General features: G+C 38.0%; 2 protein-coding genes across 4 annotated transcripts; one reads left to right on the plus strand and one right to left on the minus strand.

Annotated features, from left to right (window-relative positions):
- The first annotated feature begins 29,455 nt into the window (after window positions 1-29,455).
- Hsc70-3 (heat shock protein 70 cognate 3) lies at window positions 29,456-41,725 on the plus strand. Of its 3 annotated transcripts, XM_028306442.1 has the most exons (9): window positions 29,567-29,814; window positions 30,275-30,422; window positions 30,791-31,010; window positions 31,945-32,033; window positions 32,332-32,475; window positions 32,926-33,042; window positions 33,684-33,777; window positions 38,820-38,922; window positions 39,365-41,725. In XM_028306442.1, exons 1-9 carry the CDS (start codon window positions 29,690-29,692, stop codon window positions 41,211-41,213), a joined length of 2,889 nt encoding a protein of 962 aa, XP_028162243.1. In that variant the 5' UTR covers window positions 29,567-29,689; the 3' UTR covers window positions 41,214-41,725. The 3 variants fall into 3 exon arrangements, with proteins under 3 accessions (XP_028162244.1, XP_028162243.1, XP_028162242.1); XM_028306443.1 differs by lacking the exons at window positions 38,820-38,922; window positions 39,365-41,725 and adding an exon at window positions 36,556-36,890 and having other exon boundaries at window positions 29,456-29,814; XM_028306441.1 differs by lacking the exons at window positions 29,567-29,814; window positions 30,275-30,422; window positions 30,791-31,010; ... (2 more) ...; window positions 32,926-33,042; window positions 33,684-33,777 and adding an exon at window positions 38,124-38,289 and having other exon boundaries at window positions 38,781-38,922.
- A 75-nt stretch (window positions 41,726-41,800) lies between these two features.
- On the minus strand, window positions 41,801-44,747 carry LOC114354180 (adenylate kinase 8). Its single transcript, XM_028306444.1, has 6 exons — window positions 44,342-44,747; window positions 43,774-43,898; window positions 43,578-43,669; window positions 43,042-43,192; window positions 42,429-42,516; window positions 41,801-42,061 (listed from the first exon to the last, which is right to left on the minus strand). Exons 1-6 carry the CDS (start codon window positions 44,523-44,525, stop codon window positions 41,967-41,969), a joined length of 735 nt encoding a protein of 244 aa, XP_028162245.1. The 5' UTR covers window positions 44,526-44,747; the 3' UTR covers window positions 41,801-41,966.
- Between the last annotated feature and the right edge of the window lie 25,953 nt (window positions 44,748-70,700).

The raw sequence follows: 70,700 nt of genomic DNA on the forward strand, positions 1-70,700 counted from the left end.
CACAGCCTGCGGCCTTCCTGACCAATCACAGCGCTCCGAGCTATATCGCCCTCTCGCTCGCTCATGCTGAATTCCCCATGCCGCCATTTCGTTCGCTTCCCCCGGCGAAAATCCTAGCACTCGAAACCCTTCAAGCAACTCTTAACCGTAACAAACAGACAATAAAACCCATTTCCGCGACTGAAATCGGCCGTCGCTTCAGGCGTTGTGTCAGTAAAACAATGTTTATTTGATATCGAGCGTCAGGCAGGCGACGATTTTCAAGTTCAGATTTCCCTTTCAAGTGATTGTGGACCTTATTCGGTTTGACATTAAATCTATTCGCTCCGAAACGTTTCAACGAATCGTATTTACGTGTGCAATGCTGGCATTTTCATTGTTACATTACTGAAGGTGGGTTTGCTCGTGGCATTTTCTGCTGTAAGGGGTTGAGTGTAAAGTTGAGATTTGCTTGTTTTTTTGGTACTTGAAAGATGTTTCGTAGTTGTGCGATATAGCGCCTGAGGCAAAAGCTATTTGCGATGACAATTTTGTGAGCGTCGGCGAACGAAATATGCCTTTTATTCGTAGTGGAGTCGGGATTAAAGCTCTAAAACGGAATTGCTGCCAGATGAAGGGCTTTGAATTCGCGAACTACACCTATCCCGTGTCCCGCTCTATGGAATTAAATTTTGAGGTTTGCTGGAACTCTTGGAACTGAACGGTTTAAGTTATCACAGGAATTGTTGTTAGGTATGTCTACGAATAGATTAAAAGGTTTCCGCGAATCGTCGTAAACTATTTGAACTGTGAACTACGAAAGCTCTATACAGGGTGTTAGGTAAATGGGTATATAAGCCGACACTAGCCCATGTTAACATGGGCTAGTGTCGTCGGCTCATATACCCATTTACCTAACACCCTGTATTTCAGCTGTTTAATTTGAAATTAAAGGTAATTAATATTTATTTGTAGAATACAAAAGGGTAGGTAAACTAGGCAAGAAACACAAGCCTACCTATAGTTTTAAGAGAAAATTTTCGCTATTTTATTTTAATAACTTAAAACAGTATTTTAACTGTTTTCTAGGAAACTTATGCTAAGCGTAAGTCAATTAAAATTAATGTGACTGGTTCTAGGAAGCATTGCTCTCATATTAAATAGGTACTAAAAGCTTTATACTTATTAAAAGAGTCTACATTGATGCATATAAAAAACATACATTCATGTAGAGACACTGTTTCATGAAAAAGTGTTTTAAAAGTAAGTATAGACTAGTAGAGCATTTCTATGTAATGTAACTTTCTTACGAATGGTATAGATGAAATGTAAAACATTTACTTCGTGATAGGGTGACACTGACACGAACATTTCATAAAGCGGCTCGTCGTTCTGTTACAAGTAAATACTCTAGTCTGTACTCACCTTAAAATCCGTTACGCGAGCGTTTGTTACGCAACAAATTCTTTCGCGAGCCGAACATTATACAACGTAAAGCGATATAATGTATAATGAATCGTACCTAAACCATTTAATAATGCATAGGCTTCGTTCAAATACAAAAGAGCCAAAGCACGAAAAACGTATAAAAGCAAACGAATTCGCGGAAACGAAAATTAATAAATCTTGGATAACATCAGTAATTCAGTCAATCTTATGTTCAAGCCACAAAGGTTATTTTCCTTTGGGTTGTTTTGCTGAGGATTTTTTCTTTCATCTCAATGTTTCGTTTCTATTATAGAGTCTGAACAGATTCCCCCAAAGAAGTTGAAAAACGTAATTTGTGATAACAATTCGGTTGGTACTCCCCTCTGTGTACAAATCACATCAGACTGTACATTTTTGATGGAAATTAAACTCTATTACAACAAGAACATAAGAGACCAGTGTTAAGCTTAATGTGCCGTCGTCGTACTTTTCTCGGTATCGTACTTAATTATGCTGTAGGTAAACTGATACAGACCAAGTTGTTTTGTGAAAAAACACTCGCGTTTTAACCGACTGCAGAAAACAGGAGGTACGAGATTAGATTATACTGAGATACTTGGCTCAAAGCGGTAAAGGTATGATCGATTTTGTAAATAATATGTTTGGATTGGATATTAAGTGACACAGAAAATAAATTATTTATCGTAAAGTTACATAAATAAAATGATATTTTAACTTCTTGTACTCGTAACATAACATACCTTGTTTAAAGTTCAAATAATTTTGAAGGGAAATTATTCAACTTGAGGTCATAAAAACGGTATTTACTCGAATTTTTGTCAATAAATTATTTTTGTAAGACAAATAATTCTAATTCTGACTCGATAGAGCGCGCAAGTACTTTTTCATGCAAATGGATTTGCAACGCAATTTTTTGACTAACACATTAATATTTAAACTTTATTTTTCCTCCCTATTTTTAATGTAACAAGTGCTACCTGTGCTTATACCTGTTCGTCACAATTCAATTTAAGCATTCGATAAAACGTTCGTTCCATCGATTAGTTCCGATGCTGAGGCAGAATCGATATTATAGCACGACAATGGCAGACAACTTTACCACGAGGATTGAGATTTCACACCCAAATTGTACGGTAACATCTTTTTTTTATCTTACCAGAACATTGAACACAGACAGGTGAATAACAAAGTGTGTAATTGTAGGATTGACAAAACTAAAAACCATGAAGTTATTCAATAGAGTCTTTTAGGTAGTTATTTTTTACCACAACGTGGAAGCTTCATCACTTTTCTTTATGGTAATATATTTTTATAGTTTTTGCAGGCCAGAGCAGGCCAATGAAGACAGCGTGTTTCACCCAGGATCCTCAACTACAGGGATCTTACCTCCAAGTGCTGAAACAACAATGCTTTTTTTCCAGCTAAGTAAGTACTTGTCTTTTTATCTTTTTGTCATTCTTCTTTATATTCTTTGTAGTGTCCAAGAGCCAGTTATTGCCAGGACTTTGAGGACTAGTCAACTCTGGACTACACTTAGGTGAATAACAATGTATTAACTATGTACCTATTTTATTATAGCAACGGCATAAACTCTTTCCCTTACACTAAAGCTCAAAAGTCAAAACTAGCGTTACATTGTTTTTTATTGCGAAACATCTTTTAAAAATGTTAGCGTTGTAAATAATGAGCAAAGGCTTCGATTGTACATTTTTATTCAATTTGCAACAAAACCACAGTTACTAAAAATAGTCGACTACTCCACGAATTAAAAAAAATATTTGCAAAGGACAAGAACGAAAAAATACTCGACATAGGTTTTGTCAAAATATTCGATTGGTTTGTTCTGCTCGATTTGTTCCATTCAATAAAAGATACTGGCTGAATAGACGCTGCAAAGGCGTAGGTGAGCAGTGAATGTTTCTTTTTCCTTTTTTAAATTTCAAAACGTCAAGTAGCATTAACTTTTTATTTTGAGAAGAATGGAGTTAATATCTGTACCCCCAGTGAAAACGGAGTTAAGTCGAAAATGGTGATTTTTGGGAAATCGCATTTGAAGTTAAAAAAAATCCTGCTTCGTCGCTATTAGAGATAACTTGGTGAAATATTTTTTAGGTGAAAGGTAATGTTAGATATAATTAGGCAGTGTGCCAGTTTGGGAAATATAGCATGTAGTTTTTTCGTAATTAAATAAAAACCCAGTTATATCGCCATGCACGGCAACTTTATATTCGTGTAAAGTGATGTAATGGGACATAAATCATTTTACACCACACTGAATTGACCACCCGCTAACAAGTGTAAAGTGATACATTTTACGCTATTTCTGTTGATATTTTTTTGTTTCTTTAATTTTAGAAAAAGTTGTAAAACAAACATTAGTAATTACACTATGAGGAATCATTATTTCAGGTTATTTAGGGTAAATCGTCCAAAAATTTCTACTTATATCAATATACACCAATTTTGTGATGAGAAAAAAAATGTGTAAACTGATCTAACTAACATAATAGCGATCTAAGTATCCTAATAATTATGTGTAAAGTGATATAAGTGGCGATTGTAAAGGAATAAGGCTAGAATTTTAGAGTGGATTCTAATTATTTACTCCTTAAATGTTTATTCTGATCTGAAACTACTATTTTATTAATTATTACACCATATACCATGAATGATATCGGCCTAAATCACATACATTATCTCCTATTTTAAAGTAAGTATTAGTTGAAGCAATTGGGTAATAAAGACCAGAAACAACAATGGTTTCACATCAACTAATTAGACAGGAGACAGAGAAAAGTTTGTTTTCTACAATTACCTTATTGGGAATCAAACTCTGGACCAGAGATGATGATGTCAAGCTATATTGATTGCTTTTTGGCTACAGAAGGATAATAATCTTCTTAAATCAATAGAGACATGATTAACAAGACATATTATACTTGCGAGCTAAGCAGATAAAGTCCAGCAACACATGCCATTTACATAATTATTTACTTTATACATAGTATTCATTCATAAGGACTTACGTAGTTAGTTTTGCAGGGCAATCGAATATTGCACTTAACCTTTTGATTAGACCATTGTGCGCTATTTGATCTTCCTATTCCAACCGCTCCAGATCCCCCCAGGTAGCAGCAGCCTATCTAGGTCTCTACAGGCCTTCTGCAGCGACCCTGGTGATTGGAGAATTTGAGCCTGTTGATCTGCTACGCTTCTGCACTCCTTGTGCACGTGCTGTGGTTTTTCTTCTGCCTCCATGCATCTTCTGCACATCAGGCTGTCTGTACAGCTATACTGTGTAGGTGTTTGTTTAACATACCTGTTATTACACTTAGGACCTTGCGGATGTTGTCCCTGTTAAGTCTTATGAGTCTTTAACTTTTTCGATATAATATCCACAACTGCATCTTTTGTTTGCCTACATCTTTCACAATCTTTCCATTCTGTGTGGTGTTATTTTTCTATTTTGGAGCGCAGCCAGGTCTTGATCTGTGCTTATGGTATCGGCATTATAATTGTTCCGGACCAAATACCGTCGTGTACGATCCCCTTCTGGCCAGTTCATCTGCTGCGTCGTTGCCCAAGGAGTTACTGTGTCCTTTGATCCACTTCAGGAGTGCAGGGTAACGCCATTTGCATCTGCAATGACTTAGGAGCGCGTCATGGCATTCCAATATAAGTATTATAATGTAGTATATTAAGTTGCTTTGTATTGCTTGCACTATCTGAGATTATTTTTATATTCAGACCTCGGATGTCTATGGTTGCAACCGCCTGTGCTGCTCTGATTGCAATCTGCTTGGAAAATTGTATTGTGTTTATCAAGTGTTGTTGATATTCTTAGTATATTTAGGTAATTCGAGAAGACACCAGCTCCCGTACCTTTTTGGGTTTTGGAGCCGTCAGTGTAATATCCTAACTTCATTGATTCCAGAGCAATCTTGCGTTTCCGCTGTAAGCTGGATATTATATCTTCAGTCGAAGAGTGAACACAGGGAATTCTGCCGATAGGTGCCTCGGTGAGAGGTATTTCTTTTATTAGGGTTTTGTGCAGGATCGTGGAATGTCCTGTCTCCTTGTTTTGCTTCTATATGCCGTTCTTACCTTTAAGTCTTAGAGCGGCTGCTTGCGCTTCCTCCTGAATGATGAGGTCTAAAGATCTGAGATTCAGAAGGTACTCAAGTGATGTCGATGGAGTGGTTCTCATACAACTAGTGGCCGCTATGCTTACTAGGCGTTGCAGGCTTTGGAGTTTTGATCTTGCTGTTGATAGTTGTGTTCTGTGCCACCACACAAGTGATCTATAATATTTTGTGTAAGAGGGCCATATAACCGACGTGTAGAGCCAGTGTTATCTTTGGGTTGAGACCTCATCTACTACCAATGAGTCTCTTGCACTGATGGAATGCTATACAGGCCATTTTTATTTTGTTCTCGACATGACTCGCCCAGTTCAATTTATTGTCTAAGGTGATGAGTTTTGTTTATAAAGAGTTCTGGTAGTTGGAGCTCTTGTAAATTCTATAATGCACTTATTAAGTACTTTTATTGACAACGTTAGGCACTATGAATTCAATTATATGTTTTACTAGTAGATGTTAACCATTATTTATTAAAACTATTAACTAAAGTTCTTTGATTTATAAACTACGCATTATGTTTTCCTTTAATCTGACAATTGGGCTAAGTTATATCATTTTACACCAAATAATTAACCAAATCATTAGTTGCGATTTTCAAATGTTTTTGATCTAAGTAACTGATAACATTTTACACATGTACGAAACTTTTGTGGTTAATGGTATTAGTCTAATTGAATCATTATACACAAAATAAATAATCATTTGTCTTTTACTTTTTGTGATATAAATTAAGTTACATTCTTTTTCACCAACCAACAATACATAGTTTTTTTTGTGTATATTAATATGAGTCATCTTATATTGTTAATCACAAATTCAATCTGAAAAACTTCAATCGTGTAAAAAGTAGTAACACGAGTCGTACCTCTTGACACAATGAAAAATTGAAAGAAGCCTCCGGTACACTTTGTTAAAAGTAGACATGTATCAATATACACGAAAGAAAACTCAAAATTGGTTCACAAAGCCTTACTTGTATCATTTGGCACAAAATTATTTTCTTTTCTATACGTCGTAGAAACATACCGATTAGATACAAAAATAGCTAATTTTTCAGAGATTCACATTATGTTATAAAGTCAATTTTGATCTAAGTCGAGTTAGATCCCTTTTCACTGGGGGTACAGATATCTGAATGAACTGCCTGTTACATGCTTTTTGTAAGGTTGTTTTTTGTTATTAAGATGTCCAACTTGTCACTTGTTTTTGTTTTATCACTTTTAACGTTTAATTTTAATGAATCTGCTGCGTTTTTCTAGATAACTTGGAAAACTATTAGCCTGGGTTTCACCATCTTACTTTAACTACGAGTATAACAAACGTCAAAAGTCTGTCAACCGCTTTGTATGCAAAAAGACCGGTTAAAGTTAAGGTGATGCAACTTAGCTATTGCTATTCTTGTAAACATTTCTTTATTTTCAATATGATCATCATCAGAATTTATGCATTAAACACCTACATAGTTCTAATCTTTTTGAAACCATCTAAAAATATATAGCAAAGGCATAGAACCACTCAGCCAAACCATTAAAAATTTACAGCTTCACACAGACTAGTGATGTGTTTAGTTAGACGTCACACATTGTCAGCCGTTCGTTTGTCAGCGCGCCGCGCTCTAAAATATTCAGCGGTCATTAAGCGAGAGCACGCAGTATTGTGAACGCTTTGCGTCTCTGCCAGCCTGGTACCTATACAAACAGGGCGGTGTTGGAAAAGACGTGTTTCTTTTGCAGGTGGTAAAAGAAAGGAACTAAACTGATGAGCCATGGTTTCTTATAGATACAGGGTGGAATTTTGTAAAATCCAAAAAAATCATAAATCTTTGAAATCTTTACAAAAATAAAACGTATTTTTTCTTTGAGTAATTTTAAGATTAGGTAACTACTTTCCCTTCAGATGGCATTACAAAATGATTCGAAACTGTCATTTTCTATTTAAAAAGAAAAGAGATTCAATAGGTTTCACATAGTAAAACGATTCCAAAGAGGTCCAAAAAGATCAGCATTCAGTAGACTTCTTCTTTTTAATCACGCACAGCGGCCAGTACTTCACATCCATAAACAGCTGTTTGTTAACATTCTATTTTCAAATTAACAGATTCATAAAAAGCGGCGTCCGGTCGGCAGCGCAGCGTGGGCCCGCGCGGCGTGGCGCGAAAATTATAACCTCTCGCGGCCGCGCGCGCACAAATCAATTTGTGCCGTTAGCATGCGTGCCGGACTGCCTGACTTGGGTAGGGTTTAGTAGGGAGAATAAGCGGTAAAAAGAGTCTTAAAGTATGGACAAATTTTAAATTATCTTTTTATTTTTGGACTGACTATGATGATAGCCCTGAGCGGCTTTCTCAACTTCACCGGGCAATAGATGAGCGCAGATGGCTCTCAACCTCAAAATTTATGCAACGAGCCTATGGGCACCCCAAAGTCGAGCTCAGACCTCGGTCTAGGGCGTTGCTGGGGGACGGTAACCTAACAGAAATTATCATTAGGTTACGTAAGTGCACTGCTGGACTAAGAGCTGAAACATTATCCGCTAGCGAAAAAGGGATCAATGGATTTTTTTTTTACCTAGGTTGTAACGTAGCTTTATCTTGCCACTGCTTATGCCAGCTTTGCGTAAGTACATATTTAATATTGCTCTAACTAAATGTTTTAAAGTCGGCGCTTACAAACACCGGTTCTTATGGGCCAAAATTATGACTACAAGTTTGAACTAAGAAACCAGCACCGCTATACATATTTGACACAAGTAGCCGCTTTAGGTACTGCTTAAAGTAACTTATAGATACAAGATTTTCCGTACTGTTTTTCTTAGAAATTCAGCTATACGTACATATTATATGTAATGTATTTTCGTTTTGTGAATCTTAATGCTTAAAATTCGAGCATGTTTTTATAACAAATGCAATGGTAAGTAACCGTTCGTGAAGTCCGAATACAAGCAAAATACTTATTGTATGTACCTAATATAGCGATATTTTCACCCGCTTACTACGAAAATCGCTTTTCTTCGTTCGCTAGTCGCACCGCTACGAATTACCATTGCGATTACAGACTAAACTTAGGTTTCTTGAAATATCAACTTGTTTTCGTGCACTTGCCTATTTAAATTACACCCATTTAATCCAGGCGGGAAATAAATTGGTAATATTGCCTAATACCATGCGATTGGTCGAATCAGGTTCTTGTAAAGGATACGTTGGCAGAAACTTAACATAATAATATTGATACAAAACTATAGTTTGATTTCAAGACGTGTCATAACAATTATTGTAAACAGTAGTAAAATAATTTGGCAATGAATAAAATATAGTTGATTTACACGAGGTTTATTGTTTTAACTAAGTCACGCCGACTGGATTTAGTCCACCTGACCCAGAGGCCCCGGGTTCGATTCCCGGTAAGGCTCGGTTTTGTTGGTAGTAGAGCTTGTTCTAAGTAAGCTTAGCTAGCTACCACAATCTTTCCAATGTCTATCACCATAACATTTCAATTTTAACAGCATTGTTGTGTTTTGGCAGCTGGAGGTTAGATTTTTTTGTTTTGCCAATTTTTTTGTCGTAAAATATTCTAGTAAACAGTTAGTCCATTAAATTAATAATAAATAAATATGCAGGGCAAGAAATACCTCGTTATTAACACTAATTTATTTTATATCAATATACATTTCGCTAATCGAATAGAAACAAATCTTTAAAGTAAGTGAAAATTCATCCACGTTTGTATATTGGGGCGAATCTAAATTACCGCGAGTGGGCGAGGGCCAAGCCACAAAGGCGTGTCACGCGCAGCCCGCGTTTGATCTCCACAGTCTGCGCCCGGCCTAATATCACAAATGTCATCTGTGAATTGTGATTGTGATACAGGTATACTCGTATTTACCTAATTGAAGTCACTGTGACAAGGCTTTTGTTAACTATGGCCTATTAAAGCGACATTATTTGATAATGAACAATATTCACATGATAACTTAAACAATATTAGCATGAGACAACATCAGAATAATCTACTATCTATCTACATTAGTACTGAAATACCACAGGTACATAATTATTACTTTTGTAAACCAATTTTTTTGGTAAAAATTAAAGTTTGTTTATCGCTTATTAGCGGCATAGACAATCTACTGGCTGCATTTCATTTGAGGCCTACTTTTTTAAGTTTTCGTTTACTTTTAACCATTATGAGTGCAGTATATTAGAAAGAAATCTTTCCCAATGTATTTCACGTATATTATACTAGTAAAATAATACTTTGACTCGTTGTTGATAACTCACTTGCTCGAAACTTATAAAACAGCTGTTTTTATTTGCGATACAAGGCATAATAAAATGGAAACATGGCGTGACAGCGATGCGTATAACATGTTAATGTTAAAGATGCGCCAATCGGTACAGTTACAATTGAATTACCAGTATCTTCATGTCTTGGATAGTGATGTAATTACGGTTATCGGTAAAAAAGCCACTAATATAATCGAGTAGGACTATAAAAAGCTGTGATTTTTAAGATTTGCCGTTTTAGTTGATCCAGGCAACAAAAAAAAACGTAAACGCGAAATATAAAACGTATTTATTTACGCATCACTTGCGGCCTCCTCATCAATCCATCTGGGAAAGCCAGCGTGAGAAGTGAAGCCAAATTTTAAATTTGCTTTTGTTAAACTAGAGATGATCGTCCTCCTTTACTAGAGACTAAATGAGCTGATGGTAATGAGCCAAGCTAACATGTTTTTTTAAGAATATAACTGATTTGTATTGCACAATTCACTAATAGTCCCGTTAACTCCTCCTGCTAAGCTAAATATGCTTGTGTTATGAGTGGGTTCACCACAATAGTCCAGCGGCGGGGTTCGAACCAGCGTTCCTCGGATTTAAAGTCGACCATACCTTCACCATTGGGCTATTGTCGCTTAGTACCCTACAACACTATTCGCCAAGTGCCGTGAGAGACGGCAGTACATCACGGGTTCGCTCACGTCTTCCGCGTGTTCACAACTCATGCGGTCATTGAGGAGCAAGTTATATGTTTGATAAAATTAAATGTTGGTGACAAAGTCGAAACTATTCCTTAAAAGGTTGGAACAGTTCTTAACTTGACTAGTTGCTGTGCTTATCTTGATGTGCTGTTACCTGTACTATGACTGTTAGGTATTCTGTACTAGCTACAACACTATTGGCCAAGTCGCCAGGTGCCGTGAGAGACGGCAGTACATCACGGACTCGCTCACGCGTTCCTTCCGCGCGTTCACAACTCACGCGGTCATTGAGGAGCAAGTTTACATGTTTGATAAATGTTGGTGAAGTAAATCAATCGAATGCACACGAATCAACGTAGTTATTGATTATTAATTCGTGAGTTTTTTTTTTACTAAATCTTACAATCCGAATTTTCCACTCTAATAAGCCTGTAGAGAAGGACCATAGCTTAAAATATTACTAGTTGCATTTTCATAATACTCTACAGTAGAGATGAAACGGATATCCGGCAACTATCCGGTAGGCCGGATATCCGGCCTAAATTTACTATCCGGCCGGATACCGGATAGTAACTCACTATCCGGCCGGATACCGGATATTAAAAAACTACAACAATTTCCTATTAATGAAATGAAATACTTTAATCTTAGAGGTAAAATAAAATGGCTTATAATTATGACGGCTTTTATTTAAAGTCCAAAAAGTTACATAAAGCCATAATATTAAGGCCTTTAAAAAAAAAACTAATTTCTTTTTCTGGGCTATTCACTCTAATGACGAATACATAAATAGTAAATATACACGGTGGCCAAAACAGTGAGGTCTAAAAGAAAAATTTAGATTCCTTACATCAAGGTGTATCTAAATCACCCCCATACGATTTTGCTTAGTTTAGGAGATAGAGTTAATTTAGTGATATTTTAAAATTCTATGACCTAGTAGGCTTTAAAAAAAACTATCTTATTTTTGGGTTGATTTTTCTCAGATTTCTTTTTTTTTGACAGATTCGATATTTATTGCAGATACTTGAAAAAAATAATCACCTTCCTATCTTTGATGCAAGATACAAAAGTTTTGCTAGAAACATTAAAATTATGCTTTTAGCAGAACACTTACAAATTTTCAACTTAAAAGTTTAAGTAAAAAAAATATTATTCCGAAATAATAGGATTCCCAATATTAATTCACTCTAAGAAAGTCAAAAACATGTAACGGAATCTCCGACTTACTACTTTAGTGGAACGATTACAGGAAATAGTGGCCCATTAAGTACATGTTTTTTTTTGTATTATTATGAATGTTCAGGAAACGGCGCAGTTTTTGAAATGGTTTTGGACCTATGGAAGTAATTTTTTTTACTCAAACTTTTAAGTTGAAAGTTTGACAGTGTTCTGCTAAAAGCATAATTTTAATGTTTCTAGCAAAACTTTTGTATATTGCATGAAAGATAGGAAGGTGATTATTTTTTCAAATATCTGCAATTAATAACGAATCTGTAAAAAAAAAGAAATCTGAGAAAAATCAACCCAAAATAAAGATAAATTTTTTTAAACCCTACTAGGTCATAGAATTTTAAAATATCACAAAATTAACTATATCTGCAAAACTAAGCAAAATCGTATTATACACATGGGGGTGATTTAGATACACCTTGATGTAAGGAATCTAAATTTTTCTTTTAGACCTCACTGTTTTGGCCATCCTGTATGTTAAGTAAAAATATTGCCAAATAAAATAGGCGATCATTTTTCACTGACGGTCTGATGTCATGATGATGCAGTTCGGTCAGATTACGCAGCAAGTAAACGAATCACACATTCACGAAGGCAACCGAAATCGCCCGAATTTATCTGCCCCCTAGACAAGTGGAAAAATCCGACATTCTATTCGGACTGATTCGATTTTCCAAAAAGTGTGACTAGTCTAGTCTACTAATAGACCCACTGATCGCGTTCGAAGCACCTGTGCGGCGCTAAACTCGTCACGACATGCAACGAGACAATGGGCCAACTATCCGGCCGCCGGATATCCGGCTATCCGGCATAGCAGCTGGCCGGATATCCGGTATCCGGTATCCGGCCAAACTACTATCCGTTTCATCTCTACTCTACAGGGTGTTAGGTAAATGGGTATATGAGCCGACGCTAGCCCATGTTAACATGGGCATATAAATGGTATGGTGAAGTCAGAAATTCGATATCATCATTTTATTTTTTTATTTCTTCTTCTCACAGATTTTTGTAGCACACGTCACACGTGAGGTTCACCTTCAAAATTTTCAGTGACCCCAATCTCGAAGTTATACCTACCATAATTCGTCAAAATTGGTAGGTACTTACAGAAGTTTAAGAGTAATAATGTAACACAGAACTGCTTTCGCATTTATAATGGAAATGACATTTTAATCTAGTAAATACTCGAGCTTTTTTAGACCGTACCCCTGTCTAACAAAGCTCGAGCTTTTTAGATTTCTATATGTAGTTAGGTGTAATTTAAAAATAACATCATGTTAAAACTCCAAGCAAGCACAAATTGATGGTACAAGTTAACACGTGTACGGGCTAGCATGCTGCCCAGAGCCCACGCTGGGCCCGGCCCGGCTTGAGCGCAGGTGTAATAATTAATGTCACGTGTCGCGCCCTCTTGCATAAAGACCTCAAGGATACATGATGTATGCGACTTATTGAAGTTGAACATGAAAAGGCATGTTTACCTATAAGGCATGATACTCGTAGCTTTGACGTTTTTCCATAAATATTACTGGCTTTTTACGTCATCATCATCATCATCATCATTTCAGCCATAGGATGTCCACTGCTGAACATAGGCCTCCCCCAATGCTTTCCATGTTGATCGATTAGTAGCGGCTTGCGTCCAGCGCTTCCCTGCTACCTTTACGATGTCGTCGGTCCACCTTGTAGGTGGACGTCCCACGCTTTTCACGTGTTTACATTTAACTACAAGTTTTTTAACGTTGTTTAAATTTTAGGTTGCATTCGTTTAGCCCTGGAGGGAAGTTAACCAAACGAAACCACAAACTCCTCCTAGTCTCTTCCAACTAATTTCGTTGCGAGTCTAAAAACAGTTCAGTTTAGACACCCTTTGGACTAACTTAGCGAGAATCTGCTACTTACAAGTCTTCACTAGTTGCCTTTTATCATCAATTCGATACTTAATATATAGATTTTTAGTATGAAATAGGTATATTAATTTAGTTCTTATTAGATTTACGGTACCGTACCTTTAAGTACCCTGTTTTCAAACTAAAACCAACATTTATGCCTTAGCTTTTGGTTTTTTATGTGACAAGAGGCAAACGAGCAGACGGATCACCTGATAATGAATGGTTACTGATAATGAGCCTATATGGACTAGCAAATAATTAAAGTGTTTTTGTAAAATCACAGGTATCAAACAAACTTTTACTCCTTCATTATATTACCCTGTTTTATGTTGGCGGAACGAATTTTAGAGTCATTCAAATCACGTGTTACAAAAATTGTAGATAGTGGTAAAAAACTTGAATATTTTATGCTTGTAATTTGTTCCTTTGATATCGATGTACAACTCACAAAACCACTAGCCAGCCATATGTCAGCTATAGGACGGCCACTGCTGAACACAGGCTCCGATGCTGATTTTCACAATGACCGGTTGGTGGCGGCCTGTATCCAGCGCCTTCCTGCTACCTTTATCTTTATGAGTTCGTCGGTCCACCTTGTGGTTATGAGTCCTACGCTGAGCTTTCCGGTACGTGGCCTCCACTTCAGAACCTTGCTGCCTCATCGTCCGTCTGTTTTTCGTACTAAGGCAGAACCGTTGGAAGACCTTATTACAATGCTCGAAGACCTTAATCGAGTTTCCCAACAGGTAGCCTAGGCTTTCGGATGAATATGGAAAAAACGAAGCTTATGTCGAATGTCCATGTTGCTCCTTACCCAGTTTCGGTTAGGAGCTCGATTCTCGAGATTGTTGACAAGTAAGTATGTCTATCTCGGACAAACGATCAGCTAGGTAGTTAGATGCAATTTCGAGAAAGAGGTAAATCGTCTAATACGAAGACGAAAGTCTTCAATTAGTGTGTGTTACCAGTGATGATATACGGCTCGAAAACGTGGCCTTTGAATATAGGGCACAACGTGCTATGGACAGGGATAAGCTTGGTGTTTCTTTACGAGATCTAATCAGAAATGAGGAGCTCCGTAAACTAAGGTCGCTGACATAGCCCGACGGATTAGCAAGCTGAAGTGGCAATGGGCAGGACACATAGTATGCAGAACTGACGGTCCATAGTCCAGTAAACTTAATGTTTGAAAGGGAGTTGAGATGTCGTTCTTTGTTGACCACGTACCTATGGCAAATGCTAAAATTGATTTGGAACAAGTTAAATTAACCATAAATAGTAAAGATATTAAAATATTTGCGGTGGAACAAAAAGTGATGGTGAGAGACATGAGAAAATCATTGGTCTTTGCCAATCATGTACTTTGGGCTTTGTGGCAGGTTGTGGCGAGTTTAAACGCTTTGTTTAAAACCTTAATTAAAACTTTTATCTGATTCCGATATTACGATATTGGGTCGCTCAATATCGGAATTGAAATATCGGATCTCGCAGTCCGAGATTCCGATATTACGAGATTCCGAGATTCCGATATTCATGCCCTAGTAAATACTATGGCTTCTTTTGTGATTATAATAAGTGCGTATAATTTGGAATAAATGTGTATAGCCTGATGTGCAGGCTCTTACCTATATCTATCGAATCAAACAAGGGACACAACTAATAATGGCACTCCAAGCAAACAGCTAAATTAACACAGTAGGAGCATAGAAAACAGCTTTGTCAGAATGGCATCTCTATTAATCGTCAATAGACATCACTAGTCAAGCTCGGAATAGTTAGGTACCACAGAGCTGACAGATGGCTTCCCGGCGGTGAAAGCCGTGTCGACGTCGAGTGAGATGTAAGTACATAATATTTGACAATCGTTCCGCTCTATTGCTACGGGCTTCCAAAGTTGAATTTTCACGGATTTTGGCGGATTCCAAATGGTTTTGTTTTTTTTTTGTTTCTTTTTTTATGCAGTCAAATTGGTTTATGCGTCGAGTGTTATAACGTTTTAATGTTCAATTTTTCAGTACTTTTGTCTGTAAGTATATTTCTTACCTATTTTCTGCATTTGTGCCCATCTTATCCAGGCTCACATCCTAAATGGTAGGTAGTATGTATGCCACTGGATTAGGTAAATACATATATCCTAAATTGTATGTCATGAATTGTGGCGGTGTGGCAGCAATGGCTGAGTGGCAATAATTTTATACTACAGACGACGGCTTACATCAAGGCACTCTTTCTCTACATCAAGTTAAGTAAGCCTCTCTTGTAAAAATGTAACTTAAACATGTAAATGTAATGCACACATAACTTATGCTATTTTGCTACAAAAATGTATTCTAATTTGCTGTCGTCTCTACATGCTTACAAGATTTGGTGTTCGTAAAGCAATACCTACTACAGACAACAAATTAACCACAGAATAGAAAAGTGTATTAAAATTCATTTGACGTCATAAAATACCTTTTCAAAAAGACACTTGCATTCGAAATTAGAACGCAAAACAAAACAATCGCGCGTCGTCCGCGCGCTTTTGTGCGAGGGGTGCGATCGAGGGTGATCATCGGTGATTATTGCGCAACGATACGGTTGGTGTCATGCAGGAGTGAGACAAGAATGACAATTCTTACCAAAATATCGGAATGCAATTTTGGCACGCCCGGGCGCCCTGGAAAACGCTGCGTGAGACGTCCACCCATCAAGGTGGTAATATCATGCTTAACTTCAACGTCCAAAAGGCATTTATTGTATTTACTTCTGTCTGTAGATACTAAGTAAATACTTACAAAGACTAGTCAGTTAATCAGTTTCAAAATTATCATTTAGCCCCATGGCAGTCACTGCTGCAACTGGAAGTAAGGCTCTCTTAAAAAGCGCCACGCAAAACGTAGCACGATTCCGCTTTTTTCATCAAGACACATTCTTCAGTTTCAGAATGAAATCATGTATATTTTTTAAGGTTGGCAGCATCTCACATAACCCGCTCCCCCAATTATTTATTCAAGACATTTTTAATTGACAAACGCGCTCGTTGTTTCACAATAACGAGCGCGGTGAACATGTGGCACTATTGACGCTACCTTTGTCTATGGTTTGCTTGATGAAGCACCTTGTGTCAAGTTTGACAGCTGGTTAAATGAGACGACAATGTAGTGTAATGACGCTTTGACCTTGATGGGCGTCCATTCAAACAACACAGTGTTGGTTTAGTGGTTAATAAGTATAGTTAGACTCTAGATAAAACCTGGTACGCTTCGCAAGTATGATAGAATTACATTACATAGTTGAATACGTGTTTTAGTTTCCAGTTTGTTTTGTAATTATTTTGTGCTATGCTTACCAGTGTATTGGAGTGGAGCTTTTCAGATGCCTATGGTAGCTCATATTGTTTCAAAATCCTGTTTAATTCAATCATAATTTGAAGGCTTTGTATTGCTTTTATAGGATTAAACTTAGATTCTTGTATCTGACTTAATCATAATAAATTAGCACCATAAAGTGCAATATTGTGACCAATTCCAATTACAACCTACTTTAAAAGAGATAAACTGATCTAATCTCTGGTAAGCGTTGCTGGATCTGGCATAAAATTCCAAACCCGCACAACGCAATGCCTTCGCCTTTCACCTGTCCACAAACACAAAAACCATAAACCACAGTAGCCATAACAACTCATTTCAAATTACGAACACATCAATATGTCAAAATTCAAAATAAGAACGCGCGGTAGCGTCGGTCGCGCCCTCGCTGTTGGACGCCGCCGCCCGCCGCGCGGCCTAACAAGATTGTAACCACATGTTGGTACTACTGAAGTTGTTTTTTTAATGTAAGAACTCAGCACAGTGGTAACATGAATTAAGAATAAAAATGTTTTTGTAAAAATCAACCGCGATCTGAAAGACTTCTGAATTCAACAAGCTAATCGTAGCAGCCTAAAAGTGAAGTGCTAGGCTAAGTTTCGCTTGTCCTTATTTTTCGTCACGAATGAAAAAAAATATTAATCTCCGGAGAAGTTAAGTAATACTCTTTAGTAAATTGGTTTTTCTTGCTAAGTATAATTGAGAACCTCCTCCTTTTTTGAAGTCAGTTAAAAATGTCTGTAGTGTTTTGGTCGGGGTTTTCCCGTTATTAACTCCAAAGAACTTTATAAGACTTTCCATTTTCCTTAGGCTCTCACTTGAAGACACATTTTCGAGAATAATCTAAGACCTGCATTACACAATGGTCGCTGTAACTCCTAGACTCCTACACACCCCAAGCGACATCATCAAATAAGTACTACTTACTTTAACCGAACAATCGCCCGAAATTGCACACAAAAAATAACCGCCAAAACTAAATCAACCACCCCTCGGATTTCCATTACCTAATGAAAGATCTTGGTAATCCGGCGCAGCTAGCGTGCAGTTTGGCATAGAGTAAGTGTAAATAGCCTCTAGCAACTGTACTGGAGGGCGCTTTGAAATTCGAATTTGAAATCTTTTTTAATCTCTGCCCGTGAAAAGATAATCCTTTCTTTTTTATTCAAGATTGGCTGTTTTTTGTTTATTGAACAGCTGATTTATTTGCATCTTCTTTTTAAGTGCGTGGGACTCGTTTGTTTGTAAAGAGTAAGATAATATTGTCACAATAACTGTAAAAAACGCGGAACTCTATAAAATACTCTACATTATTTGTTACGCTTAAAACTTTAAGTCAAGATGTAAATGAACATAAAAAACTATTGATTGAAAAATCGGTCTCCATACAAATTAAGGCGTAAAATGAAAAACAAAGCAATTATAAAAATGCGTTTAATCTGTAGTCCCGATCGTCCTTTGTCTTTCCCGCCACCCGCCGCTCGGCCGCCTCATTTCGCAGCTTGTCAAATTCGAAAAGAGAATAGGTTTCTTTTTAATTGGAACATATTCGAGGCGATCAATCGTGGCTGCCAGTAACTCTGGGTTTTTATAGGATCGTTTGAAAGGGGACCGCGTTGCCTGGAGGTATTTGGTTTTAGAGGAGTGCAGGCATATTGGAATAAGACAATCTGGCCCCCTATAATAACTTGGCAACAATGAGTTCCGTGCAAGTAGGCACGTTGTTATTATGCTTTTGTTTGATTTCGTATATTAAAACTTGCAATATTGTATAGAAAGCATCGTAGCGCCAGCGTAGGTAGTAGGACGTTCGTCGGATCAGCTAGACAAAAAAAGGAACAGCAAAAAGTTGTCCTATGAAGTCCGACAAAGTGCAACCATTAAAATAAAAAAGAAAATAAAACACAACTTCAGTTTGACAGTTCTAAATTCAAATAAGTAATCTTTTTTTTTTGTGCACGATTCAGAAGTGCACCAGCTAGCATTAAGTACATAGTAACGTTGTTGTAAGATTGCTTACGTAACAAGCCTGGGGGGCTTGGTGGGCTGTCAGTAAATAATGTACCTACATAATACATAAACACTCGCGTTTACGGCGGTTTGCAGCCGTCCATCAGGCCGATGCCTCAGGTCATCGGATAGTGCATAACTTCTTGGACATTTCATTGCATTAGATACGGGTGAAGGCCTGTCAAGTGTGATCATGATGAATATTTATTGATCAAGGATGCAAAACTGACTAAGAAAGAGAGAAAACTGATTAAAACAAGGGCGGATGATGGAAAAGATGGTTTTTGTTTGAAAATTCACCTGCTTGGGTTTTTCAGTAAAAGTTATGTTTATTTTCCATGATTTGAAATGCGTGTTTTTATGCAGAACAAGGCAGGTTGACCGCAATAGCATCTGATGTTAAGTGAGATGCTGTCTAGGATGGTATCATTGGTATCTACCCTATAAGTGCTTGTTCACTCTCACCTTGAAAAGCCCGGATTATAGTGCTGTCTTCAGCAGCGGATTCCAGTCCCTAGTTATTAGCATTATAAAAGAGTTATCAAATCGCTGATCTGTGTATTCCTTCGTTTCCTCAATACGAATGTATTTTCTCTTTCAACTCTAGAAGCTGAACGTGTCTATAGCAACATCCCCATCATCTTTTATATTCCACATGTAACTTATTAAATCTAACATTAAGTAACGAACTAAGATAAAGACCCTGCCAGTACAGTAAATAATGAAATTATGTAAGAATAGATAGTCGAGTGAAGGCTCGTATATCTGCGTAGTACCAGGGCGGCAGCCGAGGCCGGGGGTGCCCGTCAGCACTCGCGGCGGTCACGACGCTGGGCGAGTAAGGACGCGTCCACCCATACAGCTAGGCCTGTTCATCTCCCCGAGTAGGCATCGAAAACAAAACACGCGCGGCGTACCAGTAAGCCCTATCGCATCGGCACAGTACCCATCACTGACGTTTGTAGACGAAACGGTGCTTAAGTCAAAGTCAAAGTCAAAATTTCTTTATTTGTTTAGACTAATAAATAGTTCTTACAAATCGTCATTTTGACTCTGAGACGAACTTAATGAGGGCTATCGTTTTAGCGCTCACCAGTTGGCGCCACTGTAGAGTAAGGTCCTGTCACTTGCTAGTAGCGAAGACAGTGGCGCCGGCTGGTGAGCGCGAAAGTGGTAGGAGGACTATCGCATTTGCGCTCATCAAGATGGCGCCACTGTAGAGTAAGGTCCTGTCACTTGCTAGTAGCGAAGACAGTGGCGCCGGCTGGTGAGCGCGAAAGTGGTAGGAGGACTATCGCATTTGCGCTCATCAAGATGGCGCCACTGTAGAGTAAGGTCCTGTCAATCGCCAGGGGTGCCAACTGTTAAGTACAAAAACGATAGCCCTCATTGCACCATATTGTTGACGACATTGAGTAGACACTTCGTTAAATAACTTTTTTTTTTTTTTTTTTTTTTTCTTTTTTGGCTTTACACGGCTTGTGTGTTGCCATTCGTCGAGTAAAAACGGGGAAACGGTTAAGGAAAGAAAAATACGGAACGGAAGGATCGGACGGAGAGAAGAAAGTGATCAGGAGAGCGGATTGAGGTAGGATAAAATGACCATATTAATATACTGTAATTTACAATAAATTGAATACTATATACATAATCTTTTTTTTTTTTAAAGCAGTCATATACCATACGTCTTATTTCAAAAATTACAGGGTATTGATATTTGAGGTGAAACGGAAATTTATTTAAAGCTTGCAAAGCACTCATGGAGTCCGTAAAAATAACAGTTTTCTTTAATTTCATTAGTTTTACATATTCAACAGCTTTTAAAAGTCCAAGACATTCTCCGGTAAAAACAGAAGTTTCTGGTGGCATTTTTACTTTTTGTACAATTTTATACTGAGAATGATAAATTCCTATACCTACACAGTCTGCAGCAGTATGTTTCGATGCATCAGAGAAAATTAAATGAAAATCATGGAATTTTGAGTCAATAACATAATTAAAAAGACTTTTTATATTGGGATCATTTTTATCAAATAGATCATAAAAAACTTTAAGTGCAAAGGAAAGGGATTCATAACTGGAGCTAAAAAGAGGGAGGTTGTCAGATCTGTGAGTCGGGGACGATAGAGACTTAAACTTTAGGTAACTAGTAACCAAGCATGGGATAGATTTGTGACTCCAATAACTAGATGTGCTTATTATTTCAGAGAGGGATTGAAGTTTGGCTCCAAGGGGATGGTTAGAAAACTGAATAATTCTAAATAGAAATTTATCAGATAAAAACTGTCGTCTTAATTTTAATGGGGGTTCACAGGTTTCAACTTGGAGGGCATTAATCGGACTAGAACGCATGGCTCCAGTTATCAATCTCAAAGCCTTATACTGAATTTTATCAAGTTTTTTAAAAGATGTTACACTGCCAGGTTCTAAAAGAAAGGTTCCATAGTCTAATATGCTCCTAATAAGCGCATTGTAAAGTAATTTCATGGAGAAAGGGTGAGCTCCCCACCACACGCCAGAAAGACACCTAAGCATATTTAGGAGCTTCTCACATTTAGTGATAATGTAATTACAATGTGGAGTACCAGTGAGCTTCGAATCTAATATAACACCTAAATATTTAAAATGATCTACTAAAGGAATAACCTCATTATTATAAAGTACTTCTAGGAGTGGGGGTGAACGCATACGAGAAAATAACATAACTGCACTTTTAGAAGTTGAGATTTGTAAGCCGTTGTCATCCATCCATTTGCTTAATAAAACTAGTGAGGAACTTAATACTGATTTAGCGATTGTAGGTGATTTATCAGCATAATACAATAACAGATCGTCGGCATATTGAAGAATTTTTATATTATTACCTAGCGCTGGTTCTAGGTCGTAGGTGTAGATATTGTATAGAAGGGGGCTAAGAACCGAGCCCTGTGGTAAACCTCTCCATACAGAGCGATCAGTATCTACAAATGGTAACCTAATGAGACGATCCGATAATATGTTAATAATGAAATTACTAAAAATTTGTGGTACGTTTAATTTCTCAAGTTTTGTTTTTAGAATCGGTAAAATAACGTTATCGTATGCTGAATGGATATCAAGAAAAGCGGCTAATAATGACTCATTCTCGGACAAGGATAATCTAACATCTGAAATAAGTAAACTTAAACTATCAATAGTACTTCTAGCCTTCCTGAATCCATACTGACTACCAGCCAAGTATTTATTACTTTCAATATACCACTCCAATCTGTTTTTAACCAGATGTTCCGCAAGCTTGATTAAAACCGATGACAGCGCAATAGGCCGATAGGAAGATGCATCAGAACGATTTTTACCCGGTTTTAAAAATGGCAACACTAGTTGACATTTCCAAGATGGGGGAATATTACCCATTTTACCTGTCATCATAATGGAATTGATTATTTGTAAATAATACTCAAGAATATTGTCATTGACATTGGAGAAAAATGAATATGGTATGTTGTCTAGCCCAGGAGCGGAGTCATGTGTGTTATTGACAATGGCTTTAAGCTCATGTACAGAGAAAGGTGAGGTTAGGCCAGTAGATTCTGGTGATTCTGGGCGGTTAAGCCAGTAGGAAGGACACTGAATCAACTCCTGAGCTACCCATGGAGGTGCCAATTTATCCAAAAAATCATTGACTAAGGTTTCGGGAATACTACTGTTACTATTTGGACAAGATTTATTAGTTGCAAAATGATACCCACTGCATAAGCAACAAGTAGCATCCTCCTCATCAACCTGGCAAGATTCACCGGTGTGTGATTGACCACATTTGTAACACTGAGGCTTTGACCTACATTGAAGTTTAGTATGACCAAACCTACAACAATTGTAACACTGTATGGTTGGATACACATATAAATCAACTGGCAGAGTGTTATAGCACATGTAAATTCGCTTTGGCAGTATTTGACCATCAAAAGTCACTACTACGGACTGTGAAGGTTTCCACACAGGTGAGCCATCAGTAAAAGATTTAAAGTTTAGGCGTCTGACTTTAATAATATTGCCACAACCTTCAGGGACAGTGATGTTGCCCATTATTTCCTCATCAGACCACTCTTCAGGAACACCCCGAATGAGGCCCATTCTGGTCACATTGAAAGTAGGAATGAATGCTTTTAAGTTGTTTATTACTAAGCTGTCATGTATGAGGAACAGGTTGGCATCCTCACTTTTTGAGAAGGCTATGGACATTTTATTTCGGCCAATTTTTTTTAAACTGCCTTTAATAATGTTATGGAATGAATATCTTTGCAGGAGTTTTCCGAAAATAACAGGGTGCAGTGTGGTTCCAGAGTCAGGTGAGGTAACTATCTTTTGTACATGGACTACATAAGGTGCAGAATCAGTATTTTTATACATTTGGCGGCCAATAGGAGTGTGAGTTGAGGCCGGTACAGCAGATGCAATCACAGGGTTTGTATTAGTTTTAGTGGAATCACTAATTGGAGTTTGAGCAGGGGTTGATACAGCCGAGGTATTCGTGAGGTCTTTTTTGGGTAAACCAACAACTGAAGTTTTAAGATGGCGGGAATGCTTTCGGCGCCTTTTTGCAGAAATTTTAGGGGAATGCTCAGAAACAGCCGCTTGTAAAGAACTAATAGAACTATCAGTATCCATATTAGCCGATTCATTTTCCTTTTCAGACGATACAGTAACAAAACTGGCTGGCGGAGGGACGAAACCCCCCGAAGGATCGGGGGGCTCGTTCATGTTGAAAAAAATATCAAAAAACTTACCTAAATATCAGCAAACTACACAAACTATATATACACACACTAGAAATAAGTAATATTTAAATAAATAAACCCTTCTGATCACGTAATATCAGTAAATAAAAAGTTTTTAAAATTAGCAATAAAAAACGCGCCCGTCACGCTCACGTTTCCCCGTTAAATAACTTCGCGAAGAAAACGTTCTGTAATAAGTACATACATATTAATATTCTGTCAGACTGCGCTTAACACTAGTGAAGGCTCGTATATCTGGGTAGTGCCAGGGCGGCAGCCGAGGCCGGGGGTGCCCGTCAGCACTCGCGGCGGTCACGACGCTGGGCGAGTAGGGCGCGGCCATACTGTATATTATGCTAGCAGCACTAGTGAAGGCAGTGGAGGCTCGTATAGGCTCGAAGCGACACTAATAAAGGCAGTGGAGGCTCATATAGGCTCGGAGCAACACTAGTGAAGGCAGTGAAGGCTCGTATAGGCTCGGAGCTACACTAGTGAAGGCTCGTACAGGCTCGGAGCAACACTATTAAAGGCTCGTATAGGCTCGGAGCGACACTAGTGATGAAGGCTCGTATAAGCTTGGAGCAACACTAGTGAAGGCTCGGAGCTACACTAATGAAGGCTCGTATAGGCTTGGAGCAATACTAGTCATTGTGAATAGGCAGTGAAGGCTCGTATATCTGCGTAGTGCCAGGGCGGCAGCCGGGGCCGAGGGTGCCCGTCAGCACTCGCGGCGGTCACGACGCTGGGCGAGTAGGGCGAGTCCATACTACGCACTAGCGACAACACTAGTGAAGGCTCGGAGCCACACTAGTGAAGGCTCGCATAGGCTCGGAGCCACACTAATGAAGGCTCGCATAGGCTCGGAGCAACACTATTGAAGGCAGTGAAGGCTAGTATATCTGCGTAGTGCCAGGGCGGCAGCCGGGGCCGGGGTTGCCCGTCAGCTCGCGGCGGTCACGAGCTGGGCGAGTAGGGCGCGGCCATACTGCGCACTAGCGACACTAGTGAAGGCTCGTATAGGCTCGGAACAACACTAGTGAAGGCAGTGAAGGCTCGTAGTCGTATGTCTCCTGCGTAGTATCAGGGTGGTAGCCAGGAGGCGTAGAGGTCCCTCGTAAGCAGCACCAATGCCTATGGATGTTGGAAATGAAACTTCATGATTTTGATTTTGTGATCGCTTCATGTAGCGACGTAGCTAGTTTAATTTAGATAGGCAAAGCGTGTCAAAGAAATATACACACATTAATAACACTCGAAAAACATAACATTTCTCCCGGCGTAGTCGGATAAAAAGAGCTTCGCGATTTGCTCCAATGTGCAACCGTCCTTAGCGGCGCGCGACCGCGCTCGCGTGCCAGTAATTGCCCCGCGTTCCTTTTTCGAATAACTATCACGACTTTTTCGCTCCAAATACTCTTCTTTTTCGCTCGCTGTTTAAGGCATTCCACGCATACAGCCTCGCAATTTCGGCGTTCGGATATTCCAAGCATTTCGCGCGCATTTTGCGTCTGTGGTAATGGCGCTTGATGGCGGATTGGCATTTTGAAAACAATGCTGTTGCTAACTTTTTGTTTCGAAGAGATTGTTGTACACGTTTTGTGCATGTGTTTAAAAAATATAATTACGCTACGTAAAGCATACCTATCTACTTACTATCGTGAAATATTAATACAGGGTGTCCATTTCTTACAGGTAACTTTCAACATCAAATACAGACGATTTACCTACTTCTGTATGTGAGCTAACAGACTCACATAAACAGAAATGAAGGTCTCAGTTTCGTCTGCATGCGGTAACGCACTGCATGCGGTAACGCAGCATCAGGCCCGGCCAGCTACTACTTTTCGGTGAAATCTGTCAATCAATTGACGATGCGACGCAGTACTCGCTCTCACTCTCGTGGTCCTTCTCAGGATAGCGAGATGACAAAGCAACTCGGTGGTGACTCTCGTGGTCCTTCTCAGGATAGCGAGATGTCGGTGGGATCATTGGATCCTTTTAAGAAGCCTTTGGACGTAGATCCGGAGGTGGTGTCGGATGACGCTGATAGTTTCGGTGCTTCCAGCGTCTTGGGAGAATGCTATCCCGTAGGAGAACAGTCACCGCTGCCTCTCTCTGGCAGCCGGTTCTTTGTTGCAGGTGACGGATTCGACTCGGATTCGTCGACTCTGACCGAAGCCGGTGGCACAGGGCAAGAGCGACAGCGTGCGAAATACTTGCGGAAACGCAAAATGGATAATAAGGCGGGGTCTAGTTCAGAGACTCCTTCGATAAAGTCTGTAAGGACCTCATCTCAAAAGGCCGGAGCAGGCAAGGGTGGGCGCAAACTTACTACTGGCCACTATGTGGGGCTGGCACAGGCCCAAAAAGAATTTAACGCCTTAAAGAGGGAGGCGCTCGAATTAGAGCATGAGGAGGCAGCCGCGGCTCGAGAACGCCAAACCAGCCTGGCCCGAGCCAAGTATGGCTACGGGACCTCCCTTCTCAGGGATTACGAGGACCTAAGTACTGAAGTGCTGGATACGATGGCCTCTGAAGATGCGTCGGAGATCATGGAGACTGTAAGAAAGTGCTCAAAAATGAATGGGACATCACAGAAGGCTATCAAAAATAGAGCAAATTCCCTAAGGGGAATAGCGAAGGAGCTGACCAAACGGTCAGTCTCAGAAGAGACTAAGCGGCTTCAGGCAACTGTCACCCGCCTGCAGGCCGAAGTCATCTCTCTGAAGGAGGAGCTGTCTAAAGCCAATGCCAAGTTAACAGACGTTTCTACGTCGGCAGCGGTAGCTGATATGGAGATTTCTTCTCCTCCGGTCTCTCTGCCCTCTCAACCCACTGATTTCGAGACAATTGTCCGAAAAATAGTGATGGAGGAGAGAGCCTTCACCAGAGCCTGCATCGCGGGTATAGAAGATCGTCTCTTGCCTGAGAAAAGAGTACGTCCGCCGCTTGCTGCGGACTGTAAAAGGACGTTTGCTGAGATAGCGGCGTCTGAACTCTCGTCAAAATCTATCAAAGATAAAGGCAAGGGCAAGAAATCCGGGACTAACTCCCTTCCTGCCCCGGAGCCCAAACCAGCCCCGACTCAAGTCTCCGCGCAAAAGCGTGCCCCATCCAGGGGAAAACCAAAGTCTGGACCCAAGGCTACTGTCGCAGCCCCAGTCGAAGAGCCCAAGCCTGGCCCATCTCGTCAGGTCGTATCAGAGCCCTCGGAAGATCTGATGCTGCCCTCCACCACTGCTGCCAAGGAGGGGTGGACCCAGGTCAAACGAAAGGGCAAAAAGAAAAAGGGGAAAGCGACTACTGCTTCTCCTCCAGCANGGTTGTGCTTCAAGTAGGTATTCTAAGTCTGGCCTCCATTTTTATCTTTAGCTTCATGTCTGTAAATGAATTCCCGCGCTCTGTCTGTCAACTTTTTCTTTTTTTTTTTGGCTGGGCTTAAGCCTAGGGTCAAAAGCTTATCAAAAATGTACTTTTAAGCTAAGTTAGGCAATTGAAGTTAATTTCACATTAATAATGCTTGAAGTTTGTGTTTAATGTGGAGAATGTGCTCTGTGGGGGAGAAGGTAGTATTACTAATTGCTTTGTGGGATAAGGATTAAAAGCGGTTGCACCTTATTATAAATACGAAATAATTTATTCTAAATTCATTAGGTATTAGGTACAAACTTAATTAATTACAAAAGTGTCTCCACTTTTGTCTATTTTTTTATAACACTTATATTACATTTTTTCTCGTTAGGTATTATAAGTATGCATTCCTTGTAATCATCGTAAGTTTTAAAAAAACATTTGACACATTTTTGCCATATGACTGCTGGCCAGTGGTGCCAGATTAGGCGAATTATCGCCATTTAGGCTACCTTCGGGGGTCAAATGGCGACCAAAAAATGCAAACGGCTACCGGTAGCCATTTAGGCTACCTAGAAAAAAAGATCGGGCTATTTAGGCTATTTCAGGATTACCTTGGAAAAAGAAATTTTTCATATAGCAAAAGTAACGAAACGTAATATGCACATCCACCTAACACTTAATCTGAGACATCCACCGTTCTTTCCATTCGGTCACTCTTTGTAAGAGTGAGATAGAGCTATTGCGTACAAGTATAGATATACGATACTAGCTTTTGCCCGCAGCTTCACCCTCGTGAAATTTAGTTTGTCACAGATCGTCATAAATTATAGCCTATAATATTATGTTATTCTGGGTTATAAAAATGATATTGTAAAGTTTCATCAAAATCCGTTCAGTAGTTTATGCATGAAAGAGTAACAAACATGTTAACATCCATACACACTTTCGGGTTTATAATATTAGTAGGATAGGTATCTCATCTCATGGACTTGGCGTAACTTTAAAATAAACGTGCTCAGTACATACATTACGCGCACACACGATTTAAGAAAACAACATGGCCACAACACAATATAGGCAATCAGCTGACAGGTGTCTGTGTGTGTGTGTGTGTGTGTGCGCGTGCGCCTGTGTGTGTCAGCTGATTGCCATGCTGTTTTCTTAATCTTGTATGTACTCGGCACAAGTCAGGTAGTGACGTCATATGAAAATGTTGCCAGAATGAGTAGGTACTGACCAAACATTATCTATCTCTTTTTTCATACGTCACCATGGGTGAGTTAGAAAGAGATAAACAGCTGTTTGTCATTGATGTGTCGATTTGATATGTATTTGTATAAGCAATTTTTGTATACTTAGCTCAAAAAATTAGGCGAATTAGGCTATTTTAAGAAACAAAAAATATTAGGCGATTTAGGCTACTCGGTAGGAAAAATTAGGCGAATTGAGTTAGCTGATATCTGGCAACCCTGCATGAAGCTAAAGATAAAAATGGAGGGCAGAGTTGGAACAAAAACTTGAGTCAAATACCTACTTATATCTATCTCGCTCTCTGCGGCCCTACCTCTCTTTTTAGTGTGAACTGTAGTATTGCTATCTTCTGATTTAAATCTCCTTGTAAATTCTTCGAAATAGCCAATTCACTAACCAAATCAGAAGTTAAACAAATAAATAATTAATATTTGAAACTAAGATTACCTAGTTAAATAAAAAATCACAAAATTGTCGGCTATTTAGGCTTAATGTGTTGGCGAATCAGGGAATTACAATCCCAATTCCTGGGTAATCGGTACCATGTGGCAACATCGGCCCAATCCGGCCCATCATGACGGTTGTTTACTATTTTGTTTATTAAGCAGTTAATTTCGTTTGAGATTGTTTACAGGAAATAATCATTGTTTTATCACAAGAATTGGTGCAAAATTTTGTAGTGCGTGGTTGCGGTAGTACGTGGTGTCCTGGAAGTGACATAAGATTCCACGCGTAAGTGTTTATTTCGTGATTTCCGACATTGGATCATTGTAAACATTTTTCACATTTTTTACAGTAATTTCTTCCTAAAACGTTTTACCAGTAATTACACTTATCATTTTTAATGATACCTATGTCAAGAAATAAAGATTTTACATTGGTTTTATTGAATTTGAGCAATTTTATATTTTTTGTTTATTTAGAAAGAGCGAGTCTGCCCACAGAGAGCGAGATAGTGATACTTAGTTTGTGCTTCAAGTAGGTATTCGAAAGTTTTCAGTCTGTAACTCTCTTTAGTCTATGTTCTGTACTGTCAGTTTTTCTCTTTGGTTAGCTGTCAGTGTCAGCTGTGGTGTCAAAAGTGTCAAAAAGTCGGTGGAATCAGCTGCTAATTTAATTAATTTGCGGTTTACAAATCAATTAATAATTCGTTGAATTATAGACGTAGCATAAAAGAAATAATCAATAAAATACTACTTAATAGTAATTTTATCAGGCTTTATTGATTTAGTTTTAAACTTGTTTTTACACTAAAACCAGTGCTTTGCTTTGCTGCTCAAAAAAACAAAATAACTATGAGTCTTTTTCTGAGTCCAGAGCATGTTCTCCAAGGAGGATACTTCCATGCTACGCTGAGGAAGCTTCAGGAGCCAAACACCAGCATTGAACCCCACAATATCATGTACCCGGTTTTCCTGCTGTAAGTACATATTTATTTACCAAACATTATCAGTAATAATGCGACGTTGCTTCCATAGTGATAATTTTAATTGCAAATAAGTAGAAATCGCAGGATATCAATATAACCTTAACCTGCTTATCTTAGTGAAATAATGATTTGTGAAGACTGCTATAAAAATTCATGTAAAAATGTTGATATGTATGGGAAGTCTCACTTTCACAATACATAACTGTTGTGTTATGAAAAACTTGTGACCACCTTTTTTATTCTTATAAGAGTTAAGAAAGGGATAAAACAGTAAAGGATTTTCAAATTCAAATTTCTTTTATTTCAGGCTTAGAATAGGTCCATAAATTAGTAGCAAATAATTAAATTAAAAATAACTTATTGATGATTATGGTTTACTTACTACATGGGTAAGACAGATGCTTCTCTCATACATTTTCCATGGGTCTAAATTATGAATATTGACTTTCAGGGAAGATGATGATGCAGTGCAACCAGTGTCGAGCATGCCCAATGTGTTCAGATATGGTATCAACCAGCTCATCATTGCTCTTGAAGATTTGGTGCTCAAAGGCCTCAAGTCAATCCTCATCTTTGGGATTGTAGAGACTTTACCAAAGGTGAACACTTTATTTTTACCTGAATGTGCCAGAAGGAGGGTTATGTTTTTTATGAATATAGTAAAAGGACATGATAGTTTTGACTCTCAAATGTAATTTTAATAGACTTGTTGTACTTCTTTACTATGACCATGACCATGGATCAAAATTTATGACTGCCTCAGCTACTCACACTAACATTTTTCATTTGTGAGATAAGATTACTGTCTCTCCATTTCTTTTAGGAACATAATTTTATATTACATACTGGAAATGAGAGTATAAATTAATTAAATAATATTCTCCTAATAACAGGTTTACCTTTTAGCTAAAAATTTGAGTACTGCTTTACAAATAAAAGACGTTTTTAGTCTTTTGTCCTTCTCTAGGATCCAACAGGAACCGCAGCAGATGCGTCCGGGAACCCGGTAATAAAGGCTCTGCCAAAGCTACGGGAAGCGTACCCCCAGCTGTTGATAGCGTGTGACGTGTGCCTGTGCCCTTACACCTCGCACGGGCACTGCGGCGTGCTGACCGCCGCCGGGGCCATCGACCACGCCGCCTCCACCAAGAGGATCGCTGAGGTCGCACTCGCTTATGCTAAAGCAGGTATAACATGATCCTAGCCTTTCTTTCCCATAGACTCCTGGCTATGAACTTAACTTGACCTTCACTGGTAGGGTTTTTATTGTCGGTCAAGCTGTAGATCCTGGCTACACAGGAGTTGCAGTGGTGGGAAAAAGAGGTGGGAATATTCCCGTGCTTATGAACTTAGAGTAAGTGCTTCCAAAGCTGCGGGAAGCGAACCCCCAGCTGTTGATAGCGTGTGACGTGTGCCTGTGCCCTTACACCTCGCACGGGCACTGCGGCGTGCTGACCGCCGCCGGGGCCATCGACCACGCCGCCTCCACGAAGAGGATCGCTGAGGTCGCACTCGCTTATGCTAAAGCAGGTATAACATGATCCTAGCCTTTCTTTCCCAATAGACACTCTTGAAACTTAGAGTAAGTGCTTCCAAAGCTACGGGAAGCGTACCCTCAGCTGTTGATAGCGTGTGACGTGTGCCTGTGCCCTTACACCTCGCACGGGCACTGCGGCGTGCTGACCGCCGCCGGGGCCATCGACCACGCCGCCTCCACCAAGAGGATCCCTGAGGTGGCACTGGCTTATGCTAAAGCAGGTATAACATGTTCCTAGCCTTTCTTTTCCATTAGACCCTCTTTAAACTTCAAACTTCTTCAAACTTAACTTTAAACGAGTAAGTGCTTCCAAAGCTGCGGGAAGCGTAACGTCAGCTGTTAGTTGCGTGTGACGTACCTGTGTCCCTACGGCCGCTCTCGCATAATAATATGCTAAATCAAGTACTGCAAAAGATTTTTTTCATATTTTCCAATTGGGACCTGCTTTGAAATAAAACTGTGACCATATTAGAGTCTAGGTTCTAGACAGATAATAGGTTATAGATGAGATTCCTATCTTCCAATATAATTCTTAATCCCTTATGTTTTCTATTTTTATAACTATTTTTCTTTTTTCCTTTCAGGAGCCCATGTTGTTGCACCTTCAGATATGATGGATAATAGAATAAAGGCGATAAAAGATGCTTTGGTGGCCAACAAATTGCAGAATCAGGTAAGAAACAGAATTTCACATTTATCTACTCTATGCACCCAAAGTTCAAAAACAGGAGTTCAAAAGATGGCTTCGTCGTACAGTCTCCATCAATTAGTTCCATCAACACGTATTTGTTACAAATTGGAATAAGGTTGTGTCCTCAATTTTTTGGCCACTATGGGTCTCATGAACTATTCGACGCTGACTGTACCGCGTCTCCTTAAATTGTCGCAAGTTCCGCCCATATGAATTAATAAAGAATACATTTTAAAACTTATTTGTATCAACAAACAGTTCGTAACACATTACCGTTCAGGTTTCAGTGCTCTCCTACTCGTGCAAGTTCGCGTCGTGCATGTATGGGCCCTTCCGCGACACCATGAAGAGTTCGCCCATGGAAGGCGACCGCAAGTGTTACCAGCTGCCACCCGGGAGCGCCGCACTCGCCGCCCGCGCCGCTGTAAGTATTGCCAGAGTTAATAAATAAATGCTGACAATACACTACCAGCCATTAGCCCATCAGTGGACGTCATCTGGTTGAGACGATTACGAAATTATTTTTACACCAATCAATTTCTACATTATTTTTGAAAACCCATTTAATTTTAATATTACGTAAGAGCATACAAATCTGAACCACATTTGAAGTCTCGCTGACATTTGACGTTTACAAAAACACCCTCCCGTGCCGCTCCCATGTCTCAGGCACTGAATGAGTTAGCTAATGAATCATTTACGTAATAAGGCCTAAAAGGCTAGTTGGTAGCGGCCTGCATCCAGCGCCTTCTTGCTATCTTTACGAGGTCGTCGGTCCACCTTGTGGGTGGACGTCTTACGCTGCGCTTTCCGCAGTTCTATGTTCAGCTGTGAAATAAATAAATAAATCTACAACAAGTTTATTTCGTGTCAGGCGCGGGACGTGGCGGAGGGCGCTGACTTCCTGATGGTGAAGCCGGGGCTGCCCTACCTGGACATCGTGCGGCAGACAAAAGACAAGTTCCCAAACCATCCGCTATTCATTTACCAGGTGAGACATAATGCCCTTTTCGAGCAACATATTTTTGATTTGGAAACATTAACTGACAATAGTGACTGAGTTTCTTGCGCTGCTTCTTCTCAGCACTGGCCCATTTATTGTACCGAAGCAGTGGTAGATACTGGAACGTGAAAAAGTGCTTTTTAAAAGCCTATTTGCAAAAATAACACAAAAACACGTCCTAATAAATCATCGAATGAAGTTTTGTCATGTAGCAGGCGTGAATCCATTACTTTAAAAAAATATGGTCACACTTCATTGGCACCCGAAAATCGGCAACTAGGTACTACCATTTTTTAAATAATAACGTTATAAAAACTGAAGACGTTTGTTCGCTCACGAAAATTACACATTTTTAGATAGTTTAACATAATACGCCGTGTATCTGTGACGTCACAAGTCTATTAGGGTGGTGGCTATTCCCAACTTGCCCACTACAGTGGATCCGCGGCTAAAATTAAGTTCGCCATATGTATCATTTCAAAATAAAAAAAAATCAAAATCAAAAGTATTTATTCAGTTAGACCACAAGTGGCACTTATGAGTTTTTTTTTAGCATTAAAGTAAATTGGTTTCCCTTCAACACGTATAGCATTAAAGTAAGTAAAATAAATGTTGATGTTGGTTTACAGGTATCCGGAGAATACGCGATGATCTCCCGCAGTGGGTCTGCCAGTGAGGTGCAGGCCACGCTCATGGAGACACTCACGTGCATGAGGAGAGCGGGTAATTGTTCATTTGATTTCTGGCAACAACTTGGTACGGGACTATCCCCACCTCTCTTACGCACTGCCGTGACTCCTCTGTAGCCAGGATCTACAGCTTGCCCGCCAATAACAACCCAACTAATGAAGGTCAAGTCTAGCAACAACTTGGTACCCTTTATAAGGCAGTGGAAATATAGTTCCCACCATTTTATACCCGTTATAAGGTAGTGGGAATATAGTTCCCACCATATTATACCCTTTATAAGACAGTGGGAATAAAGATCCCACCATATTATACCTTTTATAAGACAGTGGAAATATAGGTTCCATCACATTTTTACCTTATTAACCGACTACGGCAAAGCAAAAGGAGGGTTATGATTTTGACAGGCTATGTATGTATGTATGTTCATCTGTTCCCTCGTAACTTCTAAACTACTTATCAGAATTCGACAAATGACATATCATTAGAAGCGTCTTAATTGTCCGCTGGTTATAGGCTATATGAGGTTTCACAAAATCTAATGTGGCGCCCTCTATCGGACAAAACATACAGAGTAAAAAAATAAAGTTAAGATAAATATGCCGTGTTTGGTATCATTTGAAAGCGCTTTACTTGTACATTTTGAATATATATATATTACTAGCATTTGCTTGTGATTTTACCTGTATTCATGGGCTGATTGCATATAATTCACATCTTTTCGGTCATAGCTTCTTTACTACTTATTAGTTCATCAATTTAACTTTTGTTCATATTATGCGCCACAAATACACTTTAACACCAAAATAGTACAAATAATAAATAAAAAGTTAAAAATTAAAACCCAACTACGACAAAAAACGACGCTGAAAAAGTATAAAACAAGATTTTCAGAATACTGAACTGAACAAACATGAAAATTACTATGCAACTACATTAGCAACTTTGTTCAGTTCAGTATTCTGAAAATCTTGTTTTATACTTTTTCAGCGTCGTTTTTTTTATTAGCTTCTCTTTGGGAGTGCCGCTGCGGCGTCCTGCATATAAAAATCAATTATATGCCAGACGGTGCGTCCCGGCGCCGCACGGTGGGCCAGAAATCGACCTCCCCTTTCATAGGATTTTTTTTTAAAAAAATTTAGTTTTTAGCACTTTAAAGTATGCAGGTGTTTTGAATACATTATAACATTAAATTAAATAGTATTCACGGGCCTCGTCTCGTCTTGTACACCACGTAATGTGTCATTTTGTGTTTCAAATGTATGAAAATGAAAACTAATTACCTTATAACTTTTTCCGGTCTTGCTCGGTCAGGCTGAAACTTTCAGGTATTGTTACCGAGTCCTTAACAAAGCTATGTGATATTTTACCTCGATCCCGAACGGTCCCGATCAGAAGTTATGAATCAAAACTTAACATCCATATTTGGATGTGAATGTTTTAAAAACTTAAATATTGTGTGTGTGTTTATATTTATGTACGTGTGTTTGTACCTTGTGTTTGTATTTTAATTTTAAGGAAAATCATCTATCGATAAGAAAAAAATAGAGTACACTTGAAAATTGCTGTAATTAAAAAGATATCAAGTTTCACAAATAACATAATGAAAAATCGAAAAAACAATAAATTAATCAGTGTCACAGTCAGACAGGTTTCCTATATCTACAAATTCAATATTTGCCTTAGTTACACTATGATTTAATAACAATTTGGCTTCATCTGAAAGAGGTTTATTACGAATCTGACTCATCTTAGGTCTAAAACTAGACAGGTATGGGTCAGAAGATATTAATAAATTATGGATGATATCCTCATTTGTAGCAATCCTACTGGTCTTACGAGAGTGGAAGGTTCTGAATTTCTTAAAATCTTTGTTCCGTGCTTCAGATGCCTCTTCAGAGAGTTTGCCGATTGGAATAAAATTGTTGTGCTCAATTATTTCAGCACCATGCAGGAGTAATTTATGCACGCTTGCCGGCATATAATACCAAGCATAGAGCTCGACATATCTTCGAGCTGTTGTAGCACAATATTCACGGAACTTTTCCACATCAACATACTCTCCACAAGATATTACTTGAAGAATCACACCAAATCTCTTTATAAGTTCCTCATCCACTCCCGTAATTTGTGCAGTTGCCCCAGGATTTGCAAAAAACCTTCTCGCAGTGTTCCCGTCATTGGAATTCCCTGCACCTTGTTTAACCACGTCCACGAGCAATCCCATTTCAGCTCGAAATTTATCTTGAATGGTTTTTTTATCAAAGTAAAAGATCGTGCAGCTTCCTTACAGACTCGGTAACAATACCTGAAAGTTTCAGCCTGACCGAGCAAGACCGGAAAAAGTTATGAGGTAATTAGTTTTCATTTTCATACATTTGAAACACAAAATGACACATTACGTGGTGTACAAGACGAGACGAGGCCCGAGAATACTATTTAATTTAATGTTATAATGTGTTCAAAACACCTGCATACTTTAAAGTGCCAAAAAGTAAAATTTTTTTTTTAAAAATCCTATGAAAGGGGAGGTCGATTTCTGGCCCACCGTGCGCCGCATCGTGTGGCTTCTCCCAAAGACAAGCTAATAAGGTAAAAAATGTGATAGAAACTTTGATATCATGACTTTGCATTTAATTGCGATGAGTAATATCAATCGAGATGACTACTAGCTAGACAATAATATAAATGAAAAATAAAAATTGTTGTTTATCCAACACGTCATAAAAATCTATTAGTTATTATCTGAACGACATTTCTTTTTGTTTGTTATTTGTTGTTTCCTACCTAATAAAATGTATGTCTTACTTTCAGGAGCTGATTGCATCATCACCTACTTCGCGCCTCAAATATTGAATATTATTTCCAACAAAAATTAAAATAGTTATAAGCTCTTTTGTTAGCTAAGTACCTATTTAGTGTAAGCAAAAGCCTATATTAATTTTTTTATCTGTTCATTCATACTTCAAGTGTTATTAAGATGTTTAACGAGACTATTTCAACAGAACAACATCAAAATTATAATTTTACAAAATGTCTTTGACTTTTCGTTGTGAAGAAACAGTTATTTAGAATAATATTCGACACCTGTTACACTGTGTTAATTTATTGTTTTTTAAATTCACTAAGGTAGTATGCTTTTACATATTTCGTTTCATAAATAAATATTCATAAAGTATGTACTATGTTCCTATGGCCTTAGGCGAAAAAATACTTATCAATTTGATCATAATTATATTCATTTGTAAATAAAATAATGTATGAAATTCTCGAAATCTAATTGTTGCCATAGTATTGTATTCTAATATATTATCAGCATAATAAAAACCTTATAATTATAAAGAAAATAAGTTAAATAAATGGTGCTAGGAAAATCCTTTTTATGATTTTGCTCAATAATTTTGGGTTCCTTATTATTAGTAAGTACAGTTACTGTTGTTGGTATTTTATAATAAATTTTTATGAATTAATAACTGGCTTTTATTTAATCATTATTACCTATAGAGTTATCAAGAAATTTTATAAATGCAGAACATTATAGAATTTTCTAGAAGCTCCCTGAATTTTCGATTGCTGATAAATGACTATATTACGTGCTCTGTGGATATAATATGATCAGTAAACTTTTAACAGCATTGGTATTTCTGTTATCTTACTGGCAATTAATGCCTTAGCATCATACCTAACATTTTTACAGATTGATTACGACGGGTATTATTATTATTGGTTTATGGGCCTTTATTTGCGCCAACTCGACCAGGTTTGATCTATTGTGGCAGCCCTTGTCTTTAGAGTTCACTGCTTAGTCCCGTTGAGTCTATAAACACGATGTTATACGTACGTTATTACGACGGGTAATAACATAGGGTTATTTGTATTATTTCATTCCATAAAAATATAATATACCTACGTGATTAACTATGAATTATGGCCGTTCGTATAAATACTAATTGTGATGATCATGGATCACGTTATGGATGGATGGATATTGATTGCATCCGAATCGAACCTAGGACAGCTGCCAATCCAGTAAACTCTAGAAGGGCGAGAAGGAAATATTGTGTGTACCAGAACAGATAAGAATTTCTTTAGCATCGTACTTATCAAACTATTAATCATGCAAGAATTTTCAATTTTATGATATTAATTAACAAATTGTGAAATATTATGTTACTGAAATTTTTATTATCGATTGAAATCATACCATTTTGCAACTTTTTGAATTTAGCGCAATTTGACACGTCCCGTTTTGTGCCAGTTATGAACGTGGGCCAATCGGCTTGCGCCAAATCGTCATACTTGTACCAATCAGCGTCGGTTACTGAATACGTCATCAAAAACTCAGCCAATGGCATTCGACCACGATCAACACTAGCGCTAGATAATAGGAGTGGCGGCGTGCGAAACTTCAGTTCTCCACGAAAAATCGAATGTGATAGATCAGCGTATTTGTGAATTTGTGCAAGTGTTCTACAATCAGTGCTGTTAACGTGGCCGTGGACAACATTTTCGGAATAAGAAGCCTTCATTCATCGTTTTCATTCATTGGTAATTAAATTTTACTTATTGGAATAATTGATTCTAATAATAGTCCTCCCAGCCGTGAGACCGCATCTTTCACATGAATTTTCCTACCTATTGTCAGATTTCAATTGAAATTCCTACAGTTTTAATAAAATAAAACACCATATGGCATATTTACTTGCTCTCGATTTAGGTAAACTATGATTTTCTTGTAGAAGTCCTAAGTTTTATGTGACGAATTTTCTCGATTCATGGTGGGCCGGTTCAGTGCCCTAATTTCAGTTTGCTTGAGAAAGCACCGTTAGATTCCTTTGTGCCGTTACAGTGGGCTTGCAATGAAACCTTCCCTTTCAATTATTCAACGGGTCACAGTTTGTGTGACCGGCGGCATGTGACGTGTCCCATTTTACGGCTACGTGTCTGATTGTACTTGACTTCTGCAAGCCGGGCACTAGTTTTTAGGCGTCGATGTAGTTAGTTTTTGTCAGTTTCTTATTGGAATATAATATTTGCAGGGATCAATAATAGCAGCAAGATGCGGTGGAGCTTACTAGCGCTCGCGTGCGTGGTCGCGGCCGTGGTCGCCGACGACAAGAAAGAGAAGGACAAGGACATCGGCACCGTCATCGGTATCGACTTGGGAACCACCTACTCCTGGTAAGTCAGTCATTTATTGGATATTTTATTCCCAGAACTTTGCCATATTGGTCACAGATCTTTGTGAGTTGCTAAGTGCTATAATTGTTTAAATCTAACTTATTATCTAAGATTATTATTTTAATTTTATCATTTCCTAAGTGTAGAAGCTCAAACTTAATCAACTTGATGATATTTCATACAAAAAACAGGACTTTTTACTTCTACTTTGTTGCCACAACTACTTTCAATCAAGTCCATTGTTAATTTCTTATAACAATTTCCAAATTGTCTATTCTTTAATTTTATAAAGTAAAAAAATATACCTAATTTGTTTTTGAAAGAGATTGCTTTTAATTACTGTGCAGTATAGGTACTTAGTTAATCTACAGAAGGTTATTGACCTCGGAAATGTTTCAAGTCCAATAAGTATGCTAACTTTTATTTTTTTACTTGTTCACAGTGTGGGTGTATACAAGAATGGACGTGTTGAAATCATTGCCAACGACCAGGGTAACCGTATCACTCCCTCATACGTAGCCTTTACTGCTGATGGTGAGCGTCTCATCGGTGATGCTGCCAAGAACCAGCTTACTACAAACCCTGAGAACACCGTCTTCGACGCCAAGCGTCTTATTGGGCGCGAATGGACCGACTCCACTGTCCAACATGATGTGAAATTCTTCCCCTTCAAAGTTGTTGAGAAAAACAGCAAACCTCATGTCTCAGTCATGACAGCTCAGGGTGACAAGATCTTTGCTCCTGAGGAAATTTCCGCCATGGTGTTGACTAAAATGAAGGAAACCGCCGAAGCTTACTTGGGTAAGAAGGTCACTCACGCCGTCGTCACCGTCCCGGCTTACTTCAACGACGCTCAGCGTCAAGCCACCAAGGACGCTGGTGTCATCGCCGGTCTCAACGTCATGAGAATCATCAACGAGCCCACCGCCGCCGCTATCGCGTACGGTCTGGACAAGAAAGAGGGAGAGAAGAACGTGCTCGTCTTTGACTTGGGTGGTGGTACTTTCGACGTGTCTCTGCTCACAATCGACAACGGTGTCTTCGAAGTAGTGGCTACCAATGGTGACACCCACTTGGGAGGTGAGGACTTCGACCAGAGAGTCATGGAGCACTTCATCAAGCTGTACAAAAAGAAGAAGGGCAAGGACATCAGGAAAGACAACCGCGCCGTCCAGAAACTGCGTCGTGAGGTCGAGAAGGCTAAGAGGGCTCTGTCTTCCAGCCACCAGGTTAAGATCGAAATTGAATCCTTCTTCGAAGGTGAAGATTTCTCCGAGACCCTCACCAGGGCTAAGTTCGAAGAATTGAACATGGACCTCTTCAGATCTACCCTCAAGCCCGTGCAGAAGGTACTCGAGGACGCCGACATGAACAAGAAAGACGTCGACGAAATCGTACTCGTCGGTGGTTCGACCCGTATCCCCAAGGTTCAGCAGCTGGTCAAGGAATTCTTCAACGGAAAGGAGCCATCCCGAGGCATCAACCCCGACGAGGCCGTCGCCTACGGTGCCGCCGTGCAGGCTGGAGTGCTCAGCGGTGAACAGGACACTGACGCCATTGTACTTCTCGACGTCAACCCTCTTACCATGGGTATCGAAACTGTCGGAGGCGTCATGACCAAGCTCATCCCCCGTAACACCGTCATTCCCACCAAGAAGTCTCAGATCTTCTCTACCGCCAGCGACAACCAGCACACCGTCACCATCCAAGTCTATGAAGGTGAACGTCCCATGACCAAGGACAACCACTTGTTGGGCAAATTCGATCTGACTGGCATCCCGCCAGCGCCGCGAGGCATTCCTCAAATCGAAGTCACCTTCGAAATCGACGCCAACGGTATTCTCCAGGTATCTGCTGAGGACAAGGGCACAGGAAACAGGGAAAAGATTGTCATCACCAATGACCAAAACAGATTAACCCCCGAAGACATCGAAAGGATGATCAAGGATGCTGAGAAGTTCGCCAACGACGACAAGAAACTAAAGGAGCGCGTCGAGTCCAGAAACGAACTTGAGAGCTATGCTTATTCCATCAAGAACCAGCTTCAAGATAAGGAGAAGCTGGGTGCTAAGGTCAGTGACGACGACAAGACCAAGATGGAGGAGGCCATCGACGCCGCCATCAAATGGTTGGAAGACAACCAAGACGCCGAGGCGGAAGATTACAAGAAACAAAAGAAGGCGGTGGAAGACGTCGTTCAGCCCATCATTGCCAAACTGTACCAAGGCCAAGGCGGCGTGCCACCCCCGGGCGCGGGAGATGACGATTCGGACTTCAAAGATGAGCTGTAATTGTAACCAAACTATAACTGAGACTGTAAAAATCGCGTGATTGAAGCAAAATGTGATCTCCTAGGTCACTACAGACCACGCACAGAGCGAGAGCTCGCTGTGTGCATGGCCTGTAACCGAGCGTGAATACGGAGTGTTTTAGCTCGAGTTGTGTATATTTATTGTGTGCGAGCGAGGGGTGTGCGGCGACCCGGATCTGAGCGGCGGCCGCTGCGCACTGGCGTGTTTGTGAGAACGTTACTATTTGTATAAATTAATGCATTTTTTAATTTTAGTTGAAGCAATAGTTTCGCGTGTGAATTGCGAGGGCCTGTTTCCATGACTGTTTGCAAATCGATTTTTTGTCTTCCTTGTCACTGGTTTGATTTAGAGACATGAATCGATATAGTCTCAATTCACTCTGGAGGCTACCTCAGTGTTCTTTATTGTATGTATGTATGTTATGAGACTGCAGAAGTTAGTTTTTAATTAGCAAACTAATTAATAATTATTATGTAGTTATTTAATAATTTCAATGGAAGTACGAAGGAGTACATAAATAAAAAAACAATTTTATAATTAATTTTCTTTTTATTTGTCAACCCTGTTAGTAGGTAATCATGAAACAACAAGACTATTCAAAATTATGTAAATACATCAATACTAGTTTACGCATATGAAAACTGGCAAGTATTCGAACAAAAAGATTCGATCTTCAATCGTTTTTATATTATTGCGCTATAAAATTGCCAATTCCATTTCAAGCTCAGAAGATTAGTCACCGCGGACATTTCTCAGCTGAGAGCCGTTTTCTATGTCGAAAGCCGGTGACGCCATGACTGCGGCTAGAATTTTTACATGCACAGTATCTGAAAAGTAATCGAATCCTCAGAATACACTTACGTAACAATTAGACAACGATAATTCCAATGAAGTGATAAAAGTTACATCACGTATGCAATACGATAACTTGAACCAAGTTATTGCACGTCTATCTCTCATTAATTATGATCCAGATGATAGCACAAGGCAAGGAACCCTCTTACACCTCAGGAGGATCCGTTGCACCTTATCACCATGGAAGCTAGCAGAATGGAAGCTACTGTTATTTTTATTATGACTCATCCATTTATCTTTTTCTGTTACGTTCTTACCGCCTGGTAACCACGACAACATGTACAATTCGAGAATGTTCTGCGGATAATTGCTGCATAATGACATGTGTGATAACGTTACCGAAAGGCTGATTGGCGTCAATTTCCACCGCGGTGATGCCGGCCGCCGCGCGAAGCTCCGCCAACGCCTCCGTGAAGTAGTAGTCTAACTGTAAACAGCGTAACGGTCAAGAATAAAGCGGTCAGTACCAAATATTTGTGTTCCATTAGCATCTAGGTGTGGCACCTCTATCTAATGGTTACCCGGTAACAGTAATATAATAGGTAACAAAAAATAACCGTAACAAATAATTCGCAACGGGCGCTAATCAGTAACATGTTACCGCTATGTGAGAGGGGCACTAGGTAACATTCGTTTTTTCAGTCACCACGTGTATGAAAGTGAAAGGGCCATGCAAGGTAGCATGTTTGGACCGCTTTCCGGCACCGTCTCGTTGATTCATTTGTATTATGGTAATTGATCTGCTGTAGGTACTGGCTTCAAAGTCGTAAGAAAGTGCTTTTTGCAGTACCTAATGCCGTTTTCGGCTTTAGGTTTGGGGAGAGAAGTCGGGTGCGCACAGGTGCAATACAGCAATTAATTTCGCAAAAAACCGATGCGAGTCGTCGTAAAAAACTTAGTTGTGCCGGCGGGATAATCTCGGGGAGATAAAGGGGTGTTGATGTATACCTACATCATAGTCTATGTGGGCTTCAGTGTCCGTCGGATGGGGCAGCACACGAGGCCCCGATCCAGGAACTGCGGGACGCCCGGTACACCAGTCAATGGCCTGGGACATGAGCCGTTTCTTACATGTCTGCCAGTCCGCGTTCAGGAATATAATTCTGTAAAGTGAGAGTAGGAAATTGTTCTTATTTGTTATCGTATTTTCGCTTCAAGATTGCACGAAGATTGTATAACCTAGGCAACGAAATCTGTGAAATTTTCTTATTGGAAAGGCACAGTCAATCTCAATAAGACAAAATAGAACAATATTCCACGACACCGTCGCGACAGTCGCGATTTCCATTAGGTACAGGTCTTTAACAATAAATTGGGCTTTCACTTTGAAAGTAGTTTCATACGCTCGTTGTTCGGCTTGAAGCTGTAATTGGGTGCAAGATTTCTAATCTTATTTATACCTATAACGTCAAGCTCTAGATGAAACAGTCTGGTCTTGTGTCTATCCCTATAGTTCGCTATCAAAAAGAGTTAGGCTTCTGACAGTACCGATTAGGTGGAGTGGACATGTTATCCAGGTTTTCAAAGTCCAATCCGTTGGCCGGGAATCCGCTGAGCACCCAGCCAAGGTCAACGCAATCCTACGAAATAAAAATAGTGCAATAGTTACTTTATTTAGGTCTTGGTGCGATAGATGCAAGTAAACGAAAAAGACTTGGAAGCTCTGTCTGTCATAATAACAGACCTTCTTCAGGATGCGGCGCCGCAGTATTTCGGCCCTGAGCTGGGAGCTGGGTCCAAATTTCCGAAGCTTATCGCCCACTTCGTCATCCTTCTCTAAAGCTTCTTTGTAGAGATCGGCGAAATTCACTGAAACAGAGTTTCAAACCGAGTGTTCGCTATAAATTAATCGAAGAAGAAAATTCCACGCGAGTTCATACGACTCATCGCATCCCTAAGATGAACGGTGCATCATCAACCACTCTCTCCATTTCCATAAAGTCTGAATAGCCCATAGGTTTCGCACAATATTCATCATACGCACCTTTATAGAGATGAGGCGAAGCGCCGAAGCAGCATTTTGAAAATGACTGTTGCAACCTTGCAACATGCCTTGTATTGTATCAGAGTGGAGATGGATGTTTTGGTAGGTACAGCGACAAAATGACTTGGAAACACGCAGTAACCTATCAGAGATGTGAGCCAATTTTAGAAACGCTCGCGCCATCCACCCGGGCTCGCGCGGTTCACAGGAGTAAGTTACTGTGAACGCAACCTGGCCTCCACAGACTCCAATTTGAAATAGGTCTTACTGTATATGAGTCCGAAGTGCTTGGCCACTTGGAGCCCCTGAGTGCGCGCGCCCGAGCCGCGCGGCCCGACCAGCACCACGCGATACACGCCGGGCGCGCCCACCACGTGGTACCCGTGACGCGTGTGCTGCAGACCCGAGGCGCACGCGCGGATCGCGTTGAAGCACTTGGTCGACATCTTCATTACGTCGTCATCAGGGTCGATGTACACTTCCTAGAATGGCAACCTTCTTGATTCGCGCTAATACGGACGCCAGACTTAGTCTATACTTAAATCGCACGGGAAAGAATATTAATTTACATTATTACAGGCTCAGATCATATGATCTCTGATTTGGTTCCAACGAGACACAATTTCAACGGGACACATTTTCAATCAGACACATTCCCACGTGGACACATCATTATTGTATCATCAGTTAAGTAAATGTTTTTATGAAAAAAATAAAAAATAAATAAAATGTGTTTATTGTATTCGTCTGCCGTTTGGTGTAGTGGTTCAGAACGGACTACTATGCCGAGAGGTCCCGGGTTCGATTCTCGGCCGGGCAGAAATTGAAATGATGCATTTTAATTATTGTGACCGGTCAGAGCCCTGATTACGGTCATTTTTAACGTCTCCAATCCAGACGCGCTTCATCGATTCTGCGATACAATTGGTCAAAACACAAAAAAAAACAGCGTACGTCAGCTGTTTTGGGCTTACGAGAATGAGCGAGGGGTCGGTTCTGACTTATAACTTCAAGCACGCACTTGGCCCAAGTAGCANGACGCGTTGTCTCGCTCTAATGCTCAAGGTCGTTCGGCCATGTAATCGCCTTAATTTTACACGTAAAAAATTTCTTTTCGTAGCACTCTCAGTCGTCGTAGTAGCCGTAGCGCTACGATTTATGTACGTAGATTTCAGAATGCTTATTTAAGCTCGGCATTACGGGAGGACCGCGTGTGCGGGCCGAGTGCTGCATGCATATTTGACGGCTAATGCCTCCGTAAGCGGATTGCCGGCGCTGCTAAATGGTGCCGCTCTTTGTTGCCGCCGTAGCCACTGACGTTATGTATTTAACGTGGCTTTGCTACGCAGATAATGGTTTGTGAACATTAAAGAGTTTTTAATGGCGGCCATATCTTTTTAGGAGAAAAAATGACGTTGGATTTATAAGGGACAAAGATACTATTTGAAATGGTAATTAAAAAGTGTCTTGCTTACCCTACAGTACAAATATAGATGACTACGACATGTCTGTGTAATCTCACTGAAAGGTTTTTTTTAAGATTTATGGCACTATAACTCTACAATAATGAGGATATAAATGTATAAATTTCCTTTTTAAGCTTGTTGCGGTTTGATGCTATCAAAATATTGAAATAAGTTTTGCAATAAATAAAGAAGATATTGATTCTTAATCTGTCACGTACCATACCTTAAGTTGCAAGCGTGACAATGAGTAAGTAGACGCATAATTTGGCAAAGTCTCTCAGTATTGAAATAACTAGGAATTCAGGAGCATACCAAGCAACTCGCATTATTTATTCAGAGGCAACGGCGTACGGAGGATCCTGAGCTGACAAACTTATTAATAACCACTTATGTACACATTAGTTCGGATGTGGCTTTACATACATTCTCCCGTTCATAAGTACATAAGCCTAACTAAGCTGGGATGGGCGGGGCGGCAAACCAGTACAGTACTCACTGAAAAAGCTCTACCATTATAAATCTTAACCTCCTTGACATAGGAGTGATTAACAAAAACGGATTTGTGGTTGACTGTACGCGGGGCGTAGGTGCTGTGAATATTTTATCAAACGAGAGATGTCCTTTTGTCCTTTTAATGGCTGACCTCATAAGCTTAAATGTACCACTAATGTATAGGAAGTGGATAGAGGATGAAAGGGGATTTCCATATTGGAAAGATAGTAGTCCAGCATCAAGTAACTGTAAGTAATTTACTGAATATTAGTTTTTCTGTGCTCTGGGTATTGCTCGCATTTATTTAGATTTTTTATAAAGTTATATACAGGGTGTCCCGTAATGTAACGTCAAGCCGGAACTGGGAGTTGAGGCAAGTTGTGCTGGTTATCAGAAAAATAAAAAAAAAAAATCTATGTGGCATATTTTAAAAATAATTGGAATTTTAAAAAAATCAAAAAATTCTACTCCAGGTGACGGTCCTTTTACTCGTGTTGCCACAAATCTTCACTTTTTCCAAAAAAAAAAAAAAATGTCCATAACCGTAACCGAAACTGATTCAAAAGTTACGGATAGTTTCGGATAAAGGCCAAACTGCAAAACTCTATGAAATCTGCAGTATACACGCCGCAGCTGCAATGCCGCGCTGCCGATTTCATAGTTTTGCAGTTTGCGGTCTGCGGCCCGTATTGGAATTGTACCTTAAATCTTAATATTAGTTACCAACTTGTCTGGCATTCGCTGGCACCATCTAATATGCCAGCCTGTTTTACCTTTATCATACATAGGTGTCGTCTTAGTTGGTACATAAAGTAGCTATGTGGGTCACGCAGCATCTTGCTATTTGAATTAATAATAGACTATGAACCAGGGCATTCATGGCAAATAGCTTTATGCAGCGTTTAGCGCCGATTCGCCGGCGTCAGGAAGCGGCCAGGCGCGCCTTATTGCCTGTCACCTGGGTGTACTTAGGTACATATTGACAGAATATTACTCATGCTGTCACTGTGTGTCTTTACCGATATCCATATTTAGTTTAAAAGCGCGCAAAAAACCAGGGGATACCATAGGTTTGTTATGAGTATTTCGAGGGAAGCAGCCTACTTATTTCTAAACACATTTTTTCCGACCTGCATTATTGTTAGTAGTTTTCTTATATGAATAAAAACTGTTGATTTATTGCTGTCAAAATTTAGTCCTTTTTTTTTTCAGTACAGTCAGTTTAAACTAGGCAAAATTTTTATTTTGAAAATTTTTTTGGGAATAATGTATTTTTTTCATCCAAGCTGGAGCAGCTGGTTTTGTAATTTTGATAACAATTTAGAGAAGCATTATTCAGGGTTACATAACAAAAAAAAAATTTGGAAAAAGTGAAGATTTGTGGCAACACGAGCAAAAGGACCGTCACCTGGAGTAGAATTTTTTGATTTTTTTTAAATGACTATTATTTTTTAAATATGCCACATAGATTTTTTTTTATATTTTTCTGATAACCAGCACAATTTGCCTCAACACCCAGTTTCGGCTTGACGTTACATTACGGGACACCCTGTATATTAGTTAAAGGTCTACGCACACACTAGGTTTTTTTTAGGGGGCACCAACACACCTTTCATTTGATAGCGTTTTTCCATAGGTATTTATAGGACAGCACATCTAGTTAAAGACACAGGAGTAGTGAAGTGACACGTATGAAGTGCGATTTTGTAATATAAATGTAAAGTCTGGCATGTTATTGATTGTAGGTACATTACATTGATTGCGATAACATCGCGTACAAGCGCGTTCCTATTGCATGAAACGCATCAACGGCGCGCCTGAAAAAAAATGGTTTTTATGTGCCCTCAATCCCCGGCAATCGCACACTGTTTGCACGGCGTGTGCGTTTCTAGATGTTAGTACCATATAATAATAGCACTCGTACGTTTTTAACACAATTTTATTGTATCTAGAAATTAGTTAGAAAGGTCTAAGTAACTATTGTGATTATGTCATGCTTAATCAAATGAAATACTCGTAGTTAATTAGCATTCATAATTACCTACTTGATCAAAGTCTGTTGTTTTATTTTTATTTCACGGTAAATCAATTGAAAGTAAATCGTAAAGTCATATCACCTAACCAGTCATGATGATGTTATCAAATCACCTGATTATCGATAAGATAATGTTAAGCATTTTTATTAGGTGCATTAACTTATGATAAAGCCAGTATAATCAATACAATGACGTTAAAATTGCAGCTGGCATTATGCCAGTAGGTCTAGGTAACTAAAAAAATAAAGAAAATCAAAAATATCATTTTACCGATGACACCAATCACCATGCAGGTTGATTACCTGCAGAATCTCTTGCACAATAAAAACTTGAACGCACTTCAACAAACCTTCTTAAAAGTAAAACACGCGAAGTTAATCATCCAATAAAAGTTCAGTAAACACGATGTTTAGTCGGGTGAGCACCGCTGCACCGCGGCCCTTATTTGCATACCAATCGCGAGAAACATGTTTAAACAACGGCCAAGTGCGAGTCGGACTCGGGCAAGAAGGGTTCCGTACAACGCTTTTGTTGTCGCGTGGGAGCCCCAATGAAATATTCAATTTATTTTAAGTTGATTATGCATTTTTCAAGTGGATATAATGTACAATTAAATAAATATTTTAATCGTCTACCTGTTGCCGTAATTAATATCGAGCTTGTTGTACTTATGCTCCTAAAATATTAATTTTATTCTATTTTTACTTATTTTTGTTACAGCAGCAACAGAAATACATCATCTGTGAACATTTCAGATACAAACTATGATCTGAGAATACAACAGACAGCTACAGCGAAGTCTTAGTACTTGTTAGGGTTTCGTTCTAACCCTTTGGGTACGGAACCCTAAAAAGCACCATAATGGCTTTATAAATAGATTTCTGAAAGTATTTTCTATTAAATAAACTTCCATTTGACGTGGTGTAGCGCTTGTATGAATAAATCATATCAAATAACTATCAGGGGAGATGGGACCATCTTCCCCGTTGGATCAAAACATTTTGTTTGGGGTAATAGGTACGCTCCGTTTGATGAGAACAGATTTTTGCGTATGATTTTTTAATGGCCATCCGGCTTTTTTCAAAGGAATAAAGATAATGTAGACGCTATGTCTCTAACGCCCGTAAGTATTCACAAACATTACTATGAGATCTCACAGTGCGCGTGGGCGCACAGGGTGACACACGAACAAACCACAAAGCTCTATTCAACGCTGTGCAGTCGATTTGCTACTTCACTTAAGAAAGCATCGTTTTTTAATACAGGCGTATAAGACTTTGTCATACTTGCAAAGAACGAAAACTAGCTAACATTGAAAAATAAATTTCTATGTCCTACTTAAGCGAGAATTTTTGGTTACCTAATCTTAACATAGGTAACTGATTTCATTTAAGGTATCTATTTAAATTTTTCCAGCTATTGGACTATACATAGACGACTAGTAGACGTTAACCTCAGTTTATTGATGACTTGGATGTAATATCTAATTACAATATTACGAGTACTGCATTAGCTTGTTATTGGCGATATTGCTGTATGAAAATAAAGAAGTCGTGATGATTTTTATTTTGACTTAGTTTTTAAGCCCTTAACCTTATTTCCAAGTGACTTCCACCACACCTGTTCCCGCAATCCTTTCAACGTAACGCTTTTAAACAAAGCAACGAAACGAGTTCACATTTTTATGTCTTTATCGTGCGCAATCATTTCAACGTCGCATCGCACATTGGATTTTACAAATATCTAGCGTACATTTTCTTTTTGGGAGTTTGGTCTTTATATTTGAAGGGTTAGGGTGGAAGTTCGGGTGTGTTGGGAGAGTCGCGGTATTCTCCAGGGTGCTGCGAACGTCTACGAAGCCGTAAGCCTCTCAAGCGACGGTGATTGAATCCGAGGCGCTGATGGAGCACCGGCATTGCGTCTTTATGCTGTGTAAAGAGTCTACACACAACACCCTAGAACAAAATTTATATGAAAACTTTACAAATAAAAATAAAAACTGGACTACACGAAAAAAGTCAAGAGCAATAATTAGTTGTCTGCCAGCACTTGGATTAAAGCATACGATAGACGAGTAGGTAATAGGAGGACTGTAAATGCTAACGACTGTTTTACTCTCATAATAAATTATAAAAGCAGGTAGCGAATATTACACGTAGTCCTTAGAGTTAGCGAAACGTTTCGTGTGAGATGGTGGAAAGTCGACAGTATAAGGATGGTTAGTTAATTTTACTTTTTTCATAATTCCTCATAAATAAAAATAGATATTTTTATGTGACGCCATACTTTTTATGTGACTGAGATAAATAAGCTAAATAAAAATATACCTTATTCCCTTTAAAGCGATGTCAATAATTCCCGTCATTAGTCCGGAGTGTTCCCGACGCGACTCCGACGCAGGGCCCTAATTACCGTCTGCGCTTGACAGCAGTTTAAACTGCACCGATTCTTTACTTGCGAAACGAGGGTGTTTACTTAAGTATAGGTTGGCTCAATTATTGTAATCTTCCCGTCATAAATAAAGGAAAGTCTGGTATCATTATATTAAGTTTTCACTGAGCATACGAAGAAATAAGATGGAATCGTTTAATCATTTAATGTGTTTGCTAAAGATAGTGTTAACGAATTCGGATTTTCTTTTTAAACACTTTCAAGTGCCTGAAAGGTTTATTAAGAGATTTTATTTTTGAAAAAGCGTTAAAAGTTGTGTTTTAATTACAGCACAAGAAACAACTTATTTGATTATGATTAAAATAAAACTTTGCAAATGCTTTTTACAATCCAAAAATCTTAATAACTATTTCATTTTCTTCAGTGAAAATTATATGGTATGGCATTTACTCGAACAACTTCTCTGAATGATTTTCGTGATGATTTAGGTACTGTGTAATTTTGAAATACCTTCTTAGTTGATAGCATACACAATAAATGCAAAATAAACATAAACATAACAATATACCTACCTAATCTTGTCAACACAGTGCGAAATCGTATTACCCAATCGACATTCACAATCTGCCTTTCGCCCCTGACCACTGTGCAGTAAATTGACTTGGCTCGGACAAAAATCAAGTCGGCCAATTTAAATCTGCAAATACTCAATATCCAAGCCATCTTAAACCCTAAATTGAAGGTCTTAAGGTGTAAAAATGTAGTCATAATGACAGTTTGATTCGCGAAGGGTTGATTATTTGGAGTGGATGCTCGATTTGTACTGCATAGCCTCGGGCCTCTAATCTAGTTGGCACCCTCGCTCCTCAGTTAAAATCGCAAGGCTAATAAAATATTTTGACCCCTTTATGAGATGAATACGCCCACTGTGTAGTACAGTTGTCTTAGTAAAAGATTGTGGTTAAGACTAAATTACTAAAACTTGAAGCCTCAATAAGCATGAAGACATAACTGACGTTATTAGATATTTTTTTATGATTAGTAAAAACAATGTTTCTCGATAAAACTAATAAAATGTATCTATGCGAAAATTGCGATGAGTTGCAAGATGAGTTTATATCATGGAATTTAGAATATTTAGAATAAAAATGAAATGAAACATAGATAAGTACTTACATTTTAAACGTGAATTTGATGTCTTCGTTCAATCTTTTCAGCCACAGGACCATGATTTCTAGATTGACCGGTTGGTAGGATGCTAAATATTATTTAGAAATAACTACTTGTTAAAATTATCTTGTAATTCTGATTTATTCCTTATCTAAACCCTGCTGCTTTGATTAGTTAAAACAAATTCTTTTAGATATAATTCATCAACTTCTCTGGCTCTTGCCGATTCATCCTCAAATTCGTAACTGACTGTACCGGGTCCCCGTTCATAACTATTCGGATGTGACAATAATTGAAATTTGTGCCCGGAGGCATTCTGCCGCACAATTTATAAACGCAGTAAGTAACACTTGAACAGTTTCGAGAAAAACGCGATCAAAGTTGAAATTTTATTTTGGGGTGTCTACAATTAGTTACGCAAATATTTGTAAAAAAAAATATATGGGCTTATAGAGCTAAACTCAAAGTTTATTTTGATATGAGGTNGAAAAAACACTGGATACCATAGGTTTGTATGAGTATTTCGAGGGAAGCAGCCTACTTATATGTAAACACAGTTTTTTCTGTCCTGCATTATTGTTAGTAGTTTTCTTATATGAATAAACACTGTTGATTTATAACTGTCAAAATTTAGTTCTTTGCCCGAAATCTACAATAAATACTTCCAAAAAGACAGATTGACTTGTTTTTGCGCTCATGCTTCTCATTACCATCCTGGTTCCACATAAGCTGCAGCAGCAGGTAGCATACAGGATCGAGGAGTAGGTACACACAACAGAACATCACCTACACTAGTGACATTGAGATCGTCCTTATTTATCAAGAAATAGAGTGACTGTTGAGGTTGAGTCGAGTCTAGAGATAATAAAACGCAAGTCATGAGCACAGTCAAATAAAATAAGCTAATAAGCTGTTTGTAATCTCTACAACTTCAAGATTTAGTGCATTTTATCTTAAACGAGATATTAATTTGAGTGAATCATTATTGACTGCAGAGTGAAGTCACCGAGACAAATTCAAATGTCACGGTACATTTTTATCGCCTCACTAAATTGCCAAACTATAGCATGTACTCAAAATTTCGTGCAAAGCCCACATTTCCACATTTTCTTTTCCATCCCAGAGCTAGCGTTTTGTTTCCATGTTAGTTTAAAGGCTCCCATTAAAGGCATTACGACAAATTGTGTTTAATTATAATGCAGCAAAGAAGCAGCTGGCGTGAGTGCCGTCACATGGAAAATTTCTCGTTCGTTCTCCACTCGACAATTTGCCACGCTATAAGTAATTACTCGTGTTTAGAAAATTTTATTTTATCGCATGCCCGTTAATAGTGTGCAATTAGTAAAATATACTGCAGTACGCCAGCGAAGGTTTTCATGTAGATAAGAGTGCAAACGATATTGGGTAAAATGCAGATGCACATTTGATTTAGAGATACCAACCCTCATGACCAATTTCATACAATTCGTAATATGAAACTGGTCATATGGATAGCCTCTCCCTGACTCTATAGCGACTACATAACTGTTGTCGACTGTAGTACTTGAAGGTGAAATAAAGTATCAAATTAACTAATATTGGGGAAACTGCTTTTTGAAGTGACAAATGTTTTTGGTTAGAATAAGCTAGAGAACTTTAGAACAGCGGGATTAGCGATACACACTTTTTACTTATGACATGCTCAAATTCAAGCGGGTACGAGTATAGCCACGGGTAAAAGCTATGTAGTATGAAACAAATAAAGAGAAGCACTTTATCCTACCGTTCAGGTAATTACTTAAAGTGTCAACCCGAAAGGAGCTACAATGTAAGTTTTCTAGTCAAGTTTTAAAAATAACTTTTAGGTAATTGTAGGTTTCAAGTAGAAAAACCGTTCAAAAAGTTGAAGTTAAAACGTCTATCATTGTAAATAACTTGAAAAAACTTGAGCCTACATTTAAATAGTTACCCCCATTTTCAAACATAACTTTAACGTGTAAGTGTCACCAGCACATTTTCGCGAGTTTCCTTTGTTTGTGTAAGGGTCAATTTTACAGTCATTAGGCTAACTTAAAAAATAGTAGGTATATTATGACTTTAGAAGATATGAAAACACTGGTATCGATATTTTTAAGGAAAGTTATCGAAGAACGAAAACTTCAGCGAATGGATATTTATCACCAACAGTTTCTAGTAGGTGGAGTAATTCTTTTATGCTGTTTCTGAATCCACACCGAAATATACATTTATTAAAGTAGCTTTGTGTATCATATGGTGCTGCATTAAATAAGGAGATACTTATAAGTCACAGAATATTTAAATATTATTTTTCTTATTATTAAATAAAAACGGACTCGTTGCTGCCACCTAAAACAATTAACTCTAATTTTCTTTCAATTCACACTCCTCGTGAATTCAATTACATAGATGTTTATAAGAACCATGGCAACAAATTTTCCACATCTGCAAAAAATATATCAAAAGCCCCTTTATAATTTGGCTCTGTTTATTGCTTCCACATAATTGGCTCGATTATGAAGCGCTCGCCTTAATTGCCCGATTCTCAACTTCGACATTATCACCTCTCTGCCATGAAAAAATGAGATGGGACTGCGTTGATCGATACGATGTTTTGTCACAAACTTTACTATGAGGTCTTACAGTGCGCGTGGACGCACAGGGTCACATACGAACCAATGACAGAGCTCTTTTCAACGCTGTTCGTAAGATTTACTGCTTCACATAAGCAAGCACCGTTTGTGAATACGGGTGTTAGTTAGTATCTTATTCGTAAAAATACAACAACGTCACAACGTTTTAAGTAAAGACTGTTAGTGATTTGTCACTTTTCATCCGAGCGAAATCATACATTTATTTTGTTACAGTTAATAAAATTATTAGGCAGACTACTTAATTCACTGTTTCCATTTAGAAATCTAACTTTTGAGCTAAGTTACTTAGTACAATCTAAGTTACTGAGTGGGTGACCTCTTTGGCAACATTTCTTTTTTCTCTTTTCTCTTCATTGTCTTTGTACTTTTTTTTAGTTGTCAAATAAATAATTTTGCTTTCTTTCTTCTTTTTTACAAGCAATACATACCTACTTTTGACTAAGGTAAGTTAGTTAGGGCGAGTAGAGTTAGAAGCTAGGCTTTACATGAGATCTGATAACTTATTCATGGTGTGAGCTATAATGATCTCATCTTGACATTTAAAATTTCGGAAATAAGTTTGAAATTAATTAGTCGATAGATTTGGCATAACCACATCCCTACGATTCACTTCAGTATATTCTGCTTAATAAAAATATCAGCCGGGCAGGGCGTCAAAGAAACAAGCTTAATTTAATTACCTCGCCTTTTAATAAACTGGGCTACACCGGCTAAATAACAATTAGTTACCGAGTAACCAAAGCAGTTATAAGAAAATTCCCTGCCGGTTCTTCAAAGTTCGGGAGTTCTCAATTTGTTTCCCTTCATTCTTTACGCTTTTGGAGTTATTGTTGCTTGGCAAGATAATTAAGTAAGTATCTAGGTTCTACTATTTATGATTAATTTTACAGAATTTAGTAGAAAATGTTTTAATATAGACAAAATCTAAAAAAGTAGCTCTTATAACTTTTATTCGTACCTAGGTACTTACCTCTTTTTTAAAAATTGAACATTTGACACAATGATTTATTCCTTTAAACAAAAGAACTTAGAAAAAAATTCCTTAAACGTGTAAGCTTTGTGTAGGGATTTATGAAAAACAAAAGATGATCGTTATTTTTTTGTTAAGAGCGTCGATCATTTGTTTTAGAATATTTTCGGCCAGTGCGCGCTGCCGGTCGAAAAAGGTTGATATGTCATTTGAAATAGTTTGAACTAGATATTTAATATAGGTACTACCTTTTTGGTAAATAATCAAAGCTGGTGCAACATAATCTGGCACGTTAGTGAGGCGCTGCAGGCGTAGTGCACTCTGTGAAACTTAACACTATAATGCCTGCCTGCGGCGTTCGCTCCCCTCTGCTACAAGCTCGTAGATATTACCAATATTACTCAATTTTGTATGGTAATTTGTGTAATACCTACATTGTCGTGATGCGAAAATTAATAAGATATTTAACACATTTCTGTTACCGTATTATCTAATCATTTTTGCTAGATGATGATGGTAGCTGATGAATTTGTTGTACACAATTAAAAAGGCATTGTTGTAAGTTTGTACGGAAAACGATCTTATAATGGGGATTTTTTATAAATTATATCCAACTTATTCATTTTATGAATTTCAGGTTACTTATTTGTAAAAGTCGCTGACATAGCTCGACGGATCAGCAAGCTGAAGTGGCAGTGGGCTGGGCACATAGTACGCAGAACTGACGGCCGATGGGGCAGCAAGGTTCTGGAATGGAGGCCACGTACCGGAAAACGCAGCGTGGGACGTCCACCCACAAGGTGGACCGATGACCTGATAAAGGTAGCGGGAAGGCGCTGGATGCAGGCCGCTACCAACCGTGCGATGTGGAAGTCATTGGGGGAGGCCTATGTTCAGCAGTGGACGTCCTGTGGCTGAAATGATGATGATGATGATGATTTGTAAAACAACGAAATGGAACCATTTAATTTATTATTTTTCATTTAACTACTCAAATAGGATTAAAATTAGGAACTAAGTATTTTATGTAAACCTTTTAAAATGAAGGAAACTATTACCTGAATTAACTACTTAAAACATGTCATACTATTTCAGATAATCGCCAATACATTAAACTGTCTAATTTCGTTGCATAATCGCATGTATTATAAAACCATTTTATAGTTTAATCGGTGGTACATCAGTAACATGATTACTTTCCTGTTCCAACGTAACCCGCTTGTGACAAACAAAAGAAACACATTTCATGCGTGTAACCGAACTCCAACGGAACTGACTCTATGCCCTCTTCCCTCCCTAGGCCTTGTCTATGCCCGCTGAGCTCTATCACTTTAGACTTAAGTTTCAGATTGGCTTGGCAGATGTTTGGTGGTTGTTTTGTCTATGATAGGAAGGGCACTTTGCAGCTTGCTCTTCCGGGCTGTGTGAACATTGACACTGGATCGGTTATTGAGATCAACGAACTTTGTATAAAATATCAACAAAATTATTGACGCTATAAAATGGAAAACCTTCGAAGCTTAATAAAAAAGAGGGATCGTGCTTTTTTGGGGATTTTTATTCAAATGTTACATAAGCTGTGCAATTTTATAAAGCAAGTCACAAATCACATTATTAAAAAAAATGTTTAGATTTATTATCTTATCTATTTAGTTTTTCTCAACGAATTCTTCTCGTATACGTATGATAGAATATCTTAGACAAATCAATAAGACATCTACTACCACAAATATCTCAGTGAAGTAGAAGTTTAAAACTAAAGCAAAAACTACAATACAATCTGAGGTGTACACGTGAAGGGGAAGAAGGATGTGAGTAGGGTGACAGTAAATACATCTTTTGGTGAAAATACACTGTTGTTGCACTATTCACGATAGTATTTTACGAATAGTTAAAAATTTTAGTAGTTTATATGTTTTGAGTTACCAACAACGATATTAATTATTGGAAGTAGGTAGGTACTTAACATTCATGATCAGATTCAATTTCGTGATTGTTTTACTAGGTTTTTTTTCCACAATTTAGGGTTTAGCATTGTCTACCTCTACGGGCTGTGATTGAAATAAATTGAGACTCCAGCCAATGGACAAAGAGACCAGTTTTCCACCTCAGGTGGTCACCCTACTATTCACAAGTGGTCAGCTAATAGCATCCTCGGTAGGCGGTCCATCTCCAGACTTAAAGGGCATTTCTTTCGCATGTCCACTTTGTTCTAACCAAATAATGTCTCTATTTATTGGTTTTAGCCTTCACTCGGATCCATTTGCTGTGTTTGACGTAGCTTTTGATGGGAGAATATCCCAGGATATTGACAAAAGGTTTGTTGAACGTCTGTAGTACAAAATTATCGAAGTACAACACAGAAGGGCTAATTTTTATGTCACAAACATTGTTGTTAGAAGGTAACTGAAGTTTCAGGCATCCCTGCCTGGTTACAAAATTTAATACCGTTTAACGCTTAAAAACTGATTTTGATTTGATAATTCAACCTTAGTTTACGAAAGGTAACATCGAATTTAATCTGAATGCTGATTCAGTAAAGACAGAAAACAAAAAAATTGTTTTAAATGTATTTTGTAGGATGATTAGGTAGTACTAATTCGCACCCTACCGATGGCTGCTCCGATAATTTCATTACGGACAGATGTTTACTATCGGAACTTATTTATGGCTTTAAAGTTGGCCCCCCATGATCACCTCCCACCGTGCAAAGTTTATCATTTAATTGATTAAAATACAACATTGTTTTAATGTACATTCAACATGTGTTTCATTAAAGATTTGTTAAAGCCTGTAAACTAGATAGTAGGTACACTCGAGTTTAACTTAAAATCACTAATGCTATGCTAAGTAAGGTATTTTTTCTGAGCCTGATTAAGCTCATTTCTTGTCATTTAACATAAATATGAATTATCATAATATCTCCAAGTTCTTAGATTATCGATACAAACTTTTTCAGCCTTTTTTGTGACGCAAGACGACTCTTTACCAATTTATTTAAAACGAAATTCTTCCAGTGGTTTCAAAACTTAACAAACAAACCAAAGATTCTTTCTCCTGCTTTGATAATTTTGCATAATTTAACTTCTATTATTAGTTTTGTCATTTCACACATAGTTTTTAGGACTATTTATGTGTTATAAAGTTGGGTCACACGGTGCGGTAATGAATGGAATGCCTCGCGCACGTGCGTGGCCGGCTTGCCCCCAGCCGGGGCTAATTCACCCCCCATAATTATATCTGGCAATTTTCCCTGATTGCATACGATATGGCAACACAGTTTTTTGCTTGCAGGAATGTTGGGGTGCGATTGGTTAGAGCGAAAGATTTAATTAGCTATTATTTTGCTTGCTTTTAATGATAGTTATTATTGATGTTTCACTTTCATGTTTTACTTGATTTTATTTTTAACTAGCTGACCCGGCGAACTCTGTTCCGCCTTAAAAGCAGTAAATAAGCAAATTTTGACCGTTTAGACCTACCCTGGACTACAACAAACATTTTAAAACCAAAAACAGGTCAATCAGACCAGCCGTTCTCGAGTTTTAATCAGACTAACGAACAGCAATTATTATTCATTTTTATTTATACAACGTGTTCCATTTGTTTTCCGGAAATTTTAGGGGTATATTCTATAAATAAAAACTAGTTAAAGAGTCTAAGGAATATGTGTTTTTAAAAAGCATATTTTGAAGATATTGTAAATTCTAGATTTAGAATATACCTAGTTTAGTAGGGAATTTAGTGCAAGAACCCCTCCACTTTGGTATAGAAGGCTCATTTTTGCAATAGTGGTTCTTTGGGTACTCCTGAGTGGATTTCCTTCGGTAGACATCGGGAGCCCCCCCTGTGGTAGCAGGGGGAGGGGGGGCAAGTTTCCTTCCGCCGCGCTTCACTTTAAGGCCCATATCTTCAAAACTATGGGTATTAGGGCAAGTGTGGTATCATTTTCAGATAATTAAAGAATGGCGAATTCATTTCTAGAACAAACTTTTTGCCCTTTCATACAAAAAAATAGAAATATTGAGCAAAATTCACAAAAACCAAAAAGTATTTTTTTAAATAAACGTCGCTTACTTTTAAACCACTGGAGACAATCTAATAAAACAAATATGACCTGAAAGCTACATTTATGAGGATTATAAAAATATAACATTGTATGGTACTTTTTTCGCAAAAAGTAGGTGAAAAAAATTTTTTCTTCAGGACACAGCGGGCGAATTTTATTGCGCATCGGAATTTTTTATTTATTTTATCCATGAATTCATACTATTTGGTTCATAAGCAAGCAAGGATTATTATTTTAGAATTTATTTAGAGTTGCTGGCACATCAATCTACCATGATTTGTATTTTTTCNGTTTGCGCACTCACTACGCGACGTCAAGCAATAAAAACCTAAAATTCGAACGCCAACTTTTTGCTACAACGCTCTTAATGAAGTCGTTGGTCTATCGAGCGAGACATACTTTTGTATGAGATGTTACTGAACTGAATAATTTCTTCGTAAACTTTACATCAATAGTATTTACTGACGTAACTTCTTGCTTGATTCTTGTAATTATGTAGACTAACATCTAGTTTATCTCTGTTTGCAGGGTCCCGAACGTTCGTTGAGGACAAGATCTACGACGAATTCGTGCAAATGTCCGCTGAGCGCGCGAACCGCCGTGTGGTCGGAGATCCGTTTGACGCGAGCACGGAACAGGGTCCGCAGGTATGTAATACAATATGTAAGAAACTGGATTCATATCAGAGTATTTCTCAAAAAAAATGTACGTAACGAAACGGTAGTAACGAAATAGTAAGGCCATAAGGCTTGTTATACATTGGCGAAATATTGTGAATGCTCTTCATTTATTCAATTCGAAATATTTGTAAGTATGCACCCAAATACGGGGTAATATTAAGGGGTTAGAAATAAAATAAGGGAGTAATCATTCATAGTATTTTAATAAAATTATTTTTGTTCCATCATGTTTATCCATTTTGAGNGAAGTTTTGAGTAGTGTTGATAAAGATTTATGGAAGAAAGCAATTGATGAAGAAAAATAATCTTTAGAGAAGAATAAAACATGGGAAATTGTAGGAAGAGAGGAAGCAGGAAATAGAAAAATAATATCAAGTAAATGGATTTTTACAATAAAGTCTGGTGGAAGATATAAGGCTAGATTAGTGGCAAGAGTTTGATGTGTTAATTGAAGAACATTTTATAAAAATTTTTTAGGAAGAGAGAGGGAATCTTTGGAGAAGATGTTAGGATATAGAATTTTATCATGAGATGACATGTTGCTGGCAGGTTTTATTTTAAAAGTAAACAGCATTAGAATAAAGTTTGAAAATAATGACAGGTGTAGNAAAAAGTAGCTCTTATAACTTTTATTCGTACCTAGGTACCTACCTCTTTTTTAAAAATTGAACATTTGACACAATGATTTATTCCTTTAAACAAAAGAACTTAGAAAAATTACCTTAAACGTTTAAGCTTTGTGTAGGTATTTATGAAAAAAAAAAAAACAAAAGATGATCGTTATTTTTTTGTTAAGAGCGTCGATCATTTGTTTTAGAATATTCTCGGCCAGTGCGCGCTGCCGGTCGAAAAAGGTTGATATATCATTTGAAATAGTTTGAACTAGATATTTAATATACTACCTTTTTGGTAAATAAAATCAAAGCTGGTGCAACATAATCTGGCACGTTAGTGAGGCGCTGCAGGCGTAGTGCACTCTGTGAAACTTAACACTATAATGCCTGCCTGCGGCGTTCGCTCCCCTCTGCTACAAGCTCGTAGATATTACCAATATTACTCAATTTTGTATGGTAATTTGTGTAATACCTACATTGTCGTGATGCGAAAATTAATAAGATATTTAACACATTTCTGTTACCGTATTACGTAATTATTTTTGCTAGATACCTAGATGGTAGCGTATGAATTTGTTGTAATGTTACTTTTTACACAATTAAAAAGGCATTGTTGTAAGTTTGTACGAAAAACGATCTTAGGTATATGTATAATGAGGTATTTTTTAAAATTTAAAACAACTTATTCATATGCATTTCAGGTTACTTATTTGTAAAATAATTAAATGAAACCATTTTATTTATTATTTCATTTCTATTTCTCGAATAGGATTCAAATTAAGTACTGTTTTATGTAAACCTTTTAAAATAAGGGAAAAAACTATTAGCTGGATTAATTACTTAAAACTTTTCATACAATTTCAGACAATCGCTAATACATCAAACTATACAATTTTGTTGCACAATCGCACGTATTAGAACTACATTATGATACGCTTAGGCCGTTTTGAGTGGTGGGAGCCTGATGTCCTGTAACACAGGTATTTTATACCTAGCTCAGGCATCAGTCTCACACAAACTAGTGACTGAAACTTAATGTTAATGTACCTGTACTCTGTATTATAAGTTTGTGATGGGAAAAATAAACTATTAAACCTCGGCACATCAGTAATATGACTACTTTCCTGTTCCAACGTAGGTACTAACCTGGAAGTAACCCGCTTGTGACAAACAAAAGAAACACATTTCATGCGTGTAACCGAACTCCAACGGAACTGACTCTATGCCCTCTTCCCTCCCTAGACCTTGTCTATTTCCGCTGAGCTCTATCACTTTAGACTTAAGTTTCAGATTGGCCTGGCAGATGTTTGGTGGTTGTTTTGTCTACGATAGGAAGGGCACTTTGCAGCTTGCTCTTCCGGGCTGTGTGAACATTGACACTGGATATTGCTATGGAGATCAACGAACTTTGTATAAAATATCAACAAAATTATTGACGCTATAAAATGGGAAAGCTTTAAAGCTTAATGAAAAAGAGGTATCGTGCTTTTTTGGGGATTTTTATTCAAATGTTACATAAGCTGTGCAATTTTATAAAGCAAGTCAAAGATCAGTCAGTAGAACGCCGATTATCCGAATTAATTGGGACCGGGGTCGATTCGGATAATCGAAAATTCGGATAATCGGACATAGACTGGTAACAAAGAAAAAACGTGTTAAAAACCAACCGTCACACATCTATAAACTATATTAACTGTAATAATGCTCAGTTGAAATATATCGAGACTCCTGCGAGTTTCAACTAATTACAACAAAAGAAAACAAAAATTACTTGGTCTTAATTTTTTATATTACGCTTAGGACCAATTCGGATAATTGGCGATTCGGTTAATCGGCGTTCGGATAATCGGCGTTCTACTGTATTAAAAAACATTTTTAGATAAGTAAGTACTAAATAAAACTATGTAATTTTTATTTAGTTTTTTTTCAGTGAATTGTCCTCGTATACAAATATAGAATATCTTGGACAAATCAATAAGACATCTACTGCCACATAAATAATTGTAAATGTATGTCTCAGTGAAATAGAAGTTTAAAACTAAAGCAAAAACTACAATACAATCTGAGGTGCACACGTGAAGGGGAAGAAGGATGTGGGTAGGGTGACAGTAAATACATCTTTTGGTGAAAATACACTGTTGTTGCACAATTCACGATAGCCTATTTTACGAATAGTTAAAATTTTAGTGTTCTATATGTTTCGAGTTACCGGCAAACGATAAATAATCATTGGAAGTAGGTAGACTTATCATTCGTAATAGATTCAATTTCGTGATTATTTTACACTAGCTTTCCGCCCGCGGCTTCGCCCGCGTGTCTTTCACAGAAAAACTTTATCGCGCGCGTCCCTGTTTCAAAAACCGGGATAAAAACTATCCTATGTCCTTTCCCGGGACGCAGACTATCTCTATGCCAAATTTCATCAAAATCGGTTCAGTGGTTTAGGCGTGAAAGCGAGATAGACAGACAGACAGAGTTACTTTCGCATTTATAATATTAGTATAGATTTTCATTTTAGGGACTTAGCAAAACTCTCTCTACAATTTCTATCATGATTGTACTTCTACGGGCTGTGATTTAAATAAATTGAGACTCCAGCCAATGGACAAAGAGACCAGTTTTCCAGCTCAGGTGGTCACCCTACTATTCACAAGGGGTCAGCTAATAGCATCCTCGGTAGGCGGTCCATCTCCAGACTTAAAGGGCATTTCTTTCGCATGTCCACTTTGTTCTAACCAAATAATGTCTCTATTTATTGGTTTTAGCCTTCACTCGGATCCATTTGCTGTGTTTGACGTAGCTTTTGATGGGAGAATATCCCAGGATATTGACAAAAGGTTTGTTGAACGTCTGTAGTACAAAATAATCGGAATACAATCGGCTAATTTATAATGAGTGAGTGTGACATATAAATCAGTAAATGTAAATAAATACGATTATTAATTACCTACTTATTCAGGTTGTATGGATGGATGGCTCTTCGTGAGAAAATCTTGAAAATAAATGAATTTCGATGAGATTTTAATAACTTCCGGACAAAGTTACAGGCGTCCACTGATTCAGTATTCAATTAATGCTATTATAAGTTTGTCTGTTACGATTTCATGCTCAAACATTTGACAATACTCAAGGCTCCTTTTGTACCTACCTATAAAGAAATATTACGAAGAACAGCTAGTTTATGTTTTTTGTAGGATGATTAGTACTAATTCGCACCCTACCGATGGCTACTTCGATAATTTCATTACGGACAGATGTTTACTATCGGAACTTATTTATGGCTTTAAAAGGCCCCCCATGATCACCTCCCACCGTGAAAAGTTTATCATTTAATGGATTACAACACAACATTGTTTTAATGTACATTCAACATGTGTTTGATTAAATATTTGTTAAAGGCTGTAAACTAGAAACCTAGTAGATACACTCGAGTCAACTAAAAAATCACTAATGCTATGCGAGAGTAAGGTTTTTTTTTCTGAGCCTGATTAGGCTAATTTCTTGTCATTTAACATAAATATGAATTATCATAATATCTTAAAGTTCAATATTAGATTTTTGATACAAACTTTTTCAGCCTTTTTTGTGACGCAAGACGACTCTTTACCAATTTATTTAAAACGAAATTCTTCCAGTGGTTTCAAAACTTAACAAACAAACCAAAGATTCTTTCTCCTGCTTTGATAATTTTGCATAATTTAACTTCTATTATTAGTTTTGGCATTTCACACATAAGTCGTTTTTAGGACTATTTATGTGTTATAAAGTTGGGTCACACGGTGCGGTAAATGAATGGAATGCCTCGCGCACGTGCGTGGCCGGCTTGCCCCCAGTCGGGGTTAATTCACCCCCAATAATTATATCTGGCAATTTTCCCTGATTGCATACGATATGGCAACACAGTTTTTTGCTTGCAGGAATGTTGGGGTGCGATTGGTTAGAGCGAAAGATTTAATTAGCTATTATTTTGCTTGCTTTTAATGATAGTTATTATTGATGTTTCACTTTCATGTTTTACTTGATTTTATTTTTAACTAGCTGACCCGGCGAACTCTGTTCCGCCTTAAAAGCAGTAAATACGCAAATTTTGACCGTTTAGACCTACCCTGGACTACAACAAAGATTTTAAAACCAAAAACAGGTCAATCAGCCCAGCCGTTCTCGAGTTTAAATCAGACTAACGACCAGCAATTATTATTCATTTTTATTTATACAACGTGTTCCATTTGTTTTCCGGAAATTTTAAGGGTATATTCTATAAATAAAAACTAGTTAAAGAGTCTTAGGAATATGTGTTTTTAAAAGCATATTTTTGAAGATATTGTGGATTCTAGATTTAGAATATACCTAGTTGATTTAGATTTTAGTATCATCAATTTAGTTTTTTTTTCCAAAATTGTCACCTAGTCTTTTTGTGCAACTTTTTAGTGATTTCGTATGAGAAAATAAATCGAAAAGAATTGTTGAATTTAACCAAAAATGTAATGCCATTCCATTCTTTGAAGTGGTCTTATTAATACCCTAGAGTTCCAGGAAATCAAAAAGAGCACGTTGTATAGATTTTTTGGGAAACTACGAAGTTGCTTGGAAGCTTGTTACAAACATTTTTAAATGACAAAGATAAAGCAATCAATTTATAATCATACCATAATCGTATTGTATGGTAAGTTATCAAGTAAGTTACCTACGTTTGTAGTTTTGAACTGAAAAATATATAGGGTTGTTTCACACATCGCGGAAAATGCGTTTGACAAGTTGCTCTATCGAAAATTGTGAGCAAAATTCATATTAGGTCTTGAGAATGACTTATTTGTCGTGTTAATTTAACATGACAGTACATTGGTGTTTAATAATTTTTTTTTATAGAATATACATTATTATACTGTTTTGGCAAATAGCCAGATTTATTCAACTGTCCTTGCACCTGGTAGGTATTATTATTACATTTTATTATTGAATCTGTTTTCAGACCTAAACTTAATAATAAAAAGCTCTACAACAATGACTTCAGTCCAATCCAAATGCTTACACATTATCTCCAAACAACCCCTTTTAATGCTAGCTTATTTACATATTTAACATTATTATTATTGTCAAAAACGCGTCATAAGGCGGTGACCACACTAGCGGCACGGCACGCGCGGCGCTGATTTATCAGCGCATAATTAAAAGGCGCATTACCGAAGTGCGTGGCGGGTGCGCGCGCGCCGCAGCTGTCGTGTGTGAACTACGGCCGAGGGGAATTGATACTTTGTAAGTTAAAGTTTGTTTAATTTTAATGTGTAAGTAGATATGTCACACATTTCAGTTACTTTCAATTTACGGGAAAAGGAAACTTTTGATAAATGTTCTATTAGCTAAAGTTAGTTCCGTCTAATAAAGTTAGTCTGTTCTATTACTTTCTGGAAAAAATCTGATAGTTTAGACGTCTCAAATTCAGAGCGTGTCTTTCTGAAAACAACAGATAAAAAGCGAATTACTAAATTAAAACGGTAATACGAGTGGCACTTACCTATTGATTAATTTTTAATGTAGTTAAGTTAAATCACTCTACATTCTCTAATCTCTAAACCTTTTCCATAGTGGGTACCTACTGTGTAACGTTTAGTAGGGCTATTATAGCTTTATCATTAACGGCTGTTCTGTCTGGATTCTAATGTAGGTATGTTTTATAGTTTTTCCTACCCCTTCATAAAATATCAAGATCAGTCGGTCGCAGTCCACAAATCGCGTGACGTATCGTGATTGTCTAAACGCCGACAGATGTGGCGGAATGTAATTGTATGACCGAAGCTTTACAGTGGCATTTTATATCGCAGCACCCTTATCCAGGATTCATTCACCTCATCAGATGTTCAATGGAGGGTCGGAAGTAAGATTTTTTGCAGAGAAAGTTTTTTTTTGTAAAATTTGATTTAGTGCTAACGGCGGAACAACTGTGTTATACGGTAGCGATCGGTTTATTTTTATTTTGTTGTGTTGTTGCAATTAAAAGAGAGCTCTATAAGCCATATGCTATCATTTCAACTTTACACGTAATATGTAGATTGCATTTTATTATGTGCTTAAGTTTGATTTTTCGTACCTTATGATTACGTATTCTTTAGTTGGCTTAATATTATGTCAGGGAATATGTAGTAAAGGATTTGTGCGATTTATTTCGCGAATGAAATTCTAATAATTCTAAAATTACCTCTAGCGGAAATTCCATTGTTTCGAACAAACAAAATAGCTCGTCATCACCCACAAATGCCTACAATCTTTCCCCAAGCCAAATCCTTGAAGCTACATTATTAATAAAATTATCATCTTCCATTGTTGTCTTCCTATTGATTATTAAGATACCAATCAAAAGGTTAACTATTTATCTGACCTCTACAGGTAGAGTTGCGAAACTTTCAGCAAAATAACAATAGGCAGGTAAGTAACAAGGCAGGTACCTAAAGAATCGACTTATGAAAGTTATGGACCTTTTCTTCAGTGTCATTTCTAGTTAATAAGTACTCTAAACTCTAACTAAGGTTTTATTAATATAGTCTGCGTCAATAGAATTGACAATACTGTAAATCATTCGATATTATATAAATCTAAGTAACCACTGCATATCTAATTATGAAAAATATTTATGTTTCCACAGAAAATCCAAGGTAAGGTCAATTGAAACATTTATTTCCGTAAATGTACCTATACTATCCATTCATAATATGAGCTGTTTCTTTTACATATATGATAAAAAAATGTGGTATTCAAACACAATATTCACTTTGGTACAAATAATTACCTAATGACAAGGTAATTCAAAAATCTCCTCCGCGTGTATTGACATTTGGTGGTATTACCACTTCCCGACCGCCGCGGGACAGCTGCGGAACTAATTATGTTAATGGGCCAATTCCACAGGCTTCCGCCAGGTATGGTTCAAACGCCACCTAGTTACTGATATGGGTGTTACTTAAGGCTAATTGTAGGCTGCTACTAGTATTATAATGTGAAAATTTGTGAAGAGGTATTTGTTATTTTTTCAAGCAAAAACTACTGAACAGATTTTGATGGAATGCGGTAAAGAGATAGTGTAAGACACAGGGAAAAACATAAGATAGTTTCTATCCAGGTTTTTAAACATTGATAAATTATTTCTGTCTTAAAACGAAACTAACGCGGGAGAAGCCGCTGGCAAGAGCTAGTAAAAAAAAAAGATAATTCGAGTTTGCCAATGATTTTCAAATTTCAAATGAGTTTTGAAATTGTAAAAAAAATTACATTACCTACAACGTTGTTGACTGGTACAAAAATTACAAAAAACGCAGAAAATATATTTCACAGAAAATCTCCATCATAATAGTTTCGTTACGATGGCGTTTCGAAAATGGTTCCTTCTTGATATCATAATATGCAAATAAAAAGAAGGGTTGCCTTCCACTAACCCAAGAACGCAATCAACATCTGTTCGAGCAAGTGCGCCCTGCACCCTCGAAGAAACAGGTCAAGGCGTTGCAACCTGTTGCGCCCCGCCTTACTTGGTGGCGCCACGTGCGACGATTAGGGGAACTACCATTACTCAGTGAGGACGCGGCCTTATGTTGTAAAGATAAGACGAAGAAAAGAATCACTCGCTTGTTTGTTTATTGGAGGGTTGATTTATGCGTTTTAAATGGCTGTAAATAAAATGTAGAGCTATGGTTTAGGGCGATTTATTATCCTTTTGCTGTTTGGTATTCTTTGAGAGACTTACGCCAAGCAATGAACTGCAACTTGACTGATTTTTAGCCAAAGAATCCTTTTGACGGCCGTGTTTAGAAAAAAAATTATAATCTTTTAGTAAAATTAGCAGTCAAGTTAGAGTATAGACAAAGTTTCTACAATAAATTTGTCATATTCGGACACGTTAAGGAGCAAAATCATTTTATGAATTATCTATGTCGTGTTCAAATCTGTATACGAGGGTATAACTACTCTAATTAATGTATCCGTAAATAATTACTTTAATAATTTAGTTTGGAATTGGACGGCATTAAAATGAAGTCTCTGGAATTTTTAAAAATAATATGAGTAATTTGAGTCAACAAAAGCCATTTGTCATTATTTCTTAACCACTACTTATTTCACAAATCCCTGGCCTGCAAGGGACATCAATCGGCCTCATTTCGGCCGTAAAGCGCGGGACCACAGTATGGCAGGGGATGCACTCAACACTATCGGGTTACGTAATGCATTTGATACCGATACTTCCATGTTTGCGGTTTTTGTGTCGTCGCTTAATTAAAAGGAAATAAAGCACATACTACATTGATGGAACTGTCATGAGTGCTTAAAAACTATTCGTAGAGATTATCGAGTGTCAAGATCACTCGGAATTTATCACTAATCTAAGAAGAAATCATGGATTTCCCATTAATACTTTCACCCCCTCTTTTAAATGTTTTAAATTTATTTTTGTGGTAATTAGTAATTATAAAAGAACGTCCCATTTACAACACAAATTATTAAATGAAGATGCTCTGCACCTCAGGCGTGAGAACGTAAGACAGACACTATTCATTTCAAAAAGTTTTGTCTGTTTTGTAACTTCTTATAATCTCAATATTCATCGCTTTCATCTCACTTCGTCTCAATGACGTAAGTTTAAAAAGATCAAGTTAATAAAAAAAATCAAAAGAGTCCAACAAAAAGCTTTAAACACAAATTGCTGAATACACTGGACTAAATACAGTTTTTTGCGAATCACAATTTAANCAAACTGAGGGTTAATTCTAGCAGGCTAACGATGGCCGTTATACAGGGTCAATAACAATGCCTCGTGAATGGCGAAGTGTGGTACAATGGCAAAGTGTGGTATAATGGCGAGAGCCCGCATTACCCTCGGCCGAATGGTCCGCAGATAAGTATGGTGGCGTAAAGTTCACCGTGCGCTATGGGTCGCGCACTCGTGCTATACGCGCATGGGTGTATGCTCTACTTTATTTTTTTGAGAATTCGAGTCTGAAATAAATATTTCTTTTTATTGAAATAATAATACCTCGAGAAAATGCCATACTAGTGTAGTATACAAGTACATATAGACATCCTACTAGGATGATCCTAGTGCACGTCGTTGTGGAAACCCTTGGGAGAGGTCTTTGTTCAGTAGTGGATGGCACTAGTATAAAACGAACGAACGATAGTGTTCATAAGTAGATTGACAAAATGTAATAAAATCTGTTGTAATTTGTTGACTTGAGACATATACCTATACTTTAACATAGTCAATACAAAGGACATCATCCATTTTGGTCCAAAATCAAAAGTGCCGGCCAAAAAATAAAAGTGCTGTATTCTGATAGAATACGTCCGCCTTAGCATTTATTACTATGGCACCAAAGCTGTAGCACCACTGTGCATCGTAGTATTTGGGTTCTAAAAATATATGAAACGACTGACTTTTATCTCAAATACTGCGACGTACAGTGGTGCTACAGCTTTGGTGTCTTAGTAACAAATGCTAAGGCGGACGTATTCTGTCAGAATACAGCACTTTTTTTTTTATTGGCCGACATTTTTGATTTTGAACAAAAAATGTATGAATCGTCGATGAATTTTAGATCTCAAATACTCGACGCACAGTGGTGTTACAGCTTTGGTGCCATAGTAACAAATGCTAAGGCGGACGTATTCTGTCAGAAGACAGCACTTTTTTTTATTGGCCGACACTTTTGATTTTGAACAAAAAATGTATGAATCGTCGATGAATTTTAGATCTCAAATACTCGACGCATAGTGGTGCTACAGCTTTGGTGCCATAGTAACAAATGCTAAGGCGGACGTATTCTGTCAGAATACAGCACTTTTTTTTTTATTGGCCGACACTTTTGATTTTGAACAAAAAATGTATGAATAGTCGATGACTTTTAGATCTCAAATACTCGACGCACAGTGGAGCTACGGCTTTGGTGCCATAGTAACAAATGCTAAGGCAGACGTATTCTGTCAGAATACAGCACTTTTTTTTGTTGGCCGGCACTTTTAATTTTGGACCAAAAATATATGAAACGTGGATGATGTCCTTTAATTAATTACTTCAAGTAATTAAGGTACAGCGTGTGTATTACCAA

This window comes from Ostrinia furnacalis, unplaced genomic scaffold, assembly GCF_004193835.3.
Source record: "Ostrinia furnacalis isolate ACB-3 unplaced genomic scaffold, ASM419383v2 OfSCF1955, whole genome shotgun sequence".
NCBI classification, from domain to species: Eukaryota; Metazoa; Arthropoda; class Insecta; order Lepidoptera; family Crambidae; genus Ostrinia; species Ostrinia furnacalis.

What these genes read in the sequence shown, in the direction of transcription:
- Hsc70-3 (XM_028306442.1), top strand. Translation starts at nt 29,690, where the DNA reads ATGAGTCTTTTTCTGAGTCCAGAGCATGTTCTCCAAGGAGGATACTTC. An exon ending in ACTCGCTTATGCTAAAGCAG is followed by an intron (nt 31,011 to 31,944) that starts GTATAACATGAT and finishes TTTTCCTTTCAG; the next exon opens with GAGCCCATGTTGTTGCACCT. An exon ending in CACTCGCCGCCCGCGCCGCT is followed by an intron (nt 32,476 to 32,925) that starts GTAAGTATTGCC and finishes ATTTCGTGTCAG; the next exon opens with GCGCGGGACGTGGCGGAGGG.
- LOC114354180 (XM_028306444.1), bottom strand. Translation starts at nt 44,525, where the DNA reads ATGAAGATGTCGACCAAGTGCTTCAACGCGATCCGCGCGTGCGCCTCG. An exon ending in GCACTTCGGACTCATATACA is followed by an intron (nt 43,899 to 44,341) that starts GTAAGACCTATT and finishes ACTCTGTTTCAG; the next exon opens with TGAATTTCGCCGATCTCTAC. An exon ending in AAGCCCACATAGACTATGAT is followed by an intron (nt 42,517 to 43,041) that starts GTAGGTATACAT and finishes CGCTGTTTACAG; the next exon opens with TTAGACTACTACTTCACGGA.